At 33.8% G+C, this 72,089-nt stretch overlaps 2 protein-coding genes and 1 pseudogene across 2 annotated transcripts; all 3 read left to right on the top strand.

Moving 5' to 3' along the window:
- Positions 1 to 27,266: 27,266 nt before the first annotated feature.
- On the top strand, positions 27,267 to 28,392 carry LOC118061569 (metalloendoproteinase 3-MMP). Its single transcript, XM_035075044.2, has one exon. The coding sequence runs from the start codon at positions 27,293 to 27,295 to the stop codon at positions 28,217 to 28,219; it is 927 nt and encodes a 308-aa protein (XP_034930935.1). The 5' UTR covers positions 27,267 to 27,292; the 3' UTR covers positions 28,220 to 28,392.
- A 3,784-nt stretch (positions 28,393 to 32,176) lies between these two features.
- On the top strand, positions 32,177 to 61,507 carry LOC140956025 (uncharacterized; annotated as a pseudogene).
- A 6,762-nt stretch (positions 61,508 to 68,269) lies between these two features.
- On the top strand, positions 68,270 to 69,607 carry LOC118061570 (ethylene-responsive transcription factor ERF020). The gene has a single exon (XM_035075045.2). It carries the CDS (start codon positions 68,581 to 68,583, stop codon positions 69,130 to 69,132), a length of 552 nt encoding a protein of 183 aa, XP_034930936.1. The 5' UTR covers positions 68,270 to 68,580; the 3' UTR covers positions 69,133 to 69,607.
- The last annotated feature ends 2,482 nt before the right edge of the window (positions 69,608 to 72,089 follow it).

The raw sequence follows: 72,089 nt of genomic DNA, 5'->3' as shown, positions 1-72,089 counted from the left end.
TGCAAACAACATCACAATAACAAATCCCTCTCAAAAACTTTGGATTCGTCAGGATAAGCTTTTGCTTAATGCCTTGATTGGCTCTCTTTCTCCTACCGTTATTTCTTTTATTGCTTGTGCAGGGACTGCTCAAGAAACATGGATAATACTTGCAAACACATATGATAAACCTTCAAGTGGTCGCATCAAACAAGTTAAAAACCAGCTGAAAAATCCATCTAAAGGATCTTAGACCATTACTGAATTTCTTCACTCTGTTAAAGCCTGTGCTGATGAACTGACTATATTAGGTGCACCAATGGATCCAAAAGACCTCACTAACAAAAATTCTGGATGGTCTCGATCATGACTGCAAAAAACTTGTCCGAGCAGTTCAAGCCTGTGACACTTCCATTTCATTTGATGAACTGCAAGAAAAGCTTCTTTCTTTTGAAGCCACGTCCTCAACCTATGTAACACCCCTTCCTATTACAGCCAATCCTACACAAAAGACATCTCATGCATGGCATGGCACTCGACCAACCTCCACGTATCGCCCTCCTTATTCCTCCCCTGCCAATCCCCAATATTGGTGTTCTTCCCCTACCACCCCTTTCCAGCCTCCCTTCACCTCAAACACTTGCCCTACCTATCATCCTAGCCGCCATCCCCTACGAAAATATCAAGGCTTTTTGCCAAATATGGGGCATTCAAGGACACACAACCAAATGTTGTCCATCATTTCAGCTAATACTGATTAATTCCTCCAATATTGAGCCTTCAACAACACAAAATTCAGCTTCCCCTTGGTAGCCACGTGTAAACTTTGTTGCCAACACCTCATCCACCTCTCCTACATGGTTACTCAATAGTGGTGCCTCTCACCATGTGATAGCTAGCAGATTAACAGAATTTATCTCTATACTTTCCTTACAGTGGATCTGATGATGTTATGATAGGCGATGGTACCGGTCTTCCCATTACACACACTGGTTCTTCACATCTATCCTCTCCCACATCATCCTTTAAATTGTCTAATGTACTATGTGTACCCACTATGAAAAGAAACTTGATTTCTGTTTATCAGTTTTGTGTCACTAACAATGTTTCTGTCGAGTTCTTACCATCCTTGTTCTTTGTGAAGGATGTTCAAACATGGGCAATTCTCTTCCAAGGCAGTATTAAGGATGGAGTGTATGAATGGCTGGCTCTCAAACCATAGTCTCCACCACTTCTAGCCTTCTCCACCAAAAAAACCATAGGCACAACCTGGCATAGTCGCTTAAGACATGCAACATTTCTTATTTTAAAACACAACCTCACTAATTCTTATTTAGAATCATCTTCATCTGCCACTTCTAATTTCTCATGTAATGCATGCCTCTACAATAAAAGCCATAAGTTACCATTCTCTATTTCCTCACTTATGTCCATACATCCTTTGCAAATTGTTTTCTCCGATGTTTGGACTTCTCCACTTGTGTCTTTTGATGGTTTCAAATACTATGTTATATTTGTTGATCACTTTACCAAATATCCCCTTAAACGCAAATATGATGTTCATGAAGTTTTTACACGTTATAAAGCCATTGTTGAGAATTACTTTCAACAAGGATGGGGGAGAGTATCTAAGACCATCCTTGTCCTAGATACTCTCCCCCATTACCATCCTTGGATATTCTAAACGCAGGCACAGTCACATTGTTGAGACTGAGCTCACACTACTCTCATATGCATCCCTTCCATTAACATTCTGGAATCATGCCTTTAGTATTGCTATTTACCTCATTAATAGGATGCCTACCTCGACTCTGAATCTCTCTAGTCCATTTGAATTAATTTTCAAAATAGCACCCAACTATTATAAGTTAAAAAGTTTCAATTGCTTATGTTATCCATGGATTCGTCCATATTCATCCCACAAATTAGAACCCAAATTCAAACCCTATGTCTTTATTGGCTACTCATTATCTCAACATGCATATCTTTGTTTTGAACCATCAACTTCAAAAATTTTGTCTCTTGTCATGTCAAATTTCTAGAGTCTGTTTTTCCTTGCACTAATCTCCATAGCATGCTTCCACTACAACAATTTCATGGTTGCCACTAGTTCTTACAGTCTTTGTACCAGAATTGCCTCCTATTGCCGCTCACTCACCACTAGGGGTGTTCACGGTTCGGTTCGGTTCGGTTTAGACTTAAAAAACCAACCGAACCGAGTTACATTAATTTTGTAAAATATTAACCGAACCGGACCGAAAACCGATTCAAACCGGACCAGACCGGTTCGGTTAAATCCGGTTTTTTTGGTAAAAAACCGGGAAACCTAATCCATCATCCAGATTTTTCATATGGCAAGGAGTTTGCATGAAAGGCACAGAAATTCAAGACAGAAACTTTCTTGATGGAGCTAGATGAAGAAAAATTATCTTTAATATCCAAAATAATTCCTCCATGATTTCCATTGCCATTAGTCCCATCGATCTCAACCATTACCACAAATACTTACCACAAGAAAGACAACTAAGAATGAAAAGGAAGGAAAGATAAAAACAAGAAAAAGATACAAGAAGTGACAAAGATCATTGGATATCAATTTTTGTATGTGAAGTTGAAAAATATAACCTTTGCATTGAAAGCTCATTCAACAAACCCACTGGAAATGAAGATTGGGAAACGGGAAAGGAAGAATAGAAATTAATTAAGAGGGGAAAGGAAGACTAGAAATTAATTAAGAGGAAGATTGGGAAGCTGGAAAATTAATTGAGAGGAAACGGGAAAGGAAGTTTAGAAATTAATTGAGAGGGGGGGGGCGGCTGCTTTTGTGAGAGACAGGAAGGTTACATTAATTATTAGGGTTAGGTTACAATTTAACTATTTATACCTCAGATATGGGTAACTTTTGGTTTTTAATGGGTCCGGTTCGGTTTGTTCCGGTTTTTGGTTCAAAACCGAAACCGAACCGGACCTGTTAAAAATTATGGTTTTGACAATCGGTTTAATCGGTTTTTCATTTCGGTTCGGTTTTTTCGGTTAATTTTTCTTCGGTTTTCTCGGTTTTCTCGGTTAATCGGTTATTTTGAACACCCCTACTCACCACCACCTTTATCAGCTGCCTCTCCAACACCTCCTCGCCATTCCATGACTACCCGTGCCAAAAATAATATCCTCAAACCTATTTAAAAACTAAACCTTTATACACAATTAATTTCTTCACCAAATTCAGAACCATCAACTGTTGCCTAGGCTCTGAAAGATTCCAACTGGAGAAGTGCTATGTCAGACGAGTACAATGCCCTTGTTCGCAATGGAACATGGGAACTTGTCTCTCCAACTAATGTGAACAACCTTGTAGGCTGTAAGTGGATACTTTGCATTAAGCGCAATCCTGATGGCTCTATTGACAGGTTCAAAGTGCGCCTTATAGCCAAAGGCTTTCATCAGAGACCAAGTGTGGATTATCTGGAGACCTTTAGTCCAGTAATTAAGCCAACCACTATTCACCTGATGCTCAGTATTGTAGTTGCTAATGGTTGGTCTCCTCGTCAATTAAATATCAACAATGCATTCCTTCAAGGTACCTTAGCAGAAACAGTATACATGGCTCAGTCACCTGGCTTCATTGACTCTGATAATCCAACTCATGTGTGTAAACTTCACAAGGCTATCAACGACCTCAAACAAGCTCCTAGGGCTTGGTATCAGGAGTTGCGTAAATTTCTCATGGATTCTAGTTTCAAAAATTCCCATTCTGATACTTCCCTATTCATTCTGCAATTGGCACTAAATTGCTATACCTTTTAGTGTATGTAGATGATATTATACTAACGGGTAATAATGTAGACCTTGTATCTCAGTTTATTGCTTGTCTAGTTAAACGATTTTCTCTCAAAGATTTTGGCACTCTTTCCTACTTCCTTGGTGTAGAAGTTATTCCTTAACGTCAAGGCATTCTCCTTTCCCAACGTTGATATATCCAGGAGCTGCTTGATAAAACACACATGGAAATGTCATACATAATGTAGTCATTCATCACTTTATTATTATTATTATTTTTTTTTTTTTTTTTTTTTAGAGCATGCATATTAAATTTTAAAGTTAAGTGGGGGACTAGTGGCTTGCTTTATGACTTGAGTCAAGGTTTAAGTTTATGTAAACCCAAACTCTTTGCTGAGTGTTTAGACTGATAATGATTGGTACACGTGCCATCCCACTATCTGTTGAACCTCCATATTGCTTTTACGAGGGTGATCACTAAGACAACAAGAGACCCTTTTTAGAGACCAAGTAGTAAACTTACCTTATGTCTCATATAAAGAAACTAGAACTTATCATTAGGATGTATACTCCATAATATCGTTTTGCATCCAAACAAGCATAAGCTCAAAGCATCTTGAATCTTAAGACCTTCATTCAAAAGCTAGCCAAGGGAGAGATGTTATAAAATTGAGAGACCCAATAAGCTCCATTGTTGTTCAAAATTTAATCAACAATGCTTGTTTGATCATGATATTTTGTTGTTTGCCTTTTTCACTTTTTTTTTTTTTTACAATCGAGGTTAGAAATGTCAATTGGATTTTATATTTTTTTTTAGCCAAACTTTTCCTTTTCAATAGTTCATCTTCATGTTTTTACTATTCATTTACACATCACTTTCCGCTTTCAGAAACCCTGAAAGCAAATCTTCCATAACAAACACCTACACTTTACACTAAGAACGAATGGGATGAAAATAACATTAGGGAATTCACCAAATTTATAGGACAACATGAACAACCTTGGAAAACCGTTAAAGAAGAACTTGAAACCATAGATGTGGGCAATGAAGAAATCAAGAGAGAGTTAAAGATAGAGACTTTGATTACCCTTAAAGAAAGAGAAGAGTTGATTACTTTGAGATTATATAGATGCATTTGCTTGGTCCTATGAGGATATGTTTGGCTTAGATACGAATATCATAGTACAAATGGTACTTCTGGTAGAAGGATGCAAATCAATTAAGCAAAAGTTGAGAAGAATCCATTCGGATGTCTTAATCTAAGTAAAAGTAGAAATTGAAAAGCAATGGAACGCCAGTTTTTTAGAAATATTCAAATATCAACATAGTGGTTATACCCAAAAAGGAAGATAAAACTAGAGTTTGTCTACCACACATAGATATGTTTGACAATGCAACACATAGCTTCGCATATTCCGTTATGGATGAATTTTTAGGCTACAATCAGATAAAAATGGCGTAAGAGGATAAGAAGAAGACAACATTTGTAACACCATAGGGAACCTTTTATTACAAGGTCATACCATTTGGGTTGAAGAATGTCGGGGCCACCTACCAAAGGGCCACGATAACTTTATTTCATGACATGATGCATAAAAAGATTGAGGTATACATGGATGATATGACTGAGGAATAAAGTCATGTCCAAATATTGAAGGAATTATTTGAAAGACTAAAAAGTACAAGTTGAGGCTTAACCATGCAAGGTGTTCATTCGAGGTGAAATCTGGGAAGTTGTTAGGATTTATGATGAGTGACAAAGGGATAAAAGTGGACTCTGGTTAAGTAAAGGCTATTCAATCTATGCCACCTCCCAAGACTAAGAAGAATGCAATAAGGTTCTTAGGAAGATTGAATTACATTACCTGGTCATATCCCAATTAACCACGACTTATGACCCAATCTTCAATTGTTGAGGAAGAAGAATCCCATAAGTTGGAATAAAAAGTATGAAGAAGCTTTCGATACCTAATGAATCCACCCATGCTTGTTCCTCCTGTACCAAAAAGGTCATTGATCCTGTACTTAACAGTAACTGAAACAACAATGGGATGTGTGCTTGGCCAACACGATGAAACCAAAAGGAATGGAAGGTCATTTATTACCTAACCAAGAAGTTCAAGGAATGCAAGTATAGGTATACTATGATTGAGAAACTATATTGTGCACTAGCATGGGCTGTGAAGAGATTGCGTCAATATATGTTGCATCATACTGCATGGTTGATTTCAAAATTTGACCCATTAAGGTACATCTGTGGAAAGCCCTATCTATCAAGCTAAATTGCAATATGCCAAGTTCTACTGGCTAAGTATGACATAGTATATATGACAAGAAAAGCTGTGAAAGGGAAGTGTTATTGTCGATCACCTAGCTGACCATGCTATGAGAGATTATGGGCCACTGAAATTTGACATTCCTAATGAAGATGTGCCTTTAGGTGAGGAACGAAAATTAGATTGGTGGACTATATACTTTGATGGTACTGTAAATGTACGTGGTAATAGAACTAACATAATGATAATCTCTTCTAATAAAAAGCAGTATTCAATTTTAGTTAAGTTGCAATTTGGGTGCAATAACAACATAGGAGTATGAAGCTTGCATTCTCATTTTAAAGGTGGCATTGGAGCTAAATATTAGAAAGATAGATATGTATGGAGACTCGATTTTGATTATTTTGCCAAGTCAAAGGAAAATGGCAAACCAAGGACGGGAAGTTAAGACCTTACCAAGAATACCTGTCTGAATTGGCTAGAGAATTTGAGGAAATAAAGTTCACCCATCTAGGAAAAGAAGGAAACCATTTTGCTAATGCTTTGGTCACACTAGCTTATATGGCTAGAATAGACTTTGGGCATAAGGTACAGTCGGTATACATTGATATCAGAAATAACCCAGCTCATTGTTGCTTAGTTGAAAGAGAAATAGATGGAAACCCTTGGTACTATGATATCAAGAATTTCATCCAAAACCAGACATATCCCATGGGGGCAACCAAAATAAAAAAGAAGAATTTGAGGAGGTTGGCAATGGATTTCTATCTTGATAGGGAAACTTTGTATAAGTCATCTGATGGAACTTTGTTGAGATGTTTGGATGACGTGGAGGTAAAAAGTGGTGAAGAAATTTATCGAAAGAAATTTGATCTGTCGATATGGTCCACTAGAAAAAATAATAATTGATAATGCCCAAAGCTTCCATGGCAGATAATAATAGAAATCTGCGTTAAATTTAAAATTAAGCATTCCAATTCCTTGCCATATAGGGCCAAAGATTAATGGTGCGGTAGAAGCTACTAACAAAAATGTCAAGAAGATTATTTAGAAGATGGTAGTCGCCTATAAGGATTGGCATAAGATGTTGCCTTTTGCCCTTCACGAGTATTGCTCCGCAATCCGAACCTCAATAGAAGCCACCCCATATATGTTGGTATATAGAATGGAGGCGGTGATGCCTTTAGAAGTGGAAATCCTCTCATTGAGAGTATTGATAGACTTTGAGCTAGAAGAGGTGGAATGCGCAAAGTTTATATATGAATAGCTGAATCTAATAAGTGAAAAGAGCATAGCTGCAATCTATCATCATCAACAATACCAAAAAAAAGGATGGCCAAATCATAGGACAAGAAGGTCCGACTGCGAGGATTTCACGAAGGAGATCTTATACTGAAGAAAATATTGCCTTTTACCAGGAGAAAATCAGAGTAAATAGACACCAAACAAAGAGGGCCCTTTGGTGGTAAAGAAAGCGTTCTCGGGAAGAGCTTTATTGTTATCTAGAATGAATGGAGAAGATCTAGTTAAACCTATGAATGCTGACTCTATAAGGAAATACTATGCTTCAAGGTCGATAAAATAAAGTTCGGCCATAAATTCTCTTTGTAAAGAACCTTTTCTTTATAAAACGTGTTGTTATTCAATTTTGGACCCCCCGTGCATAACTTTTTGAACAGAGTGTAGGAGTTTAGCTCATTTTCACCAGAAGATTGACAAAAGCAGAGAAAGAAATATTTTGTTTTGAAAACCTTGTTTGAATTGTTTTCTGCTCTTTTTATCCTTCCCCTTTGCTACCAAAATCATCAGGTTTTGTTAGGTTAATTAGGAGTCTTCATAATGCTATTTTCATTCCTTTTTTACCTGGTCTTTAAGGTTGAATAAATCCCTCAGAATTTGCACTAAAAAAAAAAAGGTTCTGCTGCTGTCACAATTTTTTGTTCCAACTTAGGCTCTGATTCTAACTCGGTTTCGTACGATATCTGACCATCCTAGCTATATTATGTCACTCATGACATGTTGAAAAATTGACATACACCTTTATTATGTCCTAGGGATCATTGTTCTTTGGGTAGATTTTCAGTCATATTTGGATGCTCAGCATTGTCAGATTGAAAACCTTTTTGACCAACTAGATTACAACAAGATTCTATTAACTAAAGTGATTTTATCTCACTTCAACTCCTTCATCAAAGTTGTATTCCTAGATGCGTTGATGATTTTGGGCTTTTAAATCCCTTGATTTCGATATCAGAAGCTCAAGATATTCATATTCGAATATCTAACGTGAAGGTAGAGAATTCTACTGCGAGAAAGATACTGACCCGAGTTTGCACTAAAAAAACTCTATTTCCATTACAAATTTTGTTGATTTGTTCTTAGATCATACTCTCAGTCATATCAGGATTCTCAACATTTTTCAGTTTCTAAATTAGAACAGAAGACTCTTTTTTACCAACTAGATTACTGCCAGATTCTATTCTCTAAAACGACTTTATTTCACTTCGACTCCTTCATCAAAGTTGTAGTCCTAGACGTGTAGATGAATTTAGGCTTTTGAATTGCTTGATTTTGATATCAGAAGCTCAATATATTCCTGTTTGAATATCTAACATGAAGGTAGAGAATTCTGTCATGAGAAGGATATTAGCCTGAGTCTGCACAAAAAAAACTCTATTTTCATCACAAATTTAGTGATTTTTGTTCTTAGTTTATACTCTCAGTCATATCAGGACGCTCAGCATGGTCAGTTTCTGAATTAGAATAGGAGACCCTTTTTGACCAACCAAATTACTACTAGATTTTGTTCTGTAAAATGATTTTATCTCACTTCGACTCCTTCATCAAAGTTGTAGTCCTAGACGCATAGATAAATTTGGGCTTTTGAATCACTTGATTTCGATATCAGAAGCTCAAGATATTCTCATTTGAATATCTAACATTAAGGCAGGATATTGAAAGCTGGATAGGGGGGCTGGATTATCATAAATGATAGGATTTTTTACCACACCGAATAAGAAAAAAAAGAATTTGCAGTTGCACCCTCCATCTAATTTCTTTCCTTTTTTCTCTACAAATTCCTGTTGTTTTTCCTTTATCATCATGCTTGATTTTTGGAGCTGCAACCAAGTTTTTATTGCCTCATTTCAAAGGGAGCAGTTGGTCTTATGAAAGGATAGAAAGAAGCCACACCATCCTCTAAAAAAATTGGAAAGAAATCATTGCTGATCACATAATCAGAATCAAATATTCTGGTTTCCTATTTCTGCTCACCGATATCACACCCTCAAGTTAATGTAATATATCTTTCCTAAATAGAGCTGCATGTTAGACTATATAAGCCTCTTCTGCTGAGGGAATAAAAAAAGAGAGAACAGAGAACGAAAGAGGGATAGTAAAAGAAAAACAAGAAAGACGCCTTTGCCTCATTTTTTTCCTACAAATAAAAACTGCAGAAACGGGAAAAGAAAGTTAGGAATCAATAGAGAGAGTGATGGAGGCACAGAGTAAAGAAGGAGGCAATAAGCAGACCCAAAAACAGAATAGAAGAAAAAGGACGAACACAGGCCGGGCCACTGCAGTTTCTTCGTCTCCAGGTTTGTTTTCTATTCACCTGTTGCATGCTTTCTTTTGCTTTGTACTTGCACTATTAGCGTGGTCTTTTTCATTTGTGTTGTATGTGTCTATACTGTTCAAGTGAATTAATTCACTTCAACAGTAGCTCTCCATTCACAAAAGAGGGTTACGCCCTTTTTGTGTCCAATTGGGTCACTTGCTTGGGCAAGTGACCCGGCCAAACCTTTTTTTTTTCTTTCAAAAAAATAAAAGAAAGAGAAAGATATTTATGATTTTTTTGGCATATTTATTTTAAGGTCTGAATTTTTTTTTTGTTGTAAAAAAAATATCAGTCTTGTGTTTAGAATACCCGGTTTTTGACCCAATGTGACAAATATACATATATATTAAAAATTGTTTTCTTGTATGTTGCATACGGCCAATACCCTCATATGTTTTGAACACTTTTTTTTTTATATATATACACAAAATATTGGAAGTTTTGAAAATGTGTTTTCACATGGATTTTTGAAACACAACACAAACTTATTTTCTTGCATTTCTGAATTTTACAACATGTTTGTAAAACTCCAAAGGGTATTGGCTAATATTTCAAAAAATATAAAAATCTTATTTTAGGGGGAATTCATATATTATTCACCGCTAATGTTTAGATAAAGAAATCCTTAAAGGATGAATATCCAAAATATTATTGGAAAAAATTTGTTATTATTCGCTGTTAATATTTGAGTAAAGAAACCCTGAGTAGTAAATATCAAAAATAATTTTTTAGGAATAATAAATCCGCACACATTCTTGAAAGAAGCCTTGATTATAACCAAGGACATTTCTTTTTTTTTTACTCCACGGTTTACGAGCCGTGAGAGTATAAAACACTAAGGCAAAAATAGGTTTTTATAAAGCGCCCTAGATTTCTAAATTTTTGTCCCTCCTCCTCGCGATTTACGAGTCGCAAACTTTTCAAATACTAAGGGAAAATGAGCTTTTAAAGCACATGGAATCTCCTTGGATTTCTATCTTAATACATTTAGTTTGAATCAAACCTAGAAAAACTGATGGGATTAGAAAACACCAACACCATAGCAATGATAAAGCAAACCAAACACCAAGTAGCTTACCTTAGGTAGGGCATACTAGGGGTGTTAATACCTTCCCTTTACGCAACCAGTCTCTTGCCTTAGAATCTCTGAAAGACCAGTTAGGGTTCCTAGTGACCAAAATACTAGGTGGCGACTCCTTTACACAAAACAAAAAAAAGACCCTTAAATCAATCGATGGTCGCCATGACGCCGCGCTCCGCTGCGAGGGTGTGATAAAACGTATGATCTCATAGCATTTGAAATCTTTTACTTAAAAGAACTTTTTTTTTACGCATGACAATGACTCCGTGAATTGGAGAGAAGGAAACCAAATCTAAACTTGACATATTTTTGCACGCCACACTAGGGGCAACAAGTGCACATAGGGGTACAAAGTGAACCAAAGCCCAATATTAATGGGATATCATCATTAGAAAAAAACCTTTGAAACACCTTTATGAGAATTGTTGCATTGAAAGTTTTAGTTTTCATGAACAAAACCAAATCTTATGAGTTTTCCTCTTGAAATAATTTCTTAAAAATGGAAAAGGCAATTAAAACATCGGTAAAAGTATAATACGAGGCAATGTTCTATGGAGCAAGAAAGGGCCCCACAAGGAACCAGATATCTCTTCACCAAGAGGATAGGAAGTATAGCACGTGGAGCATATTCCAGTTCAGAAGGACAAGTTAGACAAACCAATGAAAACAAGAGCTCAAAAAGCTTACAACAGAAAGGGGACCTATGTTTCCAAAATAGGTCAAAGGAACTATGGAAAAGGATAGGGATTGTAAACCAGCATTTCCTCGAGGTATGATGTTTTCTTTAAAAATTTTAAGATGGGCAGGTCACCCGATATTGAAACCATTTTCTTAGAAAATCATGGAGTTTTCTAAGAATTTTAGAAGGGGCCAGTCACCTGATATTAAGACCATTTCTTAGAAAAGCGTGGAGTTTTCTAAGAATTTTAAGAAGGGCTGGTCACCCAATTTTGAGACCATTTCTTAGAAAAGCATGGAGTTTTCTAAGAATTTTAAGATGGGCAGGTCACCCGATATTGAGACCATTTCTTAGAAAAGCGTGGAGTTTTCTAAGAAGTTTAAGATAGGTCGGTCACCTGATTTTGAGACCATTTCTTAGAAAAGCGTGGAGTTTTTTAAGAATTTTAAGAAGGGCCGATCACACGATATTGAGACCGTTTCCTAGAAAAAAGCATGAAGTTTTTCATATAAAAAACATAGAGTTGTTCTAAAATTTCTACAATAGGCAGGTCTCTAGAGAAATATATATACAACATAAAACATGCAAATAAAAAATAATAAACACATATTAATTAGTTTAGGCAACTAAGCATAAAATATGAACAAAACACATAAATCGCATTATCTTCAAAAAATCAAACAATCAAAGCTTAGTCCTGGATCCCTAATGGAGTCGCCTTTCAATTACTATGAATGGGGTAAAATAAAATAAAAAATAAAAAAATCACCACCTAGTTTATGATTACTTGAAAACCTAAATAGTCTTTAAAGAGTTTTGGGTAAAATTTTGGTTATGATAAAAAATATATATAAAAATCATCATGAAATATTCTACCTAATTTAAGTTGCATTATTATTTAATTTTATGATAAAAATATCTTATATGCATACATGCTAATATTTCACCTAAACTATTTTTTTGTACTTATTAGAGGTAAAAGTTTCTAGAATAGTGATTTTGGACTTTGACTTGATAAAAAAGCCTAATCCTCACTTGTAGATTATTGAACAAGATTTGCAACAATGGTAAATGAAAACTTGAGTTTTGAATTATTTCTTTTGATTATCCAATTTAAATTAATTCATCATAAATTGATTATCTCAAAATGCATGCATGACCACCATAACTAATCACAAAGATGTCAATTGATTCAATTACTAATTAAACACAAAAAGATGATTATACGAACATCATAAGTTCATTCAAATACAACATATAAATACATATACATTCACCAGTCAAAATCAAATGAATAAATTACAAATCATGCTATAAACTAGAAAATCATATATTAGGGTTTAGCGTTGACCTTTACAAATCATTAGAATTGGTTAGAACTGGACCAGAGAGGTTGGGACATGAAAAAACAATGCTTAAATACAATAATATCAACGCTTAGACAAAGTTTCTTTTGACACCTCATTACACGCACCGCCAAGGAATGAGGAGAGTGGATATGTCAGCAGTGTGAAAGACTCTGTAATCTTTCTGTTGGTGCTATTGTTGTCGACCACCTCCATCATAGATGCAAGATCAGAGGCTAAAAAGTTGTTGCTTTAGTTGGACAAACTGGACATCGTGCTTTGGTTTCGACCACCTTTATCAATGTTGAGAGATCAGACTCTAAAAGGCTAAAAAGTTGTTGCTTTAGTTGGACAAACTGGACATCGTGCTTTGGTTTCGACCACCTTTATCAATGTTGAGAGATCAGACTCTAAAAAGAGGTCGTTATGCTGCAGTATTTTATGGGCCACTTTTTTTTTCTTTTTCTTTTTTCTCTCTTTCTTATAGTATTTCTTACTATAGGTTATTATTATATCAAGCTCAATTATAAACTTAAATTTAGCTTTATTAGACAAATTCAATTTGCCTATGAGTTTCAAAATCTTATATTAATGTACGTGCAGCTTTTGATTTGTTAATTTCAAACAACCTCTTTTTGTGTTTTAATCCAGAAGATTTCATCAATTGTCAGCTACTATCGTACTCAACATTAACATTGTTCAAAAAATTGTATCAAAAATAAAAAATTTTAGTTGGAAGAATTATAAACGTTATGTGTTGCTTTGTTTTTTTATTTTTATTTTAATAATATGCATACATTAATAGAGATTCCGAGTGAAATTAACTTTCCTAAATTAATTGCACTTAGGATAAAGTTTACTTTGAATAATATAAGCTTTTATTTTAATAATATGCATACATTAATAGAGATTCCACATAAATCTCGTACAATATGATTTTTATATTTCGAAACTATGACAATGTTTAATTAACATGTAGCTTTTATTTTGTTGATTGATTTCATTTCTAGATACAAAGAACTTGCAAACATATGGTTCAAACAACTTTTTAGTGTCTTATTCCTAAAGATTTCATCAATTGTCACAACATCATTAACATTGTTAAACAAATCGGTGCACTAAATAAAACTTAGTTGGAATAATTATAAACATTATGATTTGCTTTGTTTTTCATTTTAATTATATGTATATATTTATAGAGGTTTTGAGTAAAATTATTTTTTTAAAAAAAAAATTACACTTAATAAAAGCTTACTTTGAATAATATAAGCTTTCTCTCAAGAAACAAATCATACAAATTCCATACAATATGACTTTCATATTCGGAGACTATGAAAATATTTAATGAACATGTAACATTTAATTTCTTAATTAATTGCATTTGAACTTGCAATATACAATTCAAACAACTTTTTAGTGATTTAATTATGAAGTTTTCATCAATTATAAAGTATTATCTTACACAACAACATCATTAATAAAATTTTGTTTGAATAATAATAAACATTATTTGTTGCTTTTGTTTTTCATTAATTATCTCACCAATAACAATAAAATCTTTATGGAGTGGAAATAGATCCAAAAGTTTCTTAATCATAGGAAATATAATTACCGAGTCTTAATGCTGACTGAAAGATGCATCACCCTGAATCAGAGGGCAAACCATTTGGAAGGTAGTGGAAAGGAAAAACGATGATGAAGCTGAAGACGACATTGCATCTGATGAACATTAACGACCAATACCCATAGACTTCATGTCGTTGCCATGACTGCGTCGACGCAATATCAAGATTCGTCCGAGGATACAAGTAACCTCATGTTTCTTAATGTGTTCCAAATGAGATATTTTGGCAAGTTTTGAAAAAAAGTTTGTTTCAAATTATTTTTTTTTATGTTTTAAATTATCGATATCAAAAATAATTTTTAAAAAATAAAAAAATATATTATTTTGATAAATATCCAAGTGAAAAACACTTTAAAAAACAATTACTACCACACTTTTAAACACCCCCTAAATATATGAAGTCTAAATACCAAATCTCATAGACTTGCATATGACCATGAATTATTATTTTACCCTTACATCATTGGGTCCCAAACTCCTAGCTCAAATGATCAAACAAAAAAATTGATTTAATGAAAGATCGGAGATGGAGATGGAGGGAACAATTTCATTTGCCTCTGGAATACACCGACAGACATGAACCGTCAATATTTTCATTGGTGTGATGTTCCATGAATAGTGCCGAGAAAGGGGAACAGTTCTCTTCACCTCTAGAATACAACAACGGACACTAATTGTCGGTATTTCCATCGGTGCTATGCACAGTGAACAGTGCCATAGAGAGGGGAACAGTTCCTTTCGCCTCTGGAATACACCGACGAGCACGAACCGTTGGTATTTCCATCTGCGTGAAATAGTGTCTAATGTCATATTATATTTGTATTTCATATCTATCCATCTTGCAAATACTTAAATTGAAAGCTATACACATAACACAATAACACGAGTTCACATAACAATAACAAAATAAAGATAATTTCATCAATAAATATTACATTATAGTTTATGGCATTACACGATTGTGTTTCGATAATAAGTTAGAATTGTCTTCTTCTTCTTCAATTGACTCATCGTCGACTCTATCACAATCTTTTACGTTGATATCATTATCTTCATTGACTTGTGCTTGTTTGCTAGAGTTCAGAACAACATTCAAGTCATCAGCGTCAACATCAACAAAAATATTATCAAAGATTGAAAATTTAAATTTTCTTCTAAGTCAATCGATAGAGCAACTCAATATGGTTCAACCAACTCACTAACTTGTAATAAACTTGTTAGCATTGCTTGGCGAAAACAAAGACATTGTTGACATTGTGGAGTCTAGCTTTTGAGTTAATTTCAACCAAACCATGATGGGGATCTACTCTGATTCCTCTATCAGTGGTGCCACACCAATAACATTTGAATAAAAAGATTGTATTATGCTCGTTATGATATTGCAATTTAATTATCTCTTTTAATTTTTCATAATAGTCAACTTTAAACTCACTAGAAGTCGATTTCTTAACATAAACCTCATTTCTATATGTCTTTCTACCCTGCCTATATTCTTGAGTATGAAACACATATCCATTGACAAAATACATGTTATAACACTTCACTTATCTTTCAGGACCTAGACTTAGTAAAGACAATGTAGCATTAGCATTCCCTCACAATTTATAAACCTAGTACATCAAGAACAATAATAAATAGTGAATGAGAATTTTATAATGAACTTAAGTATTCTGATAAATAATGAGTTTGTGATAATACTTACATGTGTTTTGAACCACATGATAAATTGTTCATCTTGTAATTGAAATATTTGGGATTCGATCTATTATGAGTTATTAGATAGTAAATATTGACGATGTTGCATACAAGATGTTCAACAATGTATGAGTTTGTGATATTACAAGAGATAAATAGTCTAATAATAACAAAGTTTATGTAGTATACTTACTGAATAAAAAGTCTCAGATCATCACAATTAAATAGCACATAATTATGTGTATGTCTTAATTCTATTTCAGATAAATATCTTTCCCTAATAATATTTTTTAGTGCGGGTCATTCAGAATTGGAGAATATTGATGAGTTCCCCACTCAAAGACACTTCACCACCATCATCATGCCTTGGAACGTAATTGATTTTTTGTTCTCAAATGAGACTCAAACTAATAGAAGATAAATATTGAGATATCATCAACAATATAGGCCTTACATATCAAAGTCTCAACATATGCCTTATTTGTAACCTTTTTTTTTTTAAATTGAAAAAGTATCTGCATGGAATTAAATGAATGTTTTCAATTAACAAAAATAATAAAAATATATTTTTTAATTACATTGCATGTGTAATCTCTAACCTCTCAAATAGATACTCTATCTATACTAAACTAGGCCTCCAACTTTTTCCTTATATGATAAATGTATGAGTACATGCTCTATCGAGTCAAAAAAGGATGGAGGGAATATCATCTCAAGTTTGCATATTGTCTGGATGATATTTGCTTCAAGCCTCTCAATATGTTGTGTCTGTAACTTGTTGGAACATATATCTCTAAAGACATGAATGATCTTCGTAAGTGCATTTCATATCCCATTTGACAATAAATCACGATAAGCTAATGAAATGAGTGTTTGCATAAACACGTGACAATCATAGCTCTTCATTCCATACAATCTGCAATCCTCCAAATTAACCAACCTTGATATGTTCGAGGCATGTCCATCAGGAAAACACAGACTCTTAAGTCATTGGTAGACGAGTACTTGTGCATTCTTTTCTAAGGCAAAGCTTACTTTGAGCTTTACTACCCGTAACCCAGTGTAAACCAACTCTATATTTTTATGAAGATAAAACAACGTTATATCCATTATAGCTATAATGTTGTCCATTGTCTTTCCCTTCATGTCCATAATTATGTTGAAAATGTTCTTAAACACATTCTTTTCTATGTGCATGGCGTCAAGGTTATGGCAAAGGATATTGGTCTTCCAATAAGAAAGCTCCTATAAAATGCTTTGTTTTACCAAATTATAGGTCAAACCAAAACCCAAAAACTTCTGTTTACTAGATTGAAAACCAAATACAATGTCACCGTACTATGACACAACATCATACAATTCTTCACCAGAAAGACACGGGGGTGCAACATCCTTTTCAACTCTACCAACAATAAAATCCTTTATGTTCTTTCTATACTTGTGATCCATTGGGGGAAAAAACACCAGTGGTAGTAAAAAAAAGACATTTTATCACCAATTGTTAGCGTGAATGCCTAGTTATTTTCCATGCAGTATGGACATGCTGATTTTTCATGCGTGCTCCAACCAGAAATCATTCCATAAGTTGAAATATCATTGATAGTCCACATCAAAGTTTTCTTCATAAGAAAATTTTGTTTCGTTGATACATCATAAGTGAAAACCCTAGAGGACCACAATTATGTCAACTAATCAATCAACAATCAAAGACAAACATCTATATTACGGCCCAGACTATTAGGACTGCATATGATTGTAGATAAAAACATGAACTCCGGTCTCATACATATTCCTAGTAGTAAATTGTAAACCATGATTATATCTGGTCAACAAGAATAAAGAGAAGCAAATTACTCGAATGGATTGATTCCATCTATATATAACCTAAGATGCATGTTCCTTGATTCAACAAAAAAGTGAGGATGCACATTGTTAAAGTGTTTCCATACTTCACCGTCGGAAAGGTGCACAATTACTTCATCCACCATATTATGTGATTGGTGTCATGTCATGTACCCAACAGTCTTTGGTGACATGAATAACCTCTGCAGTACATGTGTGATTAAAAGGTATTTATGTTTTTCATGTGCAATAAGAGTCTTTCCCCTGCTAGTTCTGGGTTTGTAATAGAAATGCTCACATGTCCTACACTCGGTTAGCTCTACTTTTTCAAGGTAGTACAACATGTAAAAGTTTGGACACATGTTAATTTTCTGATATCCTAGACCGAGGGGTTTCATCATGGACTTAACAACATAAAAGTTCCTTTTCAACCTCTTCCATTCAAGTAAAATGCTTCTTGCCCATTCGACAATTCTATCATAACTTGTCATAACCGACCTTATTCAACCCATAATCCAACTTTATGGTAAACACCTATGCAACAACCAATAATTTATTATGATTTGTGCAGCCATCCAATAATGGTTCATTAGAATCTTTCAAAAGATCAAAAAATATGGTGGTGTCTGCATTAGGTTCTTCATCTATGATTGGACATTGATCGTCATGACCTTGATTCATTCTCATCACATCCATAACCATAGTCTTATAAGGATTACTACTGTCATTTACAACTTCATGTGTGTTGCTAAAACTAGAAGTTGACCCAACCATCCTTTTTACAATGGTATCGTGAGGAACAAATGGTTCTTCATTTGCATACCAACACAAGTATTCCTCCTTAAACCTTTTACGTAGAAGATGCATTATTACAACATCTGGATCGAGAAACTTTTTATTTTTACACCTCTTGCATGGGACACTTAATACCACCTCCACTAATATTTCTTGGATTAGTTGTTATGTAATTAATAAAACCCTGAACCCCATTACAATAATCCATCATCTGCAATCCTTAGGGTGGATCTCAATACATCCATGAACAACCATTCATGACTTTTATCGAACCTATATCAAATAATGATGACAACATGTATTAATTATCTACGTTAACTAAATAAATTTATAAAAGTATTGGTTTAACTCAAGATTATTCAACCTACTTTAATACTTCTCTTAATTCATTATCAATTACCTACATAGAAACAAATTTGTACAAATTAACAAAAGTTACAACTTGGCAATAAAATTGATAAAATATAAAACAGACTCGTTAAACAAGTCATTATTTATTTCATCACAACACACGTAAGTCGGTAATTCGACATAACTTTCAATAATTTGCAAACAAATATAATTTTACAAAATCTAAAATAAACCATAACATGTACAAATTCATAAATCCATACAAGTTTGTTTGAGAAAAAAAATAAAACAAGTAAACACCTAAACAAAATAGATATACTATAAAAATATGCAATAAAAAATTAACATTTTAAAAATGTGTTTAAATTTAAAAATTGATAGATTTTGTTACTTAAGATGAAAAATCCATAATAAAATTTCATTCAGAACACAGATGTTGTCAAATAAAATAATGTTGTGACTGAAAAATTTACTAAAGAATGAGTTGTGTTGAGATGAGGGGGATGTGATTGGATGAGGGGGGGATGTTTGTTTTGTTACAAAGGTTCTTTAAGAAAGAAGGAGAAATAGGGGAGGGAGGGAGCTGGATCGAGCATCAAGTCATATATTAAATATTATTGATGGATTTACCGATGAAATTATTTCATTTGTCAATCCATTGATATAAGTGACACGTCACTATACAACTTGTCTGTTTAAATCCAACTCTAATTTCATCGGTAAAGGCATCTGTAAAAACTTACACGTCATCGTACTGTTTGGTTTTTTTTAATTCCTTCTATTTTTACTGAAATTCCCTTGGTATATACTGACTATCTCTTTTCATATGTATTTACTAACAGAGTTAGCAATGGAAAAAATTTAGTCGGTAAATATCATTGCAAAATACCGACAGAAAAAGTCGGTCAATATTCTTATTTTTATTGATTGATTTTCTAATAGTGTAAAAGGAATAAGAAGGCTCTAAATCTCTCTTACAGTCCTAGAACCTAAGCTCTCGAATAAAGTAAAAACAAGGCAAGATAAGAGTTAAAGGAAGATGAAAAAACTATGGAGAAAAAGGAAAAAGACTATTGCAAGTTATACAAAACATCTCTTCTTCAACTCCTTATTATACCTATTTTTAGAACAAAAACTCATATGGAATTAACTCTAATAATTAACAAAATTAATTCTTGTTAGTTTACCTAAATTACCTGCCATAAAAACAATAAAAAACCTAATAGTTTTTTTTCTTAAAAACCATATATTTTTTCTTTAAAAATAGACTGTTCAAATTGTTTATTTAAGGGTTTGTAAAAAATAATATTTTATGGGTTAAATTCTTTTTTTTTTAACTAGCCCAAGCCCCAAGCTTGAGCTCGATGTCGAGTCAAGCTTAGCAAGCATGTGTGAATTATGCCCAAAGCCCACTTAAATTAGGGCATTTTCCCTCTAAAAGTTTTGATATTCTTTGTGCCGAATGTGAGATTGAGTGCTTTTAGTTTTTAAAAAAAAAACATGTGAATTAAAAGTTTTTTAAAATTAATTTATTATTTACTCATAATTTATTTCAAAAACAAGTTAATATTTCATGTAAAAATACTTTTTGTCAGAGAATGATTTTCTATCATCTTAACTTTAAAAAGGTGTACTCTACTTTTAATTTCTTATCGCCAAGTTTTCTAAGACAAATTTCTAACAAGAAAGAATAATCCGGAATCGAAGGTCCAACCATTTCGTCCGTAATAAAAAAGGTAAACAGGACAAACGATAATGAAGCTGAAGACGATATTGCCGTTGATGGCAGGGCTCTCTCGGCGCCATTTACAGCCAAAACCCATAGACTTCCAGTTGCCATGACTGCATCGACGAGACATCAAGATTCGTCCGAGGATACTTGTAAGCATATGAAGTCTGAATACCAAATCCCATAGACTTGCTGATGACCATGAATCATTATTTACCCTTACATCATTGGGTCCCAGACTGTGCTGGCTCAAAAGATCAAACAAAAAATTTGATGCAAGGAAAGATCGGAGATGGAGATGGAGATGGAATTGATGCCGATATTTTCCCTACCTTACAAGAGAAATCGGTCCCATGAAGACGACACTTTTGCCTTGGCCCGGCGAGGATGAATACATAATACCGACGTGATGAGTTGTTTGATGCAGACCAAAACTTTATGAGCATCAAACAACTTAGGATAAAGTGAGGGGCAAATAATATGAAACCTACATTAGTTGCAATTACTTAGGATAACATTCTCGTGGTTGGTGATTCACTATTAAGTAAAGAAATGATATCATATAGGTTATCCACTGGCTATGGGCATCCCTAACACCAATCTACGAGCCTAATTATAACAGGAGGACGTGAGAGCATTTAATGCTTGATATCAGCTATAGAGAGAGTGGATGGAATAATTTTGGGTAAGGCTTTTCCTATCCTAACTTGTGTTTTGGAGTTGTTTTGTCCCTCTACTCGAGTGTGTTGTTGTGTTGGGCTAGGTGGAAACCTTAGGTTTAATCTAAAAACTATTATGTTATGGGGTAGTTAAGTCAATTAGACTTCTTAAGGTTTAACCCATCCTTTTTTAGTTCAATAAAGTGATGGGTCATATCATATATCTAGATCTAAAGAGATAACTTAATGAATCCAATAAAGTAATTAACCGGCAGTTTAAGGCCATTATATGTTCAAATAGTGGCTCAAGAAGCTAAAGATAGTTGAGCTTCATTAATCAGCCAAGGCTTATATAAGAATATAAACTACCCTTCACTTATTCTACCATGTAAACCATAAATTAGACCCAAATTTGTCATCAAACCAACAAAAAAAGTCATCATAAAAACCACTTTCTTCACTTTATAGCTATTACAAAGTTGTTGTGAAAGAGTTTTAAGCAATAAAAAACATTATTTAAAAGAGTTCCAATCCATCTTCACGGGTGTTTGCTTTGGTTTTTCTAGAATCAGAAAAATAAAAATTATGTATGGTCAACAACTTTTCCTCAAAAGGCAGGTCTTGTCAAAACAAGCTTTAGTGGACCACTCTCACTATGGTGGATCCTACACGCTTCTACTTTCTTCCACAATAAACTTATCATGCCCACAACATCATCCTCTTCCTCCTCCTCTATTTGTAAAGGATCAAAAGTCATCAATTATATCACCTTATGCTAAAACTCCTCACATCCCTCAATGTTATGTCCCATCGCTTTGTGGAACCTACCAAAAGCATCATCCTTTTTTGGACCTGATCCATTTTTTGCTGGAAAATACTCGGCTTAAAATAACATGTCATATAACCTATCCATGTTTACCTTTAAAACTTTCTTTTTCTTCCCTTCATACTCCACAATGTTTACTCCTCCACTACTAGAAGCATGATTAGGCAAAGGAATGAAATTGATGTTGGGGTATCTTTAAAAGTTATTCATCCTACCTTGAACAATTGCAAAAGCTTCATCTTGAATGATGAGCAGGTGTATGATGTGGCTAGGATTTCTAGCATGGTAATCATAGGTCAATTCTGACTTGTACCAACTTGGGAAGGGAGGTTTAAATGGTGGAAAAGGAAGAGGGGTCGCATGACCTATACTTCATCGTTTTGCATACATTTCCCTTTGGGGCATTGGTAAAGGTGAAAGTTGTTTTTGGTTTCTTTGGTTTGTTCTTTTTGGGTTGTTTTCAGTTTGGTTTTTTGATGGGTTGGTAGGTTGGTTTACTATAAAAGACTTGGCAAAGCTAATATTGTGTACTATAGGAGACAAGGCTTAATAGGTTTGGATGTGATATCTTTGGGTTTGGAAATTTGTTTTACCCTTGTACCCTTCTTTTATATTGCTTACCTTAACATCTTTTTTCCTCCTAGTAAACCCTTCCTTCTTAGTATGTTCTGATATTCTGTCGGCTCTTATCCCTTACTCTATTCTCCCAACAATAACCACGACATCATAAAAGTGTTGGATAAAGCTACCCATCAGGTACTCATAGTGCGGAGATTTAAAAGTATTGGCAAATATAGTCACCATTTCTTTTTCTAACAAAGACGACTATACATGCATTGCCTTGTTTTTCCATCTATGAGCATACCCCCCACTGTTTCTTTATTGCCCTTCTCCATCACTATTACACTTGTCTAGTCCAAAGCGATGTCAATATTGAATTTGTATTGCCTTAAAAAAGCATCAACAAGATCACTCCATTTTTTAACCCTTGTATTATCTAAAGTCATATACCAATTTAACACGAAACTAGTTAAACTGTCTTGGAAGAAATGGATGAGCAACTTGTCATTATATATGACCTCCGTTATTTTGTTGTAATATGACCTCAAGTGTGTATTAGGGCATTCTACCTCTATGTACTTGACAAATTCTAGTACTCTAAACTCCTTAGGTATCATTACATTTAGTACTAGGCATATCTCAACTGCTCTAACCAAGTCATAGTTATCAAATCCCTCAACAACTCTAAACTTCTCCCCGGCAACCCACTTATCTTGTTTAGGGTGACCAAAAGATTTAACCCCGTGGGATTCCCTCATAGTTAGATATATTATGGTCAGTACTTGAGCAGGCATAATTGGGTAAGTCATTGAATTTTTTGTTATTCCTTGTGGTCTAGTGGTAGGATTTGTTTCCAAGTTTTGTGGGTCAATGATAACTAAAGCTGCTAACAGCAATAACAAATTCAGATGCTGACTGGATGTCCCTTCCCCTAACTACGCTCGTAAGAGTTGGTTGAGTAAAATAGTCACTCGAGCCATGTTATTCTTATCATCATCCAGCTTATTTTAGTACTGAACCCTTTCTTCATTTTCCATCCTTTTATAAAGCCTAGTATTGTAGATTTTAGTATGGAGGCCTATATTTCAAATACCTATTGGGCATATTTTGAAATTCATAAACACAAGTGTATATAAATGTATAATTATGCATGATGATACATGTTTGGATGTGGATTAGCTAAATTTCTGGATTGATATATGCCATCATTTGGGTAAGATTTTTTATCCTTTTATAATTGTCAAGGCAATTTGATTTGAGCCAATTCCTAATAAATTTATACTCATCAATACAAAATGCTGATAAGAAGATTAGGTCTAAGCTCATTTCATTAATGTCCAGTGAAAGCTTTTACATTTGAGGATCAGTTCATTCATCATCATCTACAAGGGGAAAACAAAGCCTTTCTTTCCTATATTCCTAAGAAAAGCACAGGTTTTAGCTATAATTTGTTGATATCGGTGAAGATCTCTCCCAACTTGTTGAGCATTGAGATGAATTCTTCGAGCATGGGTAAAAGCTCAGTCATATGCTCATCCATGTTACTCGTCTTTTCTAAGAGCAACATATTGCTCCTATTCAATTGATTATTGTTGGCATCAATCATCTAATTATGGTGCTCCAACAACCCATTTTTCTCCTCAAATGTTTTGCCCTAATTTTTTCATTATCGAGCTCCCTTTAACAGGTTGATCTTATCAATCTTCGAATTCCCAATAGCTTTTTCTTTGGCTTTTACTTTAGCCAACTCACTTTCAAACATCACATGTTCTTTGTATAACTGCTCATATTGTTCAATCTGGTTTTCTAATTCAGTTTAGACCCTTGAAGACATATCAGCTCTTTCTTGGCAATCATTGAAATTGGCTTTCAATGTCTCAAATTCGGTGTTGGTTTGCATTCAACTTTTTCTCAATTCTCCTCGCTCTTTCTCAACTCGGTTGCTAGCCATTTTTCCCTCTCTCAGCTGCTTCTCTAAATACATGACTATTTTGTCTTTTTCTATCAACTATTACTCCACAAACTTCCTCTGTTACTCTTCAGTGAAGAATTGTTCCTCAAAGGAGATCCTGAGGGCTTTATTGGTGCTCAATTCTACTTAGAGCTTTTCCAGTTGTTCTCTCAGCTAGACCTTGTTGTTAATCCTTTTTTCTTTTATTTAGTTCAGCAGCTTGTGAAGTTTCCATTTTGAATTCAAGATTCATGAAGTCACCAATGATAGATTTCTCCACCTCGGGTATTTTTCACTAGTAACTGGATCTCTCAAACCATCTAATTCTTTTTATATATATATATATATATATCAATACCAGAAGCTTCCAATCTTGTTTGATGTTTTCATTGACTTCTAAAGTGGATTTTTCTTTGAATAACCCAAAAAACTGTGATAGTTTAGTCATCTTTGACACATGTTGTATGCCCTCGAGCTGTCTCGTAACCAAAGCGAACGCGTAGTTGACTTTGTTTGTGCTAGCTATGAAAGTCTTGGTGGTATTCTTAGAAAGGCTACCCAGAACTAGAGCTACCACTATCACTAGAGGTGCCAACACAAGAGTATTTCTATTTATGCTTTATTGATGACCTTATGATATTCTGTTAGGCAAACACAGATTCGGTGGGTGTTGTGAGGAGGGCTTTGGATGACTTTGTTGTGTTATCAAAGCTGATGATCAACCTAAAAAAGAGCTATGCTTTCATATCAAGTATGGATGATGATTTGAAAGCATCTCTTTTGGATCTATTGGGTTTCAGGTTGAGCTCCTGCCTATTAGATACTTGGGGGTTCCTTTGATTACTACCCAACTAAAACATAGTGACTGCATGGCTTTGGTTGAGCGGATTCTCTCTAAGATCAGGTTATCAACCTCAGCATCTCTTACATATGTTGGTCATTTGCAACTGATCAAATATGTTCTCTTTTTATCCAAGTCTACTATGTTTATCCTTGCTTGTTCTATTATTAGGAGATTGAGGGATGTTAATTAGCTTTCTCTGGAACGGTTCATCTACTTCCCCTTTAAGGGTAAAGGTGGCTTGGGCTTTAGTTTTCTATCATCTATAAGAGGGTGGGCTTAGGATTAAAAGGGCTAAGACTTGAAATAGACCAGCTATTCTCAAGCATATTTGGAGGCTACTTTCAAACAAATCCTCAATTTGGTTAGCTTAGGTGCATTATGTATTGCTCAGAGGGAGATAATTTTTTATAGGCTACCTTTGGTATCTTTTTGGTCATGGCGAAAGATTTTTTCAGAGTCGAGATTGGTGTAGAGGTATGTTTGTATCTTGCATTGGTGACGACTCTCTGACTTCTCTATGGCTAGATTATTATTTTTCATATGGACAATGTTTTAGTGACTTTTTGCCTTTCAAGGCTTTATCATCTACTGAATTGTCTTAGGATGCAAAGGTTGCAGAAATTATTAAGGATGGTGGTTGGGACTTTCCTTTAGATAGTTAGGACCTCTAATAGATTTGGGACTGCATTAGATTCCATGCCTAGTTAACTCTTCGGATCACTATGTTTAGATAGGTCATTCTTCGAGGAGGTTCACTATTGATTCAGCTTGGGAGGCACTTTGAGATACCAAGCCCAAGAATACTATGCACCATCTTCTCTAGTTTTCAGGATATGTCCCATGACACTCCTTCATCTTATGGCTTGTCTTTTTGGATCGTCTACACACTATGAGTAGACTAAGAACTTTTTAGATCATCACCTTTGTGATATGTATCTTTTATGGTTTACATATGAAACCTATAATCATTTATTTTTTGAGTGCTCCTTCTAAGCAGCATTATTTAAATGAATTAAATAAAAAGATATATTAAAAGAATATACTATATTTAATCATTCAAGACTAACAATGACAAAAAAAAAATATTCAAATGATAAATAAAACTTTGATTCAATTTAAGATTAGTCATTTAATAATTTAAATTTATGAGACATAGAAGAGAGATGTACTTTTTATTTTTTATAACATAAATGTCTGGGTCAGCTTGTATGTATCTCGACTAATCTCAGAGGCCCTGAAATTAACGGCTATGTAAACCTCTAGTGGTCTTAAGGGAACTCGAACTCGTGACCGTTGGGGAGTAAACCCAGGACCTGACTAGTTAAGCTACCCCTCAGGGTTGTTGATTTTGTTGGATAATGATATCTAATAATAACCATATAAATGAAAGTTAAACTCAAATATTTAGATAGTAATTTCATCTATTACTATGAAAGAAAATAAATAAATTAGATGCTTGAAGGACACATGTAGTCCAAATAATTAATATTTGAAAATAAGTAATCAGAATTAACAAAAATAAGGACAGTAGTAAATCTCAAGACATATTCTATATTCCCAATGCCAATACAACATACTATATGTCTATAAATAGCCATCCGATACTAGAATTGAAAGCCACAACCCACGTCTGAAGCCATTCTCCGAAACAACACGCGATATGGCTCCCAAACTTTCCCATCTTTTATCATCAATCCTCGTTATCTTTTCTATCCAGTCCTTCAGAGGTCTGGCAAGAACTTTGAAACCCGAGCATCGGCAATCTTTTAGCAGCTTCCTTCAAGGGCTGGAGGGGATTCGAAAGGGCCAAACTGTGGAAGGGCTTATTGAGCTCAAACAATACCTCAAAAAGTTTGGCTACTACCCAAGTGATATCACTCTCACAAGCAGTTATTTTGATGACCACTTGGAGCTAGCACTCAAAACATACCAGAAATATTTTCATCTGAATGTTACTGGTAACCTTGACTCTAGTACCATACAACAAATGGTGATTCCACGATGTGGAATGCCTGATATCATAAACACTCCGTCCACTAAACCGAACAGCACTACATCAAAACACAACAAGTTCCACATGGTTGTTCATTATGCTTTCGGGACACAAAAGTGGCCACCTTCCAAGTATTCTCTGACCTACAGATTTGGCTCGGGTGTCCAAGTTGTTGGTTCGGACACCTTGAGGTCGGTCTGCTCAAAAGCTTTCCAAACATGGGCAAAGGTTTCTCCATTCACTTTCCGGGAGGCGACTGCCGGTGCATCAGCGGATATTGTAATTGAGTTCTACAGCGGCGATCATGGGGACCAGGCTCCTTTTGATGGACCAGGGAATCAACTGGCTCATGCTTTTTATCCACAAGACGGCCGTCTCCATTACGATGCAGACGAGAACTGGAGCACTGACCCCGCAATGGATCAAATCGACCTGGAAACCGTTACTGTTCATGAAATAGGACATCTGCTTGGCCTTTATCATAGTAAAGATCATCCCGAAGCCATCATGTATCCAACGACCGAACGTGGAAGCAAGAAAAGAGATCTCTCCCAGGATGATATTGATGGGATACATGCTCTCTATTACAATTAATTAATTAAACTATATGCAGTATAAGTTACGGAATTGCTAGAAAATATTCATGGCAGTTGAAAGCTGGCCTTGTTGGAAATCATATTGAAATTGTTTTTATATAAATAGGAAAGCTATATCGTTATATAATTAGGAAAGATATATTAGAATATATTGTATTATTCTACTTTCAATTAGCTATCATTCCTTATCGGTCTCTGATTTATAGGAGAACCCTAATGTACCCTATATATATAATGAACATAATCAATACAATAGTGTAAGTTGAGAATAATGGAATGTGTTAGGTTGTGCCTTAGCCAACCTTCCTATTTATATAGAGGCAGATATTGAAACAGTTCTGGCAGTAACTGTAATGATTACAACATCCTATATTAGAATCCTATTCTGATAGATACATGAGTAACTGTAATGATTACAACATCCTATATTAGAATCCTATTCTATAATATGCCTCCTCAAGTTAAGGGTGGGGGATCAACCCGAAGCTTGAATCGAAAAGTAGTAAAGGATGCAACAGGAAGCGGTTTAGTGAAGACATCGGCAAGTTGATCCCGAGAGGGAACAAAACAAATCTGAATTTCTTTCTTGGCAACACGGTCACGTACAAAGTGATAATCCACTTCAACATGCTTAGTACGAGCATGGAAGATAGGATTTGCTAAGAGATAGGTAGTACCAAGATTATCACACCAAATGGTAGGGGCAGAGACTGAGGGAACCTGCAAATCTGTTAACAAGTATTGAAGCCAAATGACTTCAGCGGTACCATCAACAAGGGCTTTATACTAAGCCTCAGTAGAGGAGTGAGCAATAGTGCGTTGCTGGCCGAATTTCCAAGAAATCAGCGTCTGACCAAAAAGACAAGATAGCCGCCCATAGACTTGCGATCATCAATACTACCAGCCCAATCTGCATCTGTAAAGCCATGTAGAGCAAAAGAGGAGCCTCAAGTGATATGGAAACCATAAGATGTCGTACCTTTAAGATAGCATAAAATACATTTGACAACGGCCCAATGAGAATCTGTAGGAGCATGCATAAACTGACAAACTCTGTTACAGCAAAGCATATATCTGGATGGGTGAAGGTAAGATATTGAAGAGCATCCACGATTTGATGAAATCATGTAGGATCAGAGAATGAATGATCCGGTAATAAAATGACTTTCGAAGGGAAGACTAGAGTATCAACTGGTTTGCAAGAAGTCATACCAGCTCGGGTGAGGATGTCAAGAATATATTTATGTTGATGCAGCATTAAACCTATACTGGTAGACTGAACTTCAATACCCAAAAAGTAGTGAACAACACCTAAGTCACGAAGCTTGAACTCAAAGCTGAGTAACTATATAAGGTGATGGAGCATAGCAGAGTTGCTACCCGTGAGCAGAATATCATCAACATACACCAGGAGATAAAAGATATTAGTACCATCAGATAAGATAAATAGGGAGGTGTCAACCTTGGAAGCTCGAAAACCGATGGAGAGCAAAACATCACTTAGACGAGTGTACCATACTCTCGGTGCTTGTTTCAAACCATACAATGATTTGTGCAGTCTGCACACATGAGATGGAAGAGAAGAGTCAACGAAACCTGGAGGTTGTTTCATGTAGACCTCTTCAGTAAGAACACCATTGAGGAAGGCATTATGAATATCAAGCTGATGAATCTTCCAATTTCGCAAAATCGGGAATAGAGAAAACCAATCGGACAATGGCCTGCTTAATAATTGGAATGAAGGTTTTAGAATAATCAATACCTTCTTGCTGGGTAAAACCTCTAGCAACAAGGCGCGCTTTATAGCGCTCAATACTATCATCAACACGACGTTTAATCCGATATACCCATCTACTGCCAACAACGTTCATCGAAGGATGAAATGGAACCAAAGACCAAGTGCGATTTTTGTGTAAAGTGGCGATCTCATCACACATAGCATTATGCCAAACTACATACCGGTCAACATCAGAGAATGCAAAAGGCTCATAACAGGGAAAATACAGTACCCGTGTGGAGGTAGAAGTAGCGGCAGCAGAAGCAACCAAATTAGCTGTCTTCAGCTGCCGCGGTCTAAGAGTCATAGGATGTCTGCTGTGTACTGGTGGAGACGCAGGGGAAGACAGTTGTAGCGAGGAGACCTGTGGCAGCTGATAAGAAGACAAACCAACCATAAGTTTCAGACCAACGGGAGAGGATGATAAAGAAGCAGCCTCAAGCACAGGACTGTCAACAGAGGAGGGGCTAGAAGTAGAGACTGAAGTTACAGGAGTGCTGGCCAGGGAGGGTGAAGCAGAGGAGGGACTAAAAAGTGCCCCAAGACCATGAGGAGAGGAGACCAATTGACGATCTGAACCTGCATCATAAGGGTTAGATAAACAAGCATGGGATGATGGCCAAGGGATGGGTGGAGGTTGTGGTCGGGTGGCTGGTTGGAGTGGCAAAGCGGAGTGTTGTGGGCTGTTTGGGTGGCTAGTGAAAGTGGATGGTGGGGGTGGTTTAGCAAATTTGGGAGGGTGATAGTAGCGAGTGGGGTGGGGGTTGTTGTGGAGACCTTTGCAATCTGTTCAGAATTATCAAATGGAAACACATGTTCATGGAAGCGGACATGACGGGAAATATAAATATGATGAGATGCAATGTCAAGACATCGATAACCAAGATGCGATGAACTATATCCAAAAAACACACATGGAGAGGAACAAAAATCCAATTTATGATTATTTTATGGACACAAAAAAAGGAAAACAGAGACACCCAAAGGTACGCAAAAAATGATAATCAGGAGACCGTTTAAATAAACAATCAAATGAAGAGCGATGGGCAAGAATAGGAGTAGGCATGCGATTTATAAGATAAACAGAGGTTTCAAAAGCGTAATTCCAGAATCGAAAAGGTGCTTTACATTGCCATAAAAGAGTAAGACCTGTTTCCATAATATGCCTATGACGATGCTCTACTGTTCCATTTTGTTCATGAGTGTGGGGACAAATCAGACGTGATGAATACCAATGGTCTAAAAAAATATGGATAGTTTTCGGTATTCACTACCCCAATCAGTTTGAACAGATTTTATTTTTAATGAAAATTGAGATTCGACAAGAGTCTGAAATTGATAAAAAACAGAGTAAACATCAAACTTGGCAATGAGAGGATAATACCATACATATTTAGTATAAGCATCAACAAAGATAACAAAATAACGATAGCCATCTGAAGAAAAATGAGGAGCAGGGCCCCATACATCACTAAAAATTAATTCAAGTGCAGCAGAAGTTTTGTGACCCATAGGTCCTAAAGGCAAACGCGATGATTTTCCTAAAGGACAACTTTGACATTGAAAATTAAGACGTTTGTTGTTACAAATAATCTTATTTTTCGAGATTAACAATTGAAAAATATGTGAAGTAGGATGACCTAGTCAACGATGCCATAAACCGGCAAAGGTAAAAGTGCAGGGAGACCAATAGGCTTGAGGAACTGACGTGATAAAAGACTTTGTCAGGGCATAGAGACCATCTTTACTCTGACCTGAGAGAAGGACTTCATGGGTGTTGAAATCCTTAACATAAAACACACGAGAGTGAAATTCAAAATAAACATTATTATCAAGACAAAATTTCTGAACAGAGAGTAGAGGTTTTGTGATTGCAGGAACATGAAGAACATTAGATAAGGTGAAAGAACAATGTGGTGTATATATTTTTGTATGACCAAGATGAGATATAGGAAGGCCCTTACCATCACCAACATGCAAATTATCATTACCAAGATACGGTTCTGAAGCGGTCAAGGTGGCAAGATCAGGTGTGACGTGTTGATTGGCACCGGTATCTGGAAACCAATCAACAAAACCGGTTGAGGAGAGATTACGCTACACCAGGTTGGCAGTAGGTTGTTGGCCATAACCTCGCTGCTGGAATTGAGGGCAATAGGGAGCTGTATGGCCGAAATTATGACACAATTAGCAACGTGGATTCTACCCCCTATTGCGCTGCCAAGAGCCTTGCCTATTGTCACCAAAGGAGGAGTTTTGGAAGTTGCGATGATCAAGTCTGGAGCCAGCAAATCGGTTGCCTCTGCTGTTGGACTGGTTGGGATGCCAGCCACCGTTAAAGCGGCCCCTGCTGCGGCCAGAATTGCCAAAAGTCTAGCGCTACGCAACCAGAGAAGAAGATGGAATGCTGGGTGTGGGCAGCAGAGGAGCATGTATGGCAGCAGAAGATTTGTGAAGAAATTCATGTGTGAGGAGATGGCTGTAAATATCTGCATATGATAAAGGTTCAGCCTTGGTAATAAGACTGGTAACTAAGTCTTTAAACTCTCCCAGAAGACCACGAAACACATATAAATTGAAATCTTCAAGCGAAACTGGCTGACCAGCAGCAGCCAATTCATCAAATAAGGCCTTCGCTTTTTGCATAAATTGAGTTACTGATTCATCACCATGTCGAAGATCCTGAAGAGAGCCGTGAAGTTGCATAATACAAGAGTTGGAGGTGGAAGCGAGAGCTCGCTCAAGAGTGCCCCAAGCTGAACAAGAACTTTGACAGCCAACAGCAAGATGGAAAACTTCCATAAATAGGGAGAAAAGAAGAGCACTTAGAATGAGTTGGTCCTGTTGTTTCTAGGTTTGAAAAAACAGATTTACCTGAAGAGAGATACCATCATGGGCAAGAACATGTGTTGATGGACATGTGTTGGAGCCATCAACAAAACCAAAAACTCCTTGGCCTAGGAGATAAGGCAGCATTTGCATACGCAAATATAAATAATTGGTGTTTGTTAATTTGAGGAAGATGACTTGATGAGTGTGAGAAAGGGAGATAATGCTTGCGGCAGTAGAGTCAGTAGAGGCAGCAGAGGCAGCAGACATAGGCTACAAGAGGAGGTGTTCACCAGCCATGGCATAGGAGAATCCAGGCGATGACACAGCAGAGGAAAGCAGAGGAGGCACTGCAAGAGAAAAGGGTTGCACTGTCGGAGAAGAAGAAAGCTGGACTGCTGGTGCTGTAGAATTTGAAGATGCATCTGGCGACTGTTCCATTGAAGAAGGGAGGTTGGGAGGCTGTGAGAAAAGTAGGTTTAATTTATTTTAAGGTTTTGTGGCTCTGATACCAAGTTGAGAATAATGAAATGTGTTCGGTTATGCCTTAGCCAACCTTCCTATTTATATAGAGGCAGCAGAACACTGCAGTAACTGTAATGATTACAACATCCTATATTAGAATCTTATTCTGATAGATATATGAGTAACTGTAATGATTACAACATTCTATATTAGAATCTTATTCTATATTACTGGCGATATGTCCTCTATTCTTCCTAGTCCTCTTGGTTCTCCATTATTCCTTCATTACTCGGATCACCCTGGTTTGCTTCTTGTTTCAAAACGATTGAACGGTGACAACTACAATTCTTTGCACCGTGCTATGAAAATTTCTCTAAGTGCCAAGAATAAGACAGGTTTTATTACTGGCAAAATCAAAGAGCCCCGTGAGGCTTCAAACCCTGAAGAACACGCTTTTTGGCGGCGCTACAATGACATGGCGCTTTCATGGATCCTAAATTCCCTTGAGCTAGAGTTAGTCGATTCTATCCTTTCTTGCAACACCCCTCATGCCATTTGGGAAGATCTTCATGAAAGGTTTTCTTTAGGAAACTCTCCTTGTATTTTTCAGGTTCAGCGAGACATCTACAGGATTGAGCAAGGTTTGATGTTTATTGCATCATATTACACAAAATTGAAGGGTTTATGGGATGAGCTTACATCCTTTAATTCAGAAACATATACTTGTGGTGCGCAGAATGATCTCACCAAGCTTATACAGTTTCTGATAGGACTCAATGAGTCATATTCAGGTGCAAGAGGTTAAATTTTACTAATGAATCCTTTACCATCGATTTGTCAAGCTTATGCTTCCATTATGCAAGAAGAAAAACAATGAGAGTTAGGGTCTGCTATCACCATGCCGTCAAATACAACAGCCATGGTTGTGCGTGGAAATTATAATATGCCTAAAGGTCGGAAAAATAATCAAGTTCATGGGAATAAATCCAATAATTCATGCAATAAAAAGCCTTTTTAGTTCACTTATTATGGTGATATGTATCACAAGAAAGCAACCTGCTACAAGTTAATTGGCTACCCTCTTGGTCATCCCAAAAGTAGAGAAAAGGCACAAAATCAACGCTAAGGCTATGACAAGCATAGCTCAAACTCGACATCTGGTAACCCCTCTACAATTCAAATGGATTTCAATCCCACTTTTCAGGAACTCCAGGTCTCTTTGCCCAACTTAACTGAGGATCAGTATGTTTAGTTACTCAACGCCTTAACCCCCAAGCCTGTCACTCCACAGGATGTTGTTTTTGCTGCCTCAGTCTTCAAACATACTTCAGGTTTATTACCAGTTGCTCACAATCGCTGGATACTTGATAGTGGGGCAACCCATTATATTACTTCTTCTCCTACATCATTAAAGAATGTTGACAAGAATCTGTCTTTGGCACCTATTTCCATACCTAGTGGAGACATGGCTAGAATTACTATAACTAGCTCAATTCAATTTAACAATTCTTTTCAATTGAATAATCTCCTCTGTGTGCCAAGTTTTAAAGTTAATCTTATGTCAGTTGGCAAGACAACCGATGATTTACATTGCTAAGTGATATTTTTTCCATCTTGGTGTATTTTGCAAGACTTGGTTGCGAGGACGATGATTGGTGTGGGTAAGTGACGTGATGACCTATATTACCTTGTGGCATTGGCTTCAACTCCTCCTTCTTCTTGTTTTGCTTGCAATTTGATCATCTCATCCGATCTTTGGCATCGCCAATTAGGACACCCTTCTTCTACTCGTTTACAATTTTTAGTTGATAATTCGCTTAAATTCAATTTTGATTCCAGTCATAAATGTGACATTTGTCCATTGGCAAAACAAACTCGTCACCCTTTTCCTTCTAGTTCAATTTCAACTTCGAAGTGTTTTTCTCTTATTCATTGTGATATTTAGGGTCATAAAACCCTTCTCTTTCTGTGTTTTTTATTTCTTGACTATTGTGGACGATTTTTCTCACTTTACATGGTTTTTTTAATGTGTAACAAGAGTGAGATACAAACTCTACTCCATCAATTTTTTCATTATGTTTAACACTCAATTCAATACAAAAGTTCAACAACTCCGTTCTGATAATAGGGTTGAATTTCTTTCATTACTAAATTTTCTCCTTGAGGAAGGCATTCTTTTTCAACACTCTTGTGTATATACACCTTAACAAAATGGTGTTATTGAGTGGAAACATAGACACATCCTTGAAACTGTTCGCGCTCTCTACTTTCAATCTCATTTACCCATTACTTTCTAGGGAGAATGTATTCTTACTGTCGTCCATATTATTAATCACCTTCCTACCTTTTTGCTTCACCAGAAAACACCTTTTGAGATTATTTACAACAAACTTCCTAATTATTCTCATATGTGAGTTTTTGGTTGTATTGCTTTTGCAACCATAGTCAATCCATCCTCAAAATTTTCTCCTTGTGCCACCAAATGTATTTTTATTTATTACCCTATGGGACAAAAAGATTATAAACTTTATGATATTGCAACTTAGAAAATTTTCACCAATCGAAATGTGGTTTTTCTTAAGGATACCTTTTATCATTCACCACAAGTCAACCCCACAGCACACAATCCACCAGCCCTGCCCATTCCTTTTCATCTCATGTTTGATTTCTTTTCCCATCTTCCTCCTTCCACAGACCTTATCGACCCTTTTGACCCCCCAATACAACATCCATGTCCTCTTCGCCTGCACTAACCAACTCAGTACCCTCTCTTCCTAGACCACCTTCCTCTGCTCCATTAATTCCATAGGCTACACGACAACCATATGTTCAGTCGGATGACCCTGTCCTTCCTAATCCTATTATGCTTATTCTCGATCAACCACTTCACCGCTCTTAACGCACTCGAGAAGCCAACATTCACCTCAAGGATTATGTTTGCTCGTAGGTGATTATGCCTCTACACCAATTGTTCTCAGCCTCGTCCACATTTACACTAGGTACCAAATATCCTCTTTGTCATTTTATCTCTTATAATCGATATTCCCCTAATGTTACCAATGTCATGATGAGGAACCCCCTTCGTATGATATTGCTATGGATGATCCTAAGTGGCAGGAAGCTATGAATTTTGAGCTTCAAGCTCTTATTGACAATCAGACATGGAGTCTCATCCCTTTTCCCCTTGGCAAATGCCCGATCAGTTATAATTAGGTGTATCACATCAAGTGCAAGGCTGACGGGTTTGTTGAGCGCTATAAAGCTTGCCTTGTTGCTTAGGGTTTTACACAGATTGTTGGCATCAATTATCATGACACTTTTTCCCTCACAGCCAAAATGGTAATTGTCTGATGCCTTCTTGTTATTGCTGCCAGTCTGAACTAGCCTATACATCAATTGGACGTCAGTAATGCTTTCTTAAATGGTGATTTGTTGGAAGAAATCTATATGTCTCCTCCTCTTTGTCTACGACCACAGGGGGAGAACATTGTGTGTTGCCTTCACAAGTCGTTGTATGGCCTTAAACAAGCCTCTCGATAGTGGTTTTCTAACTTCACATAAGTTGTTCTTGCTTCTGGTTTTTTACAATCAAAAGCTAACTATTCCTTGTTCATCAAAAAAGATGGTACATCTCTCATTATCCTATTGATCTATGTGGATGACATTCTGATAATCAGAAACAACATTGAGTCCATCAAAGCTTTAAAGCAGTTTCTTCATACTCGTTTTCATATCAAAGACCTTAGTGATTTGAAATTCTTCTTAGGCATTGAAATAACCCGTTCCAAGAAAGTCATTTACATTTCCCAGCACAAATATGCTTTGGAAATTATCAAAGACAGTGGATACCTGCTTGCTATGCCGGTTGAATTTCCTATGGAAGAATGCAGACTTTCAAATAAGAGAGAATTGCTCAAAGATCCTTGTGCATACCAGCATCTAGTTGGTCGATTGATTTACTTAACTATCACTAGACCTAATATCAAATATTCAGTTTACATTCTAAGTCGATTCATGCATAAACCACGTCAATCTCACATGGCTGCTGCTCTTCAAGTTGTTCGTTATTTAAAATCATCTCCTAGTCAAGGTTTGCTTCTTTATTCTAATAACCCATTACACTTATGGGCAGTTTGCGACTCTGATTGGGCGGGTTGTCCTATCACTCATCGTTCCACCACTGCGTATTGTGTATTCCTTGGAAATTCCTTCATTTCATGGAGAACCAAGAGGCAAAAGACAATTTCTTTATCAAGTGTGGAAGCTGAATATAAGCATTGGCAGGTACATGTTGTGAGCTTACTTGGTTATGACATTTATTAACAGATTTGCATATGTCTATTTCAAATCATGTTACTTTGCATTGTGATAATCAAGTTGCCTTACACATTGTAAAAAAATCATGTGTTTCATGAGAGAACTCGATATATTGAAATGGATTGCCACTTTATTTGGAACAAAATTTTATGAGGTGAAGTTGTTACTCAACATTTGATTTCTTCACAACAATTAGCAAATGTGTTTACAAAAGCTTTGGGAAAAGAGAAGTTCAAGCAGCTCATGTGCAAGTTGGGAGTTATTGATATTCACTCTCCAACTTGAGAGGGAGTGTTGGAAATTATATTGACAGTGTTTTGATGTAAATAGAAAAAATGTATCTTGATATAATTAGAAAAGATATGTTAGAATATATTGTATCAATCTGCATTCAATTAGCTGTCATACCTTATCAGTCTCTAATTTATAGAAGAATCCTAATGTACCCTGTATATATAATGAACATAATCAATACAACAGTGTATTCCGCTTGAATAGTTTTTTTTTATAGGCCTCGTCTCATACTCTAAATATGTTATATCTAAGTAGATTGGGCTTTTATTCTACATATTTGAAGAGCTTTTTATTGTACCAAAATTAAAAAAAAAAAAAAAAAAAAGCTATAGATTAAGGTTATTATTGTGCGACATGTTAAATTAGATCCTCTCTCTATTGCATGTTCCTTCCATGTCATGTTAAATTGTTGAATTCAAAATAATTTATCTACCTTCTCATTCAATAATTTTTTGTGTTTAATACGTGATTCTCTTTTTACCATTAATTCATGCTCTTATTTACTCTTACCAATAATCACAAAAGATTTTCTTAGGTTCGGTCGCAATTATATATATATATAGGTTTGAAAAATTATATTTTATATCATAAATTTTGTACGTGTATTTACCTTTAATATCCTTTAAAAAAAAGCCAACAAAATATATCTCATTATTTACAAGTTTATTATTTCAACGACTAAAAAATCTTTGGAATCTCAAAATAACAAAATTATCATTCATAATGAATTCTTGAACACAAATCCTTTTCAGGAATCCATAAAAAAGGGCAGCAGGCAGGTTCTCTCATGAATCTTGATTCTTGGGGAATTCTTAGTAATTATTCATTTTTAATCTCCATGATTGAGCTTTGTTGCTTTTGCTTTAACTCCATGATGTTATTATCTACGGCTAAACAAATCTGCTGATGCTGCATTTAGGATGCAAATTTTGTTTAGGTTCCGTGAATTGTCAGAGTTTGATGACAAGAAGCGAATTGAAGCTGTCGTAGACGTCTTTCCTATCAGAACGCAAGGCGACGTAAGCCACAACCTGAGGCAATCTGGTTCAGTTCTGCAAGGCCATCATCATCATTTTATGGTGCATGCTTCAATTTCAAAGGTTTTAACTGTCGTGTTCCAAAAATAATTTGATTAAATCTTATACGAATCCTTAACTGCATCTTCTGATGCTGTGCTTGTTGATGTCACTAGTTTGTTTTTGTATTTCAAAAGTTTTTTAAAAAATACAAATTGAATTTTTTTTTTTTATTTTAAGTTTTTTTTTTTTTGTATTTTCAAATTATTTTAATGTGCGGTGATAAAAATTAAAAAATTATTTTAATATATTTTAAATGAAAAACACTTGAAAAAACAATCGTATTACATTTCCAAAAACTTCTGGCTGACTCACTTCTTAATTCTATAATCAAATAGCTATAATCTGGAACCCTAATGAACATTGAATTACAGATAAGTTGATTTTTATTAGTTATAGAAACTTAAATAAGAAGGGATGGGAGAGAAGGAAAGGGAAGAAATTGATATCATAGTTATATTTATTATTTGTGTTATATTATATGTGATAATATTTTCTTATTATTATTTTTGAAATTTTTATTTGACCTAGGATTTAAAATGTATTTTTTAAAAGTATGGTGGGAAAGTAAAAACACAATAAAATTTTACACTGTTTTTTTTCCCCAATTATCCCTTCTTACAGTGGTGAGGAATATGGCAGGAGGAAGATGAAGACGTTCAACTCCTAATCTCTTCAAAGATCAGTTTTCCAAATAGAATCGCAGTCTGCCCATGAATCTCTTTTATTGTTATGATGGCATTCTCTCCTAGTGGCACGTATTTTGCATTAGGTAGGATTAATATGTAGGTGTTGCTAATATATGTGTTTTAGCAGTATTTCTTGACAAAATCTGAGGAAAAAAAAAGGTAAGATGATCTGGGTAAAAAAAAATTATTATTACAATCCATAATTAACTTAACCAAGCTCCATTGTAGGTATAAAAAATTAAATTTTATTGCAAAAAGAAAAATGTATTTAATAATGTTTTAATGAATTTCAATTAAAATCAAAGACAATTTGAGTTGAACCCTTTCCTGCCTTGGGTCTTAAACTAAATTGGGTTGGATTTTACTTTTATATAATCCAACTAAGCAAGTTAAAGTTTGACACAATTGCCCTAGCAAATACCTAGTTTGATTAAAAAAAATTCAAGACAATAATGTTTTAACATTTTCTTTAAATATTGAGATGATGACATCTCGGATCGACCCAAATTAACCCGTCAAACACATGAGTTAGTCGAGTCTAACAACTTTATTTTATGCAATTTTTTTTTTTATTTAATTACATGATAATAGAAACACAAGACAACAATCAAATAGTTTTTTAAAAAAGAAAAAACATTTATGAAGGGTGGTACAAAAGAGAACTTGCAAATATAATAATAAAAAAAATTATGGTCTTGGTAAAAAAAATTGAATGATATTTAATAAAAAAAACTTAAATAATTTAAAATTACAAAAAAAATAAAATAAACAACAATATAGGCTAGATGTTGGGGTTTGGGTGGGAAAGCATGCCTAACCCATAAAAAAGGAGGTCAGGCTCGTGCATTAGTCCTCTAATGTTTTTTTTGTTAAGTGGCAAACAATCCATCTTCCACCTCATCTATTTTAAAAAAAAAAAAAATCAAATGACGTGTCATCTACATTTCTAGATTTCAACCACCAAAGAGGTTGTTGGAGAATCAAGTAGAGTTTTTATCAATTTAAAAAATCATCTCCAACCTATTTCAACCTAAAAAACACTTGGAACTTCAATGAATCAATTTCCCAATCTAAAACACCAATAAATTAGTAAACAAAAACACAAAATTACACTAAATTTTTTTCTTTCTTTTATCAACTCGTATTTAGTTTTTCCAGTAAGATGAGGAGCGAAAATCACCTCAACATAACTACTTATATAAAATGAAATCCATTAACACCAAGAACAACTTTTTTTATTACTAGAATGTGGTCAATCAATGACTCTATCTCTCCTTCCTAGTTTTCCAACAACTCTCTTTATTTTCTCTTTAAATTGGAGGTTGTAACATAAATAAAATGGAGTTTTAGGCTCAAATATAAGAATCTCATAAAACAAGGATTAAAATTTTAAAAAAAATCTAGGGAACAAAAAAGTTAAAAAAGTGTCTTAGCTATAATAGAAAACAAAAGGCTAGGGCTTTGTTTCAGCGTCAATTTTGATCCTCAGAGTTTTAATTATGTTTGATCAAGAAAATTAAATTTGATTTTGTTAAGTCAAACATCAATTTAATGTTGGAACCCTTTTTCAACATTGTGAGAAATCTTTACGAAATTAACTGAAATAAATTATCAAGTTTAATTTAAAATAAACTAAATGTGAAATGATTAAATTATAAAAATATTAACTTGAAAAAAAAAGGACAAAAAATAATATTGTGTGAATCCACAATGAACTCTCTCATGGGCTACCGTTTAATTTTGAGTCTTTTAATTTTCTTAAATTTAATTTTAATTGTTGTAGTAGCACTATTTGACTGCGTATAGTTTTAATTGCATTTATGATTATTTAATCTCTTTCATTCCCTTTCTGAATGTGTAAGCTGACCTCTTTGTTTTTTTTTCTCTCCGAAAGTTCTCTTTCATCATATTTCAATCAAGTAAAATGCTTCTCTCTCACTCAACAATTATGTAGTAATCAGCCTCTCTCAGTCTATGATCTAACTTGATGGTGTACACTTTTGCAACAATCGATAATTTATTATGATTTATGCCCTCATATCATAATGGTTCGTTGAAATCTTTCAAAAGATCAAGAAACATGATTGCATCTGCCTTTGATTCTTCATCTACAATTGAACATTCACTTGCATAACCCTGACTTATTCTCATCGCATCCATAATCATATTTCTATAAAGATTATTATTGTCATGTATAAATCCATGCATATTGCTAGAACTAGAAGTTGACTGCATTGCTAGAATTAAAAGTTGACTCAATCATTTTTTTTATTATGGTCTCGTAAGGAACATATAGTTTTTCGTGCGCAAACTAACACAAGTATTTCTCCGTGAATTTTTTTTTATAGAAAATGCATTATTACAACATCTAAATCAAGAAACTTTTTATTTTTACACCTCTTACATAAACATCTAATATCGTCTCCACTTTATTTCTTGGATTAAATAGTGCGTAATTAAAAAAACTCTCAACCTCATTACAATAATTTATCATAGGCAACTCTTTGGTGAATCTCGATATATCTATAAAAAAATCACACATTACTTATATCAAACCTATATAGAATATTGATGATAACATGTATTAATTAATTATGTCAACTAAATAAATTAGCAAATATTGATTTAACTCAAACTTATTCAATCTATTTTAATAGTACTATTAAATCATTGTCAATTATCTATATAAACTCAAATTCATATACATTTACCGAAATTTTCAACTCAATAATAAAATTAATAAAATATAAAACGAGTTTACTCAATAAACCATTATTTATCTCATTACAAAACACCTAAGTTACAAATTTGAAATCAATTTCATCAAATTACAAATAAAAAAAATATTTCAAAGTCTCAAATAAACCATAATATGTACAAATCATATATTCATACAACAAATTTATATGAAAATAAAAAAAGCTATATAAAAAGTAAACACAAAACAAACTATATATAGTACAAAAATATGCAATAAAAACTAACATTCTAGAATTGAGTTCAAAACAAATATATATAGTTTTACTTACTTGATATGGGGAATCCTAAAAGAATTGAATCAGAATAAGGATGCTAGCAAATTGAGTGTTATGGTGGCTAGATTTGTGGTGGAAAATCAATTTGTGATAAAATGGGAGAGGTCTACTATTTTTTGTAAAGTTGATGGAGGAGAAGAAGAAGAAATGGAGGGGAGAGGAGGGTCCCTCGTCATATCATAACTTAAATATTACTGATAGATTTATGGATGGATTCCACCGACAAATTCAATTTCACGATAATTATATTTGTATAAATGACATATCTTTGTACCTATTAACTTATTTTAATTTCTTTTATATGCACTGTGATGTCAATAATTCCATTTACAATCATCCTTGGTCACTAAAACTACTCAGAACCCTAAAGAAAAATATAGAATAACATCATATATTGCTTGTTTTTCAGAGATTGTAACCATTTTCAGTGGCTCTTTTTTTCCCCCTGCTATCAAACTGTATTTCACTACAATATGAAATGCTGTGCAATAATCAGCCAATCACCATCGTTTGATCACTGGTTAAAAGTTTGCATTTCCAAATATCAAATTTGTCATATTTTTTTATTTGACAAAGGGATCAAATGCTTGAGAAGCATAACTCTTTTTTCATAATTAAAAAAAAAAAAAAGCATAAAGTTGTGAGTTATCACAAGTGTACAAGTTTTATTAGTCTTTGGACGATGATAGAACAATTAATTCAACATTAACTTGACGCATAAGATTGGGTTCTTGTTTTTGTCTTTAATATATTTATTTAGTTATAGGCTCTAAGCTCTAATATTAAATTAAAAACAGTGCCTAATTTTTTAGCCAATACAAGTATATTTTAATCTAACTTCGAATTTTAAATGGGTCAAACTTAATCTAATTTAGTTTCTTGTCTAACTCGAATTTAAATTATATCATATAGAAGTTGAATAATCATGACTTTTGTTATTTTGACAGGTTCAAAAAAAAATTCAAGTTTAAACATGTCAAACTCATAATATAGATCGTAACCTCTTACTAGGTTCAATTAAATTTATATTTTATGATTAAAAAATATAAAAAATTCATACAAAGAAACCAAATATTGAACGATAAATAAATAAATAAATAAAAAAGTTAAGCATTTTAATAAAAAAATCAACATTAAAAAAAAAAAAACTCAAAAAAAAAAAAAAAAAACCCATATATATGTGTGGGCATGTATATGTGAGCCTAAATGGCCCAGCACACTTGGGCTATATTAATAAATAAAAAAAGCACTCAAGCATACGGGCCTAAGACAAGCTCAACACATCTAGGGCCTTCTCCTATCATTAGCCCTTTTTTTCATAAAAAAAAAAAAGTGATATGGGACATGTCACTTGCTGCCACCCAAAATCCTACAACAATATAGTGGCTTGAAATTTGAGGGATTTTTGAGTGAAAATATTTTTTTCAATCTATTTTTATTCAAAAACATCTAATAAATACCATATAAATCACCATAAACTAATGAGTAACTCCAAAACACCCCAAAATCAACTAAAAATAAAAATCATCAGAATAAAAAATATTTAAAACGAAACCCAATCACTTTTTAAAGCATGTTTATAAACAAAACACACAACAATTGAATTGTCGTTATCGAATGGAACCTTTTTTTCCATTTTTTTCTGCTCTGCTCTGATTAACCTTCCCTATTCCTTGTTTGATCTTCCAACTTGGGTTTTCAGGTTGGTGCTATTGACAAGTCCCATGGCTTAAAAAAAAGAAGAAAAGTCAAAGATTCAAAGAGTTGATTGTTAAGAGAAATAAAACAAGAAAAAAAGAGGTCGGTGAAAGCTCTGCTGCCAAATTGATTGATGAAATTAAGACTCTAATTTTGAAGTTCAAATCTCGTATTATTCTCTACCAACCAGATCATCGATCGAAGTTTCAAGCTGTCCAATGGTTTGATTCTAGAGAATTCTATTTGTTTTATTAATATTTTAAATAATTAGTTTGACTGATATTGAATGACTATATTTAAATATTAATATATTAATTAGTGGGGGTGGAGACGTGATTAAGTATATTAGTTAGTGCTTTTATCTGTGGGTATGATTAATCATATTATAAAAATCCATCATCTGCAATTGGTCTATTCTTGTCCTACTCTTTTACCCTTTATAGAATAAAATGTATTTGAATGAATTTGTTTCCTCGTGTGTTATTTTTTATATGATGAATTTGGATTTATTATTATTATTACAATTACATTACAAAATATACTAAAACACCTAGGTCAATTATTATACCAATTCATAAAATCAGAAAAGAAAATATTAAGTTTGTCCTCAAACTTTTTTTTTTTAATTGTTGCTATGACTAATTTCTTAAAATTTATCGAGCAAAGAAAAATATATATAGTTTTACTTACTTGATATGAAAAATCCTAAAAGAATTGAATCAAAACAAAGATGCTAGCAGAGTGTTGTGGTGGCTAGATTAATTTGTGATAAAATGGGAGAGGTCAGCTATTTTTTGTGAAGTTGATGGAGAAGAAGAAGAAGAAGAAAGGGAGGAAGAGGGAGAGGGGGGTCGCTCACGAAGTCATAACTTAAATAAAATTGATGGATTTATGGATGGATTTCACTGATGAGTTCAATTTGACGGTAATTATATTTGTATAAATGACACGACTTTGTATTTATTAGCATATTTTTAATTTTTTTTTCTATTTTCATTGTAATTTTCTTGATATATACTAAGAGAATATTTTCATTAGGTGTTTACCAATGAATAGAACAAGAAAAAAAAATTTCACTATTTTTTATCAATAATTCCATTTATATTTACTAATTTTATGTAGTGTGACAATCAACCTTGCTCACCAAAACTACTCAGAACCCTACTACATATCCTCTGACAATACAGCAAAGCCACTATATATATATATATATATATATATATATATATATATATATATATATATATAAACATAGCAAAGCCAACATGCCAAGAAACCTAATAGCCAATCGTCTTAAATTCCTCTAAATTAAATACAAACACTACAAGAAAATCAGTGAAAACCAACGGAATTACCAACAGAATTTTTTTGTAGATAAATTTTACCAACGGAAATACTTCCGTCTCTAATTTTGTCAGTATTTACTAACAGAAAATATACGTTGGTGATATGGTCGGTATTTACCGACGGTCCGTTTTTGTCGGTACATACCGACCGTATCACCAACGGATTATATAGGTGTTTGAAAGTTGCAAAAGTGTGGTGACATGGATTTTTTTTTCAGAAGATTTTACCGATGGAATGATTGAGGGATTCAAACTGGGATCTCCATACAATGACGTGGCACAGTCACCGGCTGAATCACCGACGAGTTTACCGACGGAACGTGTATGTCGGTGATTCCATCAATAAAAGCCAATATATACCCAGTCTACCGACACTCTCTTTCTCTATTTCTCCTTCTTCCCCTTCTTCTTCCCCATCCCACCCACCTCTCCCCTCCCAAACTGCAGCCAACCACCCATCCTAACTCTCCACCTCTTCTCAACACAAGCACTGAAGTTTCTTATACTTTTGTACGTGGTCATAACAATATTTGTTCTTGTGGATTTTATCATTTTTTATAAGTGAATCTATCCTTTTTTATTTTAACATTTAAATTTGAAATTTTTTTTAGTATATTTTTTTTGTTAACAGATGTACATGTTTGATTGTTATTTGTCAAACTTATAATATGAATGTATAATTTTGTAGTTGTTATAGTTTGTTTTAGATTTTGTCAAATTGTATTTGTTTGTAAATTGTTGAAACCTTGTTTGAATTACACTGAATTAGATGTGTTATGATGAAATAAATAATAGCTTGTTTAACAGGCCCGTTTTAGTATTTATCAATTCTATTGCGAAGTTGTGATTTCTGTAAATTTATATATGCATAAATTTATATGGACGTTGATAGTTGATAATTGATAATGAATATTTAAATTAATTGTTTTTTTAGTTTGTTGGATAATGTCGGGGCAAACCAATATTTTTGTTATGTTTATTTATGTAACATAGTTAATTAATACATGTTGTCATTATAATTTTTTTATAGAAGTCATGGATGATCGTTCATGGATGTATTGGGACTCACCCCAAGGATTGCGAAGGATGAATTATTGCAACGGGGTTAAGGGTTTTATTAATTTCGCAACATCTATCCTAAAGAATTTTACTGATGGCGGTATTAGGTATCCATGCAGGAAGTGTAAAAATAAAAAGTTTTTGCATCAAGATGTTGTAACAATACACATCTTCTAACTAAAGGGTTCATGGAGGATTACATGTGTTGGTATGCACATAGGGAACTATTTGTTCCTAATGAGAGCATGGTAGAAAGGGTGGTTGGGTCAACTTCTAGTGCTAACAACATGCATGAAGTTGGAAACAACAATAGTAATCCTTATAGGAACATGGTTATGGATGCAATGAGAATGAGTGAAGGTAATGTCAATGAATGTCCAATCGTAAAAGAAGAATCTAACGCAGATGCAGCAAGGTTTTTTGAGCTATTGAAAGATTCTAATGAACCATTATAGGATGGCTGTACGAATCATAGTAAATTATCGGCTATAGCACAGGTGTTCACCATCAAGTTAGATCACGGATTGAGTGAGGCCGGTTATGACAAGATTATCGAATGGGAGAGAAGCACTTTACCTGAAGGGAACAGGTTGAAAGAGAACTTTTATGATGCCAAGTCCATGATGAAACCCCTCGATTTAGGATACCAAAAATTCAATTGCTATCAGTTATAAGCCTTAGTCATCTATTCGATCAATGCAGCCTTACAACTGTTCTTTAATCTAATCCATTATTTGCTGCGAAAAGCTAATCTTTCTACTCTACCAGTTTTATGAAATATCAAGTTACCTGCTAATTAATCCGCGCTTGTTCACCATCAGGAAAGACCGGAAATCCAGTAAAAAGGGTCAGGTAAGAGGCAATTAACATGCTAACAGCAGCCTATTATGATTCACGTGGCAAAGAGCCTATGCTATCTTGTAGAGGATTCAAAGTTTATAGCATTAGCATTAGCCCTTACCAAAGCCAGGATTAACATGTGCCCTAACTTTTACATGTTATACTACCTTGAAAATGATGAGCTGACTGAGAGCATGACATGTGGGCATTCCCGTTACAAACCCAAAACTGGTAGAGGGAAGACTCTCCTGGCATATAAAAAACTTAGATACTTCTCAATCACACCTAGACTATAAAGGTTATTTATGTCACTAAGGATTGTTGAGCACATGATATGGCATCAATCACATCATGCGGTTGATAGAGTGATGGTGCATCCTTATGACAGCAAAGCCTAGAAACACTTTAACAGTGTGCATCCTCACTTTTCAGCTAAATCAAGAAACGTGTATCTTGGGTTATGTACAGACGGATTCAACCCATTTGGGTCATTTGCTGCTCCTTAATCTTCTTGGCCGGTCATATTGATGGTTTATAACTTGCCATCGAGGATGTGTATGGGGCTGAAGTTTATGTTTTTATCTATGGTCATACCAGGTCCGAGCAGTCCAGGGCGGAATATAGATGTTTGTCTTTGTCTGTTGATTGATGAGTTGATGCAGTTGTTGTCCTCTGGAGCTTTGACTTATGACATCTCGAGGAAACAGAATTTTGTTATGAGAGCAGCCTTGATGTGGACTATCAATGATTTCCCAGCTTATGGAATGGTTTCTAGTTGGAGCACGCATGGAAAGCTAGCATGTCTATACTATATGGAGAATAACAAGGCATTCACACTAACAAAAAAGGGTAAAGCTTTTTGTTTTTTACTATCACCATCGTTTCTTACCACCGAATCACAGGTACAGAAAGAACATGATGTGTATCATGAGAATTATAATCCATCTTGTAAAGTTGAATCTAATATGCAAGAGGATTCAAATGGTCCAATGACAAGAGCGAGAACAAAACAACTACAACGGGCCTTGACGAATGACATTGAAATGATTGAAGTTGCGTCGAAGTTAAAAATTAGCAATTAGTTTGAAATTGGTTCAAGGGTGCTTATTTGCCTACAATTAGAACTTGGAGATGGGAAAGCCCTTAATGGTTCTTTTGATGCTGGGCTACTTGAATTTAGATTGATAATGCAAATAAGTGAAGGAATTGATGTTGTTTACGGTCAAAACAGTAGATGGATTTGAACCCTAATTTGAAGTCATCCATTGCATGTGATAACAAGACTTATTTAGGTGAAATTCAAGTTCAGAACGTGATCTTTCTAGATTGTCCAACCATGATTGCATTGGACTTTTGTGTAAAAGGTTATAGCTATTTTAAATTTGGTCTCCTTATGTTTCAAAAAGGTAAAAAAAAACATGTGTTAGTTAAATTTGTCTAGTTACTTTATTAAAAGCTTAGTTTTTAGGCTTGAGTTCTATCATGTTGAATTTTCCTAACTTTGGAGGGATGTTCCAATTATAAATATAGTATCAGAATATGTAATAAACACTTTTGGCCAAGATTTGAAACTTAATTGATCAGAGAATTAAGAGTTGTTCTTCCAAATTGATTTTGTGAAGAACCCTCCTTGACTTATCACTCTTCAATCACAAAGAGTGTGGCGGCGAAATCCTAGATTGATCTTTGTGGCATCCAAATCGATTTGTCAAAGTATCATTCTAGTCTATCCTCCATTTTATTTACCTTAAAATCATTATAATCCACCCTAAATACCAAAAGAAAGACAACACAACCAGACCCATCCTTCATCCATTTTTTTGTTAGAATCATTGTTGCTGATTTTTGAATCATTCACGACACATCATCTGGTATTAGAGCATCAGTTGTGATCTAAAGCAGGAGCCAAAAAAAAAAACAAGAAGAAAAAGAAAGGTTTGTTGGAATTAAGGTTGATAAACTTAATTATGGCTGGAGATAAAGAAGATTTGCCAAGAGGGTTAAGTTTGGAACAAGCACAGGTTATGGGATTACAATGATCTCATGCTGAGATTCAGGATGAAATTACTGGAATTCATAAACAGTTGAATACCCTTATACAAATGATGCAAAGAAATAATTTGCAACCCCAACAGAGGCAAGCACTTTGGGTGCCATGAAATGATATTATAAAAGCTAATGAAGATCCAAATAGGGATGATGAGGTCGATGATAAGGTCAGACCAAGAAGGCAGAATTATAATCATCCTAATGGTCTCAAACTTAAGATTCCACCGTTTAGAGGAAGTAGTTCACCCGAGGAATACTTGGAGTGGATTTAGAAGGTTGAAAAGGTGTTTAAATGGTATAAATATTCTGAAGAAAGGAAGTGCAAGCACTTGAGTTTATGGATTATGCTTTTTTATGGTGGGAAAACTTAAAGATTTAGAGGAGAAGGGATGGAGAAGGGGGGATTACAACATGGGAAACTATGAAAAGAGTGATGAAGAAGAGATTTGTTCCTGATTACTATAAACAGGAGCTATACATCAGACTTTAGACTTTGCGACAAGGATCTTTGAGCGTGGAAGAGTATGTGAAAGAGTTTGAGTTGCTGCTGATTCGATGTGAATTGATGGAACCTCAAGAGCAAACAATAGCTAGATTTCTTGGAGGGTTGAGGAAGGATATAGTTAATGTTGTTGAATTATAGCCGTACATCTTCCTTGAGGAAGTTATAAAGCTTGCAACCCGAGTAGAGAGGCAGCAAAGACAAGGAGGTGTCTGAACTGGTGTAACTACGTCAAGCACTACAAGGGCTGTTTCTACACCTACACGAACATAGAGCACACCTAAACGAGATGAGAAGGTGGAGTTTAGTAAGGGGAATACCAGTTCTGATTCTTTAAAGGGAAAGGAGAAGGTGACAGAACCTCAACATCCTATGAGGTCTCGGGACATCAAGTGCTTCAAGTGCTTATGACATGGGCACATTGCTTTGGAATATCCAAATAAAAGGGTGATGATTTTGCATGGGGATCATGGAGAGCTGATCAGTGGAGATGAGGTTGAAACTGAAGATGAAGATAAGTTACAAGTGGCTGAACAAGAAGAGGATTTCGAACCAGTGAAAGGAGATCTGTTGGTTGTTCAATGAGTTCTGAATGCACAAATTGATGTTAGTGATGAGCATCCCGAGAACATCTTTCATACTAGATGTCAGATTCGAGATAAGGTGTGTGGGATGATCATTGATAATGGAAGTTGCACTAATGTTGCGTCAACTAACTTGGTGGAGAAATTGGGTTTAACTACCCTTCCATATCCCAAGCCATATAGTTTGCAATGGATGAATGAGAATGGGGAGATTCGGGTGACAAAGCAAGTCCGTGTACCTTTTTCCATTAAAACCTATCACGACGAGGTTTTGTGTGTCGTTGCGCCAATGTCAGCTAGCCATTTGTTGCTAGGTCGTCCATGGCAGTTTGATAAGGATGTGACCTACAATGGACAAAAGAACACTTATTCTTTTATGTTGAATGGAAAGAAGGTGAACTTGTTACCAATGAGTTCTCAACAGGTTAGAGCGGATCAATTACGAAGCCAACAAAAGGGGGTGACATCACGTAAGGGGTTGTTGTTAGCCAAAAAAGAAGACATCAAACAAGCATTAGCCACGACAGGGATTGTTTTCATGGTCTGGGCAAAGCAATTACTACAAGTAAAAGGATTAGACTTGCCAAGACAAATTAAGGAATTACTTAAAGAATTTAAAGATGTGTTTTCAGATGAATTACCTAAAGGGTTACCACCTATTCGTGGAATTTAACATTAAATTGATTTGGTGTCGGGAGCTTCACTTCCTAATAGACCAGCATACAGATGTAATCCAGAGGAAGCAAAAGAGATTTAAAGGCAGGTGAATGAGCTCTTAGAGAAAAGCTATAAGTAAAAGGATTAGACTTGCCAAGACAAATTAAGGAATTACTTAAAGAATTTAAAGATGTGTTTTCAGATGAATTACCTAAAGGGTTACCACCTATTCGTGGAATTTAACATTAAATTTATTTGGTGTCGGGAGCTTCACTTCCTAATAGACTAGCATACAGATGTAATCCAGAGGAAGCAAAAGAGATTTAAAGGCAGGTGAATGAGCTCTTAGAGAAAAGCTATAAGTAAAAGGATTAGACTTGCCAAGACAAATTAAGGAATTACTTAAAGAATTTAAAGATGTGTTTTCAGATGAATTACCTAAAGGGTTACCACCTATTCGTGGAATTTAACATTAAATTTATTTGGTGTCGGGAGCTTCACTTCCTAATAGACCAGCATACAGATGTAATCCAGAGGAAGCAAAAGAGATTTAAAGGCAGGTGAATGAGCTCTTAGAGAAAAGCTATGTGCAGGAATCACTTAGTCCATGTTCCATACCTACGTTGCTTGTACTGAAGAAAGATGGTACCATGAAGATGTGTATGGACAGTCACGCTATCAACAAAATAATAGTTAAGTATCGATTTCCCATACCCAGACTTGATGATTTCCTTGATGAGTTGCATGGTGTTGCATTGTTTTCTAAAGTTAATTTGATGAGTGGCTATCACCAAATTAGAATGAAAGAGGGAGATGAATGGAAAACAACATTTAAAACTAATCAGGGGTTATATGAATGGATGGTAATATCGTTTGGGTTATCTAATGCTCCTAGTACATTTATGAGGCTTATGAATCATGTTTTGAGGAAGTATATTGGGCTATTTATTGTAGTATATTTTGACGACATTTTGGTGTATAGCAAGACCTTTAATAATCATGTGAAGCATCTTAGAGTTGTGTTTGAGACTTTGCAAGATTCTAAGTTGTATGGGAAACTCACAAAGTGTTACTTCTGTAAAGAAAGTGTCATGTTTCTTCGATATATTATCTCTAGTAGGGGAGTTAGAGTTGATGGGGAGAAAATTGAAGCAATTCAAGACTGGCCAAAACCTGCTAGTATCGCTGATGTGAGGAGTTTCCATGGTTTAGCTTCTTTCTACAGGCGATTTGTGAAAAACTTCAACTCTATTATTGCTCCTATGACAAAATGCTTGAAAAAAGGGAAAGAGTTTAGATGGAGTGAAGATGCGTAGAAAGCTTTTGAGCTAATTAAGGAAAAGTTATGTACTGCTTCAGTTTTAGCACTTCCAGACTTTGCTAAAATATTTGAAATAGAGTGCGATGCTTCCAGAGTTGGAATTAGGGTTTTTTTTATGCAAGAAAAGAGGTCGATTGCATTCTTTAGTGAAAAGTTAAATGGAGCACGTTTGAACTACTCTATTTACAACAAGGAGTTATATGCTTTGATTCGGGCTCTGGAGGTATGGCAGCACTACTTGTTGCCTAAAGAATTCGTTATACATATTGATCATGAATCCTTGAAGTATCTTAAAGGGCAAAGCAAGCTAAATCGAAGACACGCTAAATGGGTGGAGTTCATGGAGTTATTTCCTTATGTCATAAAGTACAAGAAAGGGCAAGTTAATGTGGTTATTGATGCTCTTTCTAGGAGGTATGCACTGATCTCTATGTTGAATGCAAGGCTGATGGGTTTTGAACAAGTAAAGGATCAGTATGCCAATGATTCCTACTTTGCTAATGTGGTTGTCGAATGTGCAAAGAGAGCTTGTGATGGTTCTTTATGCATAAAGGTTACTTGTTCAAAATAGGATGTGTATTCCTTCAGGTTCGTTACGGGAGTTGCTTGTGCAAGAGGCTCATAGTGGTGGTCTTAGTGGTCATTTTGGAGAGAAGAAGACTTATGAGCTATTGAAAGAACTTTTTTTTTTCCCAGTATGTTACGGAATGTACACAAGGTGATCAAAAGATGTGCTATTTGCAAGAGAACTAAGGGTAAAGAGAATGTGTATGGACTATATATGCCACTACCTATTTCAGAGCAGCCATGGATGGATATTATCATGGACTTTGTACTTAGATTACCAAGAACACAATGTGGGAAGGATTCAGTAATGGTGGTGGTTGATCGATTCTCCAAAATATCCCATTTCATTCCTTATAACAAAACTGACGATGCAGTACATGTTGTTGATTTGTTCTTTCAAGAGATTGTTTGTTTGCATGGAGTTCCTAAAAGCATTGTCTTTGATCATGATACAAAGTTCTTAAGCCACTTTTGGAAGACTCTTTGGAGGAAACTTGGAACGAAGTTACTTTTCAGTACGACATGTCATCCAGAAACTGATGGACAAACTAAGGTACTAAAGCAAACTTTATCTTCTTTGTTACGGCTGTCATACATAAGAATTTGAAGAGTTGGGATACTTGTTTGCCTATTGTAGAGTTTGAATATAATCGTAGTGTGCATGGGGCTACAAAATTTTCACCATTTGAGGTTGTGTATGGCTTTAATCCTTGTGTTCCTATTGATCTTTTTCATATTCCAATTGATGAGAGGACATCTATGGATGGAATTAGAAAGGCAGAATTGATGAAGAAACTACATGAGCAGGTTCGTTTACATATTAAGGAGAAAACGACAAAGTATGCTAAACAAGCTAACAAGTGGCGAAAGATGGTTAGGTTTGAACCTAGAGATCTTGTTTGGATTCATATTAGTAAGGGCAAATTTCCAAGCAAACGTAACTCCAAGTTGATGCCAAGAGCTGATGGTCCATTTTGGATTATAAAGAAGGTGAATAACAATGCGTATAAGGTAGATCTTCCTGGTGATTACAACGTATCAGCTACTTTTAATGTGAAAGACTTGACTCCATACTTGAATGATGATGACGATTCTGATTTAAGGACAAATCATTATCAACCCAAGGTTGATGATGTGCATCATGAGAATTATAATCCATCTCATAAAGCTGAATCTAATATGCAAGAGGATTCAGATGGTCCAATGACAAGAGCGAGAGCGAAACAACTATAACAGGCCTTGAAGAATCTCATTGGAATGATTGAAGCTGCGTCGGAGTTAAAAATTAACAATCAGTTTGAAATTAGTTTAAGGGTGTTTATTTGCCTATAATTGGAACTTGGAGATGGGAAAGCCCTTAATGGTTCTTTTGATACTGGGCTACTTGAATTTGGATAGATAATGCAAATAAGTGAAGGAATTGATGTTGTTTACGGTCAGAACAGTAGATGGATTTGAACCCGAATTTAAAGTCATTCATTGCATGTGATAACAAGACTTATTTAGGTGAAATTCAAGTTCAGATCGTGATCTTTCTAGATTGTCCAACCATGATTGCATTGGACTTTTGTGTAAAAGGTTATAGCTATTTTAAATTTGGTCTGCTTATGTTTCAAAAAGGTAAAAAAAAATGTGTGTTAGTTAAATTTGTCTAGTTACTTTATTAAAAGCTTAGTTTTTAGGCTTGAGTTCTGTCATGTTGAATTTTCCTGAGTTCTGTCATGTTGAATTTTCCTAACTTTGGAGGGATGTTCCAATTATAAATATAGTATTAGAATATATAATAAACACTTGTGGCCAAGATTTGAAACTTAATTCAGAGAATTAAGAGTTGTTCTTCCAAATTGATTTTGTGAAGAACCCTCCCTGACTTATCACTCTTCAATCACAAAAAGTGTGGCGTTGAAATCCTAGATTGATCTTTGTGGCGTCCAGATCGACTTATCAAAGTATTATTCTAGTCTATCCTCCATTTTATTTACCTTAAAATCACTATAATCCAGCTTAAATACCAAAAGAAAGACAACACAACCAGACCCATCCTTCATCAATTTTTTGTTAGAATCATTGTTGCTGATTTTGAATCATTCACGACACATCAGAACAAAAGGGATTTCTTTGTTAGCAGAGTTGAAAAGGATGTTGCACCCCCGCGTCTTTTAGGTGAAGAATTGCTTGATGTTGTGTCAAAGTACGGTGACATTGTGTTTGGTCTCCAATCAGGTAAGCAGAAGTTTATTGGTTTTGGTTTGACCTATAATTGGGTAAAGCAAAGTATCTTTTGGGAGCTTCCTTATTGGAAGACCAATCTTCTTTGCCATATCCTTGACATCATGCACATTGAAAAGAACGTGTTTGAGAACATTTTCAACACCGTCATGGTTGTGAAGGGGAAGATAAAGGACAACATCAAGGCTAGATTGGATGTAGCGTTGTTCTGTGACCGTAAAAAAATGGAGTTGATTTGTGATGGGTCACGGGTCGCAAAACCAAGAACAAGCTTCGTGTTAGATAAAAATGCACGACTACTAGTCTACAAATGGCTTAAGAATCTGCGTTTTCCCAATGGACATTCCTCGAACATATCAAGGCTAGTTAATATAGAGGAATGCATATTATATGGAATGAAGAGTCATGACTACCATATGTTTATGCAAACACTCATCCCATTAGCTTTTCGTGATTTGTTGCTAAAGGGAATATGGGTTGCACTAATGAAGATCAATCATTTCTTCAGAGATATATGCTCCAGTAAGTTGAATGTTGATCACATTGAAAGGCTTGAAACGAATATCATCGAGACATTATGTAAACTTGAGATGATATTCCCTCCATTATTTTTTAACTCAATGGAGCATCTTCCCATATATTTACCGTTTGAGGTAAAAGTTGGAGGACCGGTCCAGTACAGATGGATGTATCCATTCGAGAGGTTAGATATTATAGTTGCTATGTTATTCATAATTAAACTTTTTTTTAATTGATAATTTTTTATTAATTCTATATATTTATATATATGCAAGTACTTGTTCAATCTTAAAAAAAAAAAAAAAAAAAGTTAAGAATAAGGCGCATGTTCAGGCGTCAATATATGAGGCCTATATTGTTGAGGAGATCTCAACATTTATCTCATACTATTTTGAACCTCATTTAAGATCGAGGATCAACCATGTTTCATGGCATGATGATGGTGGTGAAGTGTCTTCAAGTGGGAACTTGTCACTATTCTCCAATCCTGGACGACCAACACCTAAAAATGTTGTGAGGGGAAGATATTTGTCTAAAATAGAGTTCAAACAAGCACACAATTATGTCTTATTTAACTGTGATGAGCTAAGACCTTTTATTAAGTAAGTAGATGTTCAACTTAAACTTTGTCAAGAGTGTACTATTTATGTTTTGTGATACCATAAACTCATATAATTTGGACAACCTTATAGGTAACATCGACGATACTTATTATCCAATAACTCATAGCTGACCGAATCCCAGATCTTTCAATTACAAGATGAACAATTTGCCACGGGGTTTATAACACATGTAAGTCCTATCACAAATTCATTATCTCTTGCAATGTAAGTAATTGTACATCGATATTACATAATATCCATTTATTGATTATAGTTGTATTTAATATACAAAGTTTATCAAATAGGAGGTAGTGTTGTTATTTCATTGTCCTTACTAAGTTTAAGCCCTGAAAGAAAAGTCAAGTGCTATAATGGGTATTTTTTCAATGAATATGTCTTTCATATTGAAGAATACGGGTATGGAAAGAAAGACATACAACAGCGGTGTTTGTATTAAAGGACCGACTTCTAGTGAGTTTGAAGTTGACTACTATGGTAGATTGGAAGAGGTCATCGAACTGCAATATCATAGCGAGCAGAATAGAGTGTTTTTATTTAAATGTTATTGGTATAACACAACTGACAGAGAAATCAGAGTACATCCTCACTATGGTCTCATTGAAATCAACTCAAAAGCTAGACACTACAACGTAAATGACGTCTTTGTTTTCGCAAAGCAATGCCATCAAGTTTATTACACATACACCCCTTCTTTTATAAGGGACCGATCAAGAGTTGATTGGTTATCCATTTTAAAAATCAAACTCAGGGGTCATGTCGAGATTGTTCAGGATGAGAACGAAGACACAAGTGTGATAGATGAAGTCTTTCCAGCTAGTGAGTTGGTTGAACCATACCAAGTTGCTCCTTCGATTGACTTAGAAGAAAATTTGAATTTTCGTGTTTTTTATGATAGTCTTATCGATGTTGATGCAGAGGACTTGAATGTTGTTTTCAACTCTAATGGACTAGAAAATGTTGATGAAGAAAATGATAACCACATTGAAGACTGTGATGAAGCTGATGATAACAATTCAATTGAGGATGAAGATGAAAATTCTGACTAAACATGTTGTAAAGCCTAATTTTTATAATGTAATATTAAGGATGATATTTTGGAACATGAAATATTTATTCTTATTTAATTGTCAGTGCAGGAGGATAGACAAAATTACATGGAGGAGCTACAAAAATATTGACAGTTTCATCGACGGATTACCGACGAACTGGCACCTGGATGAGAGTTGCAAAAAAATTACAAAATTTTTCCACTATCACCGATAGACTGGCACCCATCGGTATTTGACCGAGAGTTGCAAAAAAATTACAGAATTTTTCCACTATCTCCGACGGCTATACCAATGGATTGGCACTCGTCAGTATTTGATTGAGAGTTGCAAAAAAAATTATAGAATTTTGCCACTCTCACTGATGAACTGGCACCCATTGGAATTTGATCGAGAGGTGCAAAAAAATTACAGCCCCTGCCATTACCAGCAACAGATTCACCGACAGGTAGCACACCTGCCGAAGCGCGCGCTTGTCAAAGCATCAAGTCGGTTGGCACATTTACCAACGGATTCATCAAAGGACGCAGCAAACCCAAGACACTCATGCTCTGACAAGTGGTTACCGACAGATTTCCGACGGACCAAAAAGTTTGGCGGGATTTTTGAATTTTTTGGTGCAGATATCAATTAATTATCGACAGATATTATCGACAAAATTTAATGCCACCGCAATAATAAATGTCCGTTGGTAATTCCGACGGAAAAATTGCAATATAAATCCCTCCCCCCCCCCCAACTTCGAGTTCATTTTTTCTCCAATGCTTCATCTCTATTTCTCTTCTCCTCTCTGTTTATATTACGTTTTTTGCAAGAGATTGTGTTCTTTTGGTGCTAGTTCTAGCATATTAAAAGGTATGTATTCTTCTTTATTTATCTTTGTAATTTTTTTTTTTTTATTTTTAATTATGATTATTTTTTGGTGTTCTTTGTTTTGTGTATTGTTTGTAGATAAAATATTCAAATCAACACACTATTAAGGTAAGCATTTTTTATTCCTAAATTTATTTTGAATTTATGTAGTGTTTTTTTGTTTTGTGTAGTGTTCTTTGGTTTTTTTCTTTTTATTTATTAATTTTATAATATTATTGTTTGTATTGCCATAAATGTTATTGTTGAATTTATGTTTTAAATGTTAATTGAAATATAGAATTAAATTTAATTAGTTTATCTTAATTTTAGGATATTATTGTATGTTTTGTAATAATTGTAATTGTTGAATTTATGTTTTAAATATTAATTGAAATATAGAATTAAATTTAATTAGTTTATTTTAATTTTAGGATATTATTGTTTGTTTTGTAATAATTGTAATTGTTGAATTTATGTTTTAAATGTTAATTGAAATATATAATTAAATGTTAATTAGTTTATCTTAATTTTAGGATATTATTGTTTGTCATGTTGTTTATTATTTTGATTAATTTTAATTGTTATTCATGAATTTGTATTGATGTTAGTTGAAAAAATATAGATGTTGAATTTCTATAGATATTAGGTTGTATAGAGTTGATTTTGCAATATTTGTGTAATTATTAAATGATTGAATTTATTTAGATGTTAGGTTCTATATATGATGTTTTTGGAGTCCAATTGGATTGTGGTTAATTTCTTCTAGCATGGTTTCACAGTGCAAAGAGTGTGCCTTCACAGCGAGGTCAATTCACCCATAAGTACCTGGCACAGTGAAAGGATGACCTCTCAATGGAAGTTTGTTTAGGTATTAGCTTTATATATATATATATATATATATATATATATAACATAATTTATAAACAACTAATTAATATTTTATTTTATTTAATTTTAGGTTCACAAACATTGAGACTGCAGGACAATAACATCGGCATTTAAATCGTCGATGGAGATTCCATTGTTTCAATGGACTCAGGTCTCCAGACATTCTAAGTGGAGACCTAATATTGATGTCTGGTTTTGACGATTTCAGGTAGGTGTAAATTTTTAATTTCCAGTTTACTTTTAATAAATAATTTTTATAATTTTATATCTTGTAATATTTTTATTTTAAATGAATTATTTATATACACAGCATAAATTTGATTGGGATAGTGCGAACAACAATGTTGTCAGGAGGGTATGGGAGAATCACGCGGCAACTAGGTAACATCGAAAGTAATATGTATTTTTAATTTTTAATTTTATGTTCTAAATTCTAATTAGTTACTATGAAGTATGTTGTGTGATTTTATGTTGAAACTAAAAGACGAAAAGTAAATCCTACAACCGTCTTGAATGATGGAATGAGGTGGCGGTTTGCTAGGAATTCAAACCGCCAGTCATCTCAAGAGATATATGGGAGACATACATTGAGCATGTTACGTCTGAGCGATTCTCACGGCGTTCACAATCCGGAGTCGACAACCAGAATCGGCAAATTCATGGTTTGGTGACCACACACACCGGCAACTCCATCCCGTTTAACGCACATGTGAAGTGGATGGTAAGATTAATTTAAATAAAATATATTGTTAATTAATTTGTTGTTGTTTATAAATATATTTAACTTGCAACTTTTTTTTTTTTATAGGCTACGTCTCTTGGACGCGAGCTGGTCCAATGGAGCTATTTGTAGAGACGCACGTGCGGAGTCAAAACCACCAAAAAGGGGCGCAACAGTACATGGACAATCGTGCCCAGCACTTCGTGGTATGTTCCTCCAATCATTTTATTTCGTATGTTATTGTTTTCTTGAATTGAATATGATGATTTAAAAAAAAAAATCAGGAGACCTATAATAGCTGGTTGAGGAAGAGATATTGGGACGATCCGGATTTGTGGATGGAGGTTGGATCGTCTGGTGGATCAGGTTTACAAACTTTCCAACACTACGGCTGAAAACTTGCTTTTGGCCCATAGTATCTCAACTGTTGGGAGCTCTCCATTAGTATCAAGCACCCAGTCAGAGGAGTTTATAGCAATGAAACAGCAATATCAACGCCTCTCGACGAATTATGATCTGATCCGTCAAATGGTTATGGAGATTAGATCAAAGATGGGTGATTATCCATGTGCTCCCTTTTGGCCGTATGGTCCCGGCAACAACCAGCCTCCTCCTCCTCCTCCAGCTCTGCCACTATTTTAGTTTATTTTTGTTTTTTAAAACATTAAATTTGTAATGAATATTTGGATGAATATTATTTAACATTATTTTTACATTTTTAATGTTTAAAACAAATTCATTTGGTTATTAAGTTTTTTCCAATTTAATAAATAATATTTTTTTGTATTTTAAATAAATACCGACAGATTTCCAAACGGAAACATGCCGTCGGTATTTTACTGAAAGTTGCGAAAAAATTACCGCCCATGCCACAATCACCGACAGATATATTCCGTCGGTAATTTCCATTACTATTACCGACGAATATATTTTGTCGGTATTTGACAGGAAGTTCTGAAATATTTACCGTCCATGACACAATCACCAACAGATGGTCCATCGGTAAACACCGTTAGAAACACAGACGGACTTTTTCGGTCGATAAAATTCTCGCGGGTAATTGTTTTTTGGCGTGCTTCGCCATCTATAATACCGTTGGTGGTCCGTCAGTGTTTGGTTTTTTTTATTACCAACAAAATTGGCTACGGAATGGGAAATTACTGACAATCCAAATTCCAACGAACATATTCCGTTGGTGAGATTGTCGGTAATGTTTTTACCGACGGTTCGTGTGCCTCACACTGACGGACCGAATCTATTGGTAAAACTGTTTAATGGTGTATGAAACCTCTTAGCAATTTAGTCCTATAATAAAAGAATAAATAAATTTGAAGAAAAATATAGAAAAACATCATATATTGCTTGTTTTTCAGAGATTGTAACCATTTTCAGTGGCTCTTTTTCCCCCCTACTATCAAACTGTACGTATTTCACTACAATATGAAATGCTGTGCAATAATTAGCCAATCACCATCGTTCGATCACCAGTTAAAAGTTTGCATTTCCAAATGTCAAATTTGTCATATTTTTTATTTGACAAAGGGATCAAATGCTTGAGAAGTATAACTCTTTTTTCATTTAAAAAAAAAAACATAAAGCTGTGAGTTATCACAAGTGTACAAGTTTTATTTGTCTTATGTTTTTTTTTGAAGTGAAAAAAGAGAATAATTAATTCGACATTAACTTAAGGCATAAGATTGGGTTCTTGTTTTTGTCTTTAATATATTTCTCTAGCTACAGGCTCCAAGCTCTAATATTAAATTAAAAACAGTGCCTAATTTTTTAGCCAATACAAGCACATTTTAACCTAACTTCCAGTTTTAGTCCTTGATTACTAGATTATTTTTAGTGCTATATTACGTGTTGGATCGAACAAGTTTTAAACATAAAAACTCAATATTTAAGTCACAGAAATATTTTTGATATTATTATTAAACTCAAAATAGTGGGGTAAATTTAAAAACTATAATCTAGCTCTTTGACTAACTTGGGTTTAAATTAAATCATGTAGAAGTTGAATGAACATGACTTTATCATCTTGACAGATTCAAAGGGAAAAAAAAATAGTCCAAGTTAACTTGAGTTAACATGTTAAACTCATGATTCGGATCATAAACTCCACTACATTCAATTAAAATTTTATTTTATGATAAAAAAAATATGAAAATTCATACAAAACAATCAAATATTGAATGATAAATAATAAAAAAAAAATAGTAAAGTATTTTAATTAAAAAAAAAACCAACATTAAAAGATAAAATAAAAATCAAAAACCCAAAACCCAAAAAAAAAAAAAACTCATATATATGTGTGAGCCTGAGTGGCCTAGCACACCTTAGCCATATTAAAAAAAAAAAAAAAAAAATCACTCAGGCATACGAGCCTCAGGCAAGTTCAACACATTTGGGCCTTGGTTGTTTTTCCCTTATCATTCACCTTTTTTTTTATCTTAATAAAAATAGTAATAGGAGACATGTCACTTGCTACTACTCAAAATCCCACCACAACTATAGCAGCTTGAAATTTGAGGGTTTTTTGGGTGAAAATTTATTTTTCAACTCATCTTTATCTAAAAACACTTAATATACACCATACAAATCACTATAAACCATTGAATAACTCAAAAACACCCCAAAATTAGCTAAAAATAAAAATCAACAAAAGAAAAAAAATCAAGACGAAACCCAATCAATTTTTTAGGCATGTTTATAAACAAAACACACAACAATCGAATTATCGTTAACGAATGAAACCCTTTTACATCAAAAACTACAAGTTTCATCATTGAAAAGAAGTCAAACCAACCACTTTCTCGCTCCTTGCCATTTCTAGGCTAGTTTCTCTCTCATCTCTCTAATTTAGGGGCTAAAAGAAAGAGAAAATAAAAAAAAAATTCCAAAAAAAAAAATGATCATTAATATTGGGTTAGCTATATTTTTTGCATTCTCCTATCTTTCAATTTTATATTTTTACTATAATTTCAAGCCTAAGAACTGTTAATATGTGTATGAGTTTGATTGGAGTATAAGAATGGTTTTTGGGAGGTTGAAAGTTTTGTTTTAGTCGTCTTTTGATTTGATTTAGTGGTCACAAAGGTGAAGTCCCAAGGATAAGGATGACAAGAGGGGTTTTAATGCAAGCATATGATAATTCACATACAAAAATTAAAAGAAAAAAATATAAGGGGTGTCACTCAGAATAATCGATAGTCGAAGGAGTCTTTACACATTTAGGCTTGAGCAAGTGAGATTTTAATATTTTTTTTAAAAAAAAGGATGGAATGTAACAAAAGTGATCTATTAATAGTTTAATATATATATACTAAAGAAGGTGCATGTTGATCCAAATAAGAAAAGAGAGAGTCTTCGTTCCAAATAACCGATAATTTAAGGAGTGTTGGTATGGATTCACATCAAAGAGTGTTTTCTTCGTTTTTATTTACGATTCCCATTTATCATATTTTCTATTATTATCACATTAATTTACTTCATATGAAGACCTTTATCAAACATCAAAGAGTGTTGGCTTTGGATTGTGCAAATTTATACTCTTCGATCCTATTTAGAAATACAGTTACAGTTATTTTTTAAAGTTTTTTAAAAAATAATTAAAATTTTTTATTTTTTTAAAATTATTTTTAATATCAATAATAATTTAAAATATAAAATAATAAATAAATTTTAATGGAATGCGGTGGCTAAAACTACTTTTCCAATTTGAACTCATAACGATGCGATTTTACTGGCTTCTGCGTGGGCAACAACGCTATAAGATCCGTAAAGTTTCTTATCCATTTATTGAAGGACTTATTTGCATAATCATAAAAGTTTAGGACTAAGAAATCTATGCTGGATGTGTTCGAGCGTACCATTTCCCTTAAATTTTGCAAGTTGGGCAACAAGGTAAGAAATTAAGCAAGTCAAAGGAAGGATCAGAGCTTAAAACATGAACCAGACTTCTTCAGACCAAATGAACCTGAAATAAAACGTTAGAACATTCGCCCGTAACCAAAATTGAACTCCTTTGACTCCAAAGAGTCAATTCTCTTAATCATTCATATGCAGATGAATAAAAAAAAAAAACAACAAGAAAAAATTAGGCCGGTGAACGCTCTGCTGCCAAATTGATTGATGAAATTAAGACTCTAATTTTCAAGTTCAAATCTCGTATTATTCTCTACCAACCAGATCATCGATCGAAGTTTCAAGCTGTCCAATGGTTTTGATTCTAGAGAATTCTAGTGGTTTTATTAAAATTTTAAATAATTAGTTTGACTGATATTGAATGACTATATTTAAATATTAATATATTAATTAGTGGGGGTGCTGACGTGATTAAGTATATTAATTAGTGCTTTTATCTGTGGGTATGATTAATCGTATTATAAAAATCCATCATCTGTAATTATTGGTTTATTCTTGTCCTACTCTTTACCCTTTATAGAATAAAATGTATTTGAATGAATTTGTGCCCTCGTGTGTTATTTTTTGTATGATGAATTTGGATTTATTATTATTATTACAATTACATTACAAAATATACTAAAACACTAGCTAAATTATTATAGCAATTCATAAAATCACAAAAGAAAATATTAAGTGTGTCCTCAAACTTTTTTTTTAAGTGTTGCTATGACCAATTTCTTAAAATTTATAAAATTTCTAATAAAAATGTATCAAAGTGTAAAACAATAAGAAATTACATGGCCAATCTCAAAATCATATAAAAAGGTACTTTTTAGTCATTTATTTTCCTTTTACATATATACGTTAGACTCTATATGTTTTTCTATGCATGTTTTTTTCTTATCATTATGGCTCGTGTTCAGAAACCATATTTCTAGATGCATATCTATTTTTTAACTTTTTAATGTAAGTGTTTTTGTTAAATATTATTTAATTCTTACTCAGCTTTCAAATGTTTTCTAATATTAGTAGGTATTTGTTTTTTACAACCTTGTATAATATTTTTTTTATCTTAAATTTTATTTAATTATTTTCATGTATGTATCTATTTTCTATTATTATTTGATTAATTAAATAAATAAAATAATTTTAAAAAATAAAGTTATTAAATACAATCAATTCATGATCTGTATTGAGAGATCAAACATCTTGATTTATATCTATTTTTTTAATTTTTTAATTTAATATTTGATTATCATTAACACTTTCTTTTCCTTTTTTCATTTATTGACAATATATAATTTTCAATTTATTTATTTAAATGTTTACATCAATTTTATTTATTATTATTAGGATTATTTTGTTAAAAAATATATTGAAAAATCCTGCACATTTATTTTTCATTGAAACAAAATTATTTTGCAAAGTCACTGTGTTGTGTGTACATTTCCATCATTCGATGTGATCTTGGAAGGATTTTCATTTGTTAAAAGATGATGTTTAATTAAGTTCGAATATTTAGAAAAATATATAACATAATGAAAAGTGTGTGTGCGAAGGTATGTTAACGAGTTGTAGCTTAATTAATCAATATTAAGGTCCTTTTCTTTAAGAAATCTTTAATTCAAATATCTTTTTACTGTATTTTTCACGATAACACGATGTCGTATCGACCCTTCCTGTATGGGTTGAAAGGCCTTTTATTGGATAATATGCTGGCATCTAATATTATTATTACTATAAATACTATTTGGTTTTAAAAAATTTTAAATAAAAAATTAGTTGTTTAAAGGAAGGTATTAATTAGCACTCCCTAGTATTTCATAAAAAAAACCATTATTTAAATATCTTCCAAACATTCAAGCAACATTAATTACTCTTTGACTTTTAATTTTATGGAATTTAATCATTGTCAAATTCAATTACCAACTCTAAAGTTCAGCATCTTTTCCTTTTTAGTATTTGATTTCTGGTTTATGCAAATTCACCCTTTAATTAACCAAAAAACTTTTAAATTTTTTATTTGACTCCTTGATTAAACCAATACCAGTCCCTAAAGTCTTGTGTGTTTTACAATTTAAGTCTTGGCTTTGTATTTCTTCAATCAAGATCCTAACTAACTGACCATCAAACCTTAATGCTCAATTGTTACTAGCTTTTGTAAATTTGGCAAATTTTTCCATATGCTGTTGGCTTTTGTACTCAGATCTAGCAAAAATACTAACAGGGGCACATGTGTCAACTTTATCATATTAGGGACTATTTTGTTGTAAATGTGCTTTTGCTTATCTCTATCTCTTTTAAGTTTACTTATTTTATTCATAGATTAATTGAAGTACAAAGGTTTTGTTTTTCAATTTAGTGGCTAGTTAGTTCTACATTGAAATAATTGAAAACTAGGAATATAAATTCAGGCTTACTTGAAATTATCGTATGAGTTTGGAGTCCTGATTTGATTTTTTTATAAAAAAAAATAAAAATTAAAGCATTAATAATATCACGTGATAGACAAGAGCTAGCAAATTAGACGGTGCTTGTCAACCAACCTCCATTAAAGGGTAATGGGTTGACTTGAGCTTGAGGAAGAGGAACTGGTTGAGCAATGCTGTTTCTGTGGGGAACAATCCGGAAGCTTTCATTTTGTCCCTATCAATTCATAAATACTTCATGTCTATTCTTATAGTTTGAAATTTCTATATTTTACCCTCCATTAATGTGTAATTTTAGGTTTCTAAGTACTCTTTATATATATATATATATTGACTTTGACTTTGACTTGAGAGGAAAAATAAATGATAGAAAAGTCAAAAATAATAAAATGTAAGAGAAATTAGTTTTTTTTTAATTAACGTAGGTGTGCGGGTTAGCTTGCGTGTATCTCGACTAATCCTACGGGTCTTAAAGTTAACAATCATGTAAGTCTCTGGTGGTCATCATATGAGCAACTATATGGCTCAAATCTGAGACCACAAAGATTCCAAACTTTTATCATTGGGCACCTTCTACATGATTAAATTAGTTTTTATTTAGCTAGGTAGTAGTAGTAAAGGGCAAAGGAAATATTAGAATTTCGAGGGTAACATTGAAAAATCTAGACTATAAAAGTATGAGAGTAAAATATTGATAATTCTATAAGGGTAAATATATCGTTTACCCTAAAAAATTTGATGCACTGATTTGATTTGAGGATAATATCCCTGTGACAATAAATAGTTAATTATTCAACAACCATCATATCTTGTTTTCATAATCTTTTTGCTTAATATCTAAAATTGAAAACAAGATAAACGGGTTGATTATTTTTTGTTCAATTTAATTTTTATTAAAAAAAACAATCAAATCAAATTTTTTAAAAAAAACAACTAAATCAAAACTGATTTTTCGGTTCGATTTGGTTTGGTTTTTTTTTAAAAAAACCGATTCGAACCAGTTTGGCTCGGTTTTCCGGTTTGACTCGATTTTGTTGGTTGACTCGATTTTTTTGGTTGACTCGATTTTGGCTCAGTTTTTTCTGGTTTGGCCCGGTTTTTTTGGTTTGGATCGGTTTTGACTCAGTTTTTCCGATTTGACTCGGTTTGTTCTCTTTTTTTCAATTTGGGTTCGGTTCGGTTTAATTTTTTCGATTTCAGACTTATAAAACCAAAACGGAACCGAACCAATCGGCTTTTTCAAAATTCTAACATATTTAATAAGTTTTTTTTATGGTTCGATTTTTTCAGTTATGTTTTTCCGGTTTTTTTTGTTTAATTAATTTTTTAGTTTTTTTGCTCACCCCTAACACATATAGAGTACATGTAACTTAAATCTTTGCTTTTTATTTTTTATTTAATTCAAGTAATTAAATTTAAAATTAACAATAGAATCCAGAGCAGAAAAACATCTGAATCCTATTAAAAAAAAAAAAAGATGCATAAGAAATTAAAACGGGTTTAGTATAATTCATGGATCCGTCGAACTCCTTCTGATTCCTTCAAAATGGAGACAATGGTTGACTCAGAAATGACGTCATTTGCGACGCAATTAGGCTGTACGCGTGGGTTTAAAGTCTAATCTCATCGACCTGTCCTGATATTGCTTTGTGGGCGGGTAGATTTAAAGTTCATCAACACGTTTTTTAGCCGAAGACCAAGTAAGATCCTCTAATCCCTAAAATTACCAGAGCCTCATGTTTCTCTCCAAATGTCCAGTCCACCTTCCTGTCGCCCAACTTGGATCTGCAGAAGCTTCAAAAGCAACGCCCACTTGTAAGCCTAGAAACAAAATATAGTTTATCATCACTTTGACCTTTGAGGATTTTGACTTTAGATTAGGTATTATATTTTTGGCTTTGACTTCGTACTTCCTCAACCTATATAAGGACTCCAGCGTCTCTTTATCTTACAGGCTCTCTTGACTCTTGAGCGTTTCAAGGAAGTTTGAAGTGCTCACAAATACGTGTAAAACCCACAGAGAATCAAAGGAAAGGAAAGGATGAGTGGTAGCAGCGGCAGCGGCGGCGGCAGCAGGATAGTAGATCAAGAAAGCGGAGCGAGTGCAGCTCAAAGGAAATTCAAGGGAACAAGACGGCGAAAATGGGGCAAGTGGGTGTCTGAAATAAGGATTCCTGGGAAGCAAGAACGACTTTGGTTAGGTTCTTATTCTACACCCGAGGCAGCTGCGGTGGCTCATGACATAGCTTCTTATTGTTTACGTGGACCTTCTTCGTTAGAGAGTCTGAATTTCCCCCTAATGTTGCCTGCAAGTGTAAGGGAAGACATGTCACCCAAGTCCATACAGAAAGCTGCGTCGGATGCCGGGATGGCAATCGATGCTCAAATGATACTGAACAGGTCGCTCCAAAACGAGGTCAATGTCGGACCTGAGAATCCTGCGATTAATCACGGGCTAGAGACACAGTTATGGGAACCTGCAGCAGGTGGTGGAGATGGTAGCAGTAATCGTTGCGAGAATTGGCAAGAAAACAACATCGGAACGATAGTAGGGGACGATTTAAACATCTCCATTGAAGATTATCTCATTTAGTTTAGGCTTTGAGACCATGTTTTATGTGATCTAATTCAAGTGTGTGTGTGTGTATATATGTATACCCAGTGATATATCATTAAAATGGAAATCGGAAGGTTATGAGATAGCGGTGTGATACATTACGCCGGCTAGCTACATTTTTTCTAGTTTCTGTCATAATCAACTTCTTATATATATCAAGATCTTCAAGAAAGGTAGACGGGGAAATTAAATCATCAAGGTTTAGCATGGCTGTAAAACAACAGCTGACAATAGCTGCAGACTGCTTTTGATTCGTCGTGGTTTCAAATTTCCAACCCACTAGGATGGACGTTTCTTCATGAGTAAAAAATAGGCAAGTTTATGTCTTGTCATGTATTGACTGCAAATATACACTTTTGACTGATGCGATGGATAATTCAAGAATTCCATCATACCAAAGACGACCGCCTCGTTTTACGGTTTACCGGAGAGGGAATTCTTCAAATTACCGCACCACAGATGGTAACATTACGAACTGTTTATGCATATGGACAAACCCTTTAACGATGCTTACGTGCCTTTAGCCGTGTTTGATTTGATTTAACAATGCTTAGCATTTCTGACATTTTCATTCTTAGCTGTGTTTGATTCTAGTTGCGACAGTGATTATAATTATTTTCTCAACTCTAAATCAGAATAGTTTCAAGAATGATGTGAGTTTTATAAATAAAAGTTCTTAAAATATTATATATATATATATGTTTAATAAGTGAAATCTTGGATAATCTTAACCCTAAGTTTAAGCCCGCTCATTTCTATAAATTATAGCTTATTGTAGTTGTGGTGATTAAATACCAAAGTTATTTTATTAGAAGAACTGTTGTTATAAAAGTTGTGTTTACTACTAGAAAAAAATTAAAAAAAAAAACTCAAAAGTTACAAAATAGAGAATAAAAGAAAGGAAAGGAAAACTAGATTTTAAGCTTTTGATATAGAACCGCAGATTCTATAGTTTTGGATTGAAAAATATGAGAGAACCCATCTTGTCCTTGAAGCTAAATAGTTTGGGAGTGATCGGGATGCGGTTTTGCATGGTGTTTTGAAAAATTTTAATTTTTTATATTTAAAATAAAAAATATTATATTTTCTAATTATTTTGATGTGTTAATATGAAAAAAAAAATTAAATAAAAACAAATTAATATATTTTAAATAAAAATCACTTTAAATTGTCATCATTATTACAATTTTAAATAAGCATTTTATCCACTGAACTGGTACACTAATTTTTTATCCTAGCATTCGGGTAGTGGAATTCTTTCTAATAAATATATAAATTTCTTGATGTTAAAATTAATGCACAATGTTGAATTTCTAACTGTAGAAAAAGTGTTTGCGAAATAAGTTTCAAAGCATGAATTTTCCTCCTCCTTTAGAATTTCTTTTCTGTCTTTAAGCGGAAAATCTGCTTTCCTCCTCCTTTAGAATTTTCAAAGATATATATATATATATATATTCTAAGAACAGTTTAAAAGTTGAAATATTAAAATTGCTTAAATAAGCAATTATTGAGTGGCTGACTAGTTATTGAAAAATCGTAGTACGGACAGGTCTGGATTCTACGTACTCGTCTTAATAAATAATTAAGTTTTGGGATTGAGGTTGGTAATATTTATTGAGTTTGATAATAATTAAGTTGGAGATAAGTTTAAAATTGAGTTTGATAATATTTTTATTGTATTTATTATTAATTAAATAAAATAATTATTCAAAAAATTAATCTATTCGAATTAGTTTGTATCAATATTTATTGAATTCAAATTAAATTATAATTTTTATTTGTTTATTATAGTATAATACTCAATTAATTCATTTCATAAAATTTATAAGATATGATAAGTGGTATAGAGTAGCTTTTCTATTTGTTTTTGTGTTTCAAAAATATGTTTTTAAAAAAAATTGAATTTTTTATTTTTTTTATTATTTTAAATTAATATTTTTCTAGTATTTTTAAATCATTTTAATACACTGATATTAAAAATAATTTTTAAAAATTAAAAAATATATATATATATATTATTTTAATACATTTATAAATGAAAAGTATTTTGAAAAATAACCATAACAATACTTTCAAACACGCAGGCAGGCGATGAGTTTGTTTCCATGTTAGCATCTAAGATTTAAATCTTAGAAAATATTTTGTTAGAGCTATTGCAATAAATAAATTTCAAGTATTTTTACATGATTAAAATATAGAAATTGTTAGCGTTCTAGGTTAGAGTATATATCTCACTCTTTATAATAAGATTCAAGTTTTCTTTAATAAACAAAACCCTTAGAATATATATATATATATATATATATTTTTACATTACAGGTAACTCTCTCTTGCTATAATAATAATAATTAAATAAACTGAAGTCATTATAACTTAAATTTATTTTATTAAAAAAAATTATCATATACGCATCTACTAAGTTATGTTTGTTTGCATCTCTTTTCCCAGTTTTTTAACAGGTGCATTTGTAGCCTTTAATGAACTATATTTTGAACGTTGACGTTGATAATAATTTATATAAAAAAAACATTACTTCAAACAAAAAAATATTAAAAAAAAAACATATTAAATCACAATAATAAATACAGAATTAGTCGGTGAATATTTTATTCATTATCAAATTTAATCTTCTGAGGGTCATTTTCAAATCGATACCAAATATCAAGACCGAGTCCTCACCAGTATTCATTACCAAGTTCAATGCTTCTTGTGATTGCGTTAATGGCTTGGCAGCTTCATAATCGCTGGCAGCAGACCTTGCACAAATTAATCCTAAAATATAGCTGAGATTTTGAATTTGTCTCCAGATATTAATAATTTAAGTTTTATAAATTTTAAAATCATTAAAAATTTATATAATTATTAATTTTAAAATATATAGAATTAATCAAGATAAAGATAAAATCATCCGAATATTCATATTAATTATATAT

Source organism: Populus alba, chromosome 10, assembly GCF_005239225.2.
Source record: "Populus alba chromosome 10, ASM523922v2, whole genome shotgun sequence".
Lineage (NCBI taxonomy): Eukaryota > Viridiplantae > Streptophyta > Magnoliopsida > Malpighiales > Salicaceae > Populus > Populus alba.
Note: the sequence above shows the minus strand (reverse complement) of the source record. Positions and strands in the feature narration are given on the sequence as shown.

Excerpts from the sequence above, each read along its gene's own strand:
- LOC118061569 (XM_035075044.2), top strand. The coding sequence starts at position 27,293 with ATGGCTCCCAAACTTTCCCATCTTTTATCATCAATCCTCGTTATCTTT.
- LOC118061570 (XM_035075045.2), top strand. The coding sequence starts at position 68,581 with ATGAGTGGTAGCAGCGGCAGCGGCGGCGGCAGCAGGATAGTAGATCAA.